Here is a 72089-nt window from a genome sequence, read left to right on the forward strand (position 1 = left end):
TTCTCTATTTTGATCATTTTTAATAATAACGTTTGTTCGCTACACATCATTCTCATTTCTTTTATTTCACGAATAAAATCTTCTACACTTATATCGTTTTCTCCGTTTAGTATCGGAGATACTAAACAGCTTTTAGATTTCCAGAGTTTCCAGCTGTTGGATTGGATGGTTGGACATATGTTGGTGGCTTTTGTGGCATAGGTGGAGGTGGATTAGTATCGTGTTTTAATACTGATATATTATCGTCATCGTCAGTCATCATAGAACCGAATTCAGTTGATTTTACGTTTATTTGTGGTAGTTTAACACGAGAGAGGTTTCTACTTAATATTTCCATTTCGTTAGCGCGTTTTCTATTTTCTTCGTTCGCTAATTTTAAAGCATTCTTTATTTCGTTAAATTGTTGTCGAAATTCTTCGTTCTGTCTCTGTATTAAGTCTAAAATTGCTCTGGTAGAGGAATCGAGTGATCCCGTTTTATTTTGAACTCCACTTGTAGAGGGTAAACTTGTCTCGGCTTTTGTGTCTTTCTTGTTCATATTGTCTCTTCGCTAGAGCTACTAGAGAAACTAACTTTTCGCGTTCTATATTGTTTAAAAGAATTCCGACTTTTCTCACCTTGATACGTAAGTTCGTAGAATGAGGTTCCCTTGCGGTGTTTTCCTCTGTGGCGCGTTCAAATGTGTTGTTTGAGTGTCAAACTCGTTCTGTTGATTTGTTCTATGCTGACAGTGGCCCCGTTGATTTGGCCCACCGTGGTAAATTATTGACAGCAAAGTTCATAACACAAGTAGTTCGAATCCTTCGATCTTCAATAATGTCCGTAGACCGAAATCGTAACTTCGTTTACACTGAAGCGAATGGATCCTGGCAGGATCGCCAAAATGTCACGTAAAAATAATGGGAAAATAATAATAAAAAAATGTTGGGTTCTTGAACCAGAGTTCGAGGTACCTTTATTTTATAATAGGATTACAAGTGTGCGATTTGACCGTTACCGAAAGACTGAAAGACTCGATCAAGACACAGCCCTTCTAGATGTTCGTTTATCTTATGCCTATGTGCCGAATTCATATTCCTTTGTTTTGGGAGTCGGTGTCGTGTGCAAGGCTGTTCAGGTTTCCTGAGTCTGTTGGAGATATTTGTTGACGTTACATGTACGTCAAGACTGTGTAAGTGTCACGAGGCAAAACAATAATATGAGTCGCTCTCGATTTGCATCGTTCTCTAACTCATGCGCCGCTACATACTTATATAGCTATTATTTCTTACAACCTAGCGTATGCAGTTGTGTATGGGGCCTTAAGTTCACTGTTTATAGATACTGCTAGGAATTAATCAAACGAATTCAACGCAGTCGCGTTTACAGAGTTCCGTATTATCGGAAATGCCGAATTCGCGTGGTTTCGCTTTGACGTTCATCCACGTTGACGATTGTTCAAAGAACAACCGAGAGGCCTCCGCGTCGCAGCTACGAAAGACATCGAAGCCGCGACACCCTTCAGTGACTTCCCTATCTTTTCCTAAAACCAAGGATGACGCAACTCAGGCAATCGTTACAAGCGTTCGAACTTCACATTTTCTTACCATACTATCAACAAAAAATGAAAGCTGGTTTTCAATGAGTCATTATATAATTATATGTCGGAGATGAAAGAACACCAGAGCCTTTGGAATTTTAGATAATCCCGCAACATTGTAACCTAGAGTCTACTATAGCTGTAATTGAACAATTGTAGTTATTCAATCCGATTGTAATTGTTCTAGATTAGTGACGGTGAGCTTTGGCTCGAGGTGACAGTCTGTCGCCCAACGTAGCCGCGGTCAAGGGATAAACGCTTTGCCTAACAAAGGTATGGAGTAATTCTATAGCTCTCCTTAAAAGAAATATTCGTGGCGACACGCGACAGTAAACATTCCAACGGTTTCTGTCCCGTGGCTCGCCACACGCAGACCCTATTCTTCGAGTAAGATGATTGCCAGATGTCGATGCGTCTCTGCAGTACATGTTCGGCTAGCCCGAGGGCCCGTTATAAATCTTAAGGTTTAGTTAACTAAAGTCCTTCAAACAGACAAACAGTCTTTGTCCCAACTACGGGAAGATAGGGGAGACATATTTTTCAACGAGCGGCGTCTCCCACTAGCAACTTTCCCTCGAGGGCGGCTAACATCTTTTTCTAACCACCGATATGGAGATTGACCAATTAGCAGCAACGTCAATTTCCCTTACTTCCTAAACGAAGGCTTTCCTCGACGAATCCGATGATCTCGTGTCCTTAGACACACCCCATTATAGTTTTCCTCTGTGACATCATCGGGACGGGACGGGCATTCTTTTACGCGCTCCCGTCGACCAAAGAGTAACGTCTTTACGCTCAGCAATTATTTTTACGAGTCAGACTTAGATTCAGCGAGAACGCCCATCTGTCATCCCGTTGGCCGCGGATTCGTTATTGAACCGGAGACCACTGTCACTAGTGTCGCGGACGTCTCACCGCCGTGGTAGATTGTCAAAACCTGTGTTATTCATACCTGTGTCAATAAATCGTATCTTCGTTACACCGCAACGATGGCTACCTTCAATGAAGACTCCTCAAACACCGACAACCCTATCCCCAATGTCATTCCGACATATATATCCACCGAAAATGCGCTCTTGTAGACAAACGCTCGATTCGCGTCATAGCTTTTAAAGCTTGTCGCATCTCAATCCGTTGGAAAAAATTTTTCCTGTAGCATATTTTATTTTTACGAACCAACAAGGTCTTTGTTTATTTCCTTCTTTTTTTTTGCTCCAATTTCCCCATTGTTTTTTCAAGGATAGTATTTCAGAGCCACTAGTCAAGTTTATTGTAACAATAAACTTACGTTTCGGAAACATTTTGTGCTGTGAAACAGAATACACTAAAGTTTGAAGGTCACATCGATTTTCGAAAGTTTATAAATGGAGGTGTATGACAGTATCACCAGCTGTTGCTGTCCAAGTAACTCCAACATCGAAATACTACAACGATTCCAATCGAAAACGCTAAGAGCCTTAATAGACGCACCTTGGTATGTTACCAACGAAACCATCCATCGCCACCTCAAGATACCTACAGTCAAAGAGGAAATAGCAAAATATAGCGACAGATATAGCAAAAGAGTCAACAAACACCGAAACCCCCTAATCACTGGACTACTCGATACGACGGACCAGATTCGCAGGCTGAAGAGGCACTACTCGCTAGACCTAAACGTTAGATTCATTTAATTATCCAAATTAAGCATATGCACTTACTTATAATACTTATAAATTATACCTATCTATAATAAGTATTAACTTATTGTAAATAAACAGCCATGTCACTGCGCCACGCCAGAAAAATTACTGAAAATTCTCAACACGAGAATTGATTGTAATTTCAACAAATAAATAAAAACAAAAAAAAAGCTGTTGCTGTCCCCAAGCGCCAAAATACGTTCTGACTACTATTTTATGTATCTCACAGAAGTATGTCTTCATTCATCATCTCCCATGCCATCCACCAACGTGTTCTTAACATGTTATCTCCTAGTAAAATATTGATGTTGAGTCAGATATCCAACTGAATAATCTTTTCGGTGTCTACTATAAGACATTTAAAACCAAGGCTCGTACACACGTGTGCTTATACGTCAGATGTAATACTTAACAGGAAACCTGCTTATATTAATATTAAATTTATGCATAGTAGGATCTTCGACCTTTGTAAAAATGAAATTATAATACATACAGTTTCACCGTGGAAAAGTGAATCTTTCTAGCATGTCCACGCAAATGCAGCGGAGGGGAGGACTGTGCATGCACCAAACAACTTTACGTTCGTAATTTTTCACACAAATGTACAACTGTAGGGAAAAAATTATCTCTGATTTTTCGGATGTTAGGAATCGACAATATCGCATAACGGAATGCTGTGTTCTACGTATTCTATTTTTGTTACGAAAGTGGTACAAACGAAGTCCACATAAGAATAGTACAACAAAATCGGTTGAGGTTAGGTTATCGTGCAGATATCGCGGCTTTTGCATTGGAAATCACGCAACTGCCAGTCTCGTCGTTCCTTGTAAACGAAAGAAAGGTATTGTAATCGGTCGGAATTAACATAAAACTCGTCGTTTCATGATAATACTGTGCATTCTGAATATGCTATGATTTGGTTTAAAATAATAAATAGTCCATTCTTGCATACTATTGCTCCAGCTTTACTTGTATTTTCGATATTGGTATAAATAGAAAGACAATTAATGTCGTTCGAGTCTATTTTCGGATCATTTATATTACGTTTAATCCATATAGTTATCATATGAGACATAGTATCGTAAAATTTGGAAGTATAAAACGTTCGTACAGGAAGTACATTTTATAAGAACTCCAACAAATCTACGTGTGCACCTAAAATACAAACTGATAGTGATAGTGATTGTTCATAAGTTTATATACATTATCTAATGTCAATCGAAGGTATCAATTCTTTTTCTCCATAAGAGTACTTTTTCATTTATATGTGTTCAAAAATACATGTGTTCAACCGTGAAGCATATGTCACCTACAACGAAAAAGAGTTTTCCTATACTTAATATTTCCTTTATATACCTATGAAAGTCTATTCTTCGCGTAGTATGAAATTATGAATAAATCTGGAATATTGTTCAATCTGAAAAGAAAAATAACTTATTGACATCATTCATTGATACGAGATTCAGAATGTTTGTTTTGTCTTGCAGAAAAAGAAGGCAGCCCTCCCTTTCTTTTAATGTGAAATAGAAAGCGAAAATTTGAAAACAGATTTTTTGGAAATTTACTTGCAAATATCGTTTTCAATATCGTGATTTTCTTCCCAATGGTACTGTACTTTCAAATTTTCCAGTATCCCTCTAAAAACAAAAAGTCGAACCTCGTTATTGTTAACGTAGGCATTACAAGGAAGAGAAGTATTAGAAAGCAGCTCCTTTTTATTATGGATTTCTTTATAATCATGTAAATAAGAAATTCCGGAAATTTTTTCCTCAAGAATTTAATTCTTGTGTTTTGATTGATAATTATTACACTGCATACTAACTTTTCGCATACTGTTCGCGTCTAACAATTTCCTAATAATAACTACTTCAAAATTACATATGTTCTTGCACGAATTCAAAAGTACGTATGATACAATTACAATTGATTCTAAAATAATAATTATTTAAAGATATTAAGATACTAATTAAACGTTTCACTGTATTTCAAAATCTGGAACAACAAATTTTTATTTATAAAAAATGAAACTGTCTTTATATATTCTTTGTCATGATGCTATTTCTTATTACCGTGTCGACATTTTTTAAAATTCATTTTGTTATCTCTACGCAATACGAAAATTCATATACTGCTTAATATTTTTTGCATATTATCCATCCACCGCATGATATCTCCTGAAAAATCAAAATATTAATGTTATATTATTACAATGCTTCTTAAATATCAATTTTTGACAAATTTGAAATCCAATATATTTTGCACAATTATTATTTATCAAAAAATTCCAAGTTAGTAACTTTCTTTTCAAATGGCAAATAACATATACTTTGACTTACCTGTAAGTTTTTGTTCCTAATCATCATTTCCTCTTATAGAACATCATTATTGTTCTTATAATTACTACCAGTGTCATAGATATTGTAGTGGCTACAACTGAATTAATAGAAAATGATAAATAACTGTGTATAACACTAACACATAATTGTGTATAACAATGACACATAACTTTTACTTACATATCTGTCGATAAGGGATTACTGTGATATCCTGTTGATGTTTCTTAAGGCACTTGATTAGGTGCGATACGGTATCATTCCTTATGGTATACTGTAGATAAGTATTTTAGAAAATAACAAGAATAAATCTAAATTATTCAGAGGTTCCAGTTTCGGCTTAGACATACATACAGGGCCATTTGCAAAGAAGAAAGGGTGCGTTTCTACAGCCTCGTTATAGTAACCATGAATACCAATCTCTGAATTACTGGTTACTAAACATAAATATCCTATAAAATTTAATATATTTCTTTAATTTTTAATACATACATGAGTTAGTAGTTCTAAATTATGAATCATCCTACCTGTGATATTACGCTTTTCCTTATAATATCATCACTCGAGTGAACAACATTAAGATCATGTAAACCATGTCATCCTATCTTACTGTGAAGATACTTAGTTATGTTATCTAACATTATAAAAATATCATCAAATTCAAGTCCTTTTATTCACATCACATGGCCACGACGATCTGGTTCTTCGTTATATAATGTTCTAAAATTTGTCGTATATATAGGATGTACAAACCGTGATATCAAGGTATCAGTTCTTCCTTCCCAAGGGACAGTTTCATTAAAATTCTGATAGAATTAAAAATTAATTATTAATATTCTAACAATCATATATGTTAAATACGTTATAGTCAACGATATATACCTGAGCAAATGTAGGGGTGATTCCTTGATAATTATAAATGTCATCAGCCCACATCATTGTGCCACTTCTTTGTACTCCAGCCTCTAGATTAACAGCCTAAACAAACATACGAAATTTTATAGAAGCTGTACAAAATATAGTATATATGCGCAATATTGAAGCGTTCAAGGGGATATAAAGGTAATGTACATCACATACACGTGTACTCTCATGCAACAAAATACAATTAGATTTAATAGTATAAGCTCTTTTATTCATCATAATAGATTGGAAATTTAAGTGTCTTACGAGGGTGAGTAAAAAGTTACCCGCTCTGTCGGTGTAGAATTTATTTTAAGCAATTGTCAAAAAAGACATACATCATTTTTTGACATAATCACTCGATTTCTGTATACACTTTGTCCATTTGCCGAAGGACCTTTGTATTTTCTCATTAAAAAATGTTTTGGGCTGAGCTGCGAACCACGAATGCATCGTCGTCTTCACCTTTTCATCAGCTTTTTCGGCATCCATCTCGCACAAACTTTTTAAAATCCAAATCTGTCGTGCACTATTGCATAAGCAGAGCCGTGGCTGATTTGCAAATGATTTGCCACATTATCCAGTGTCACTCGTCTATTCCATAGAGCATAAGTTCATGAGCACGTTCAATGTTGTCATCGTGGATGTGGACGGGCGTCCAGCTGTTTTTTCATAACACTTGTGCGATCTTCTTTGAACTTTTGTGCCCATTCAAACACACTTCGTGACAAAACACTTTCTCCATAATGTGCATTAAATCTTTGATAAATATAGGCATCAAACATAACCTCCGACCACAAGAAACGAATCACAGCATCCTGCACTGTTTTCCTGCAAATCACCATTGCAAAGCGCCATTACTCGCGCAACGGTCACAAACGAATTGACGTAACACAAAGAAACCTGCGCAGCAGCACTGAACAGATATTGACGTCATACGAAGAGTGCAGATGGATCAATACGGTCGACAGAAGTTTTAACTATCTGGAGTGCGGATAAATTTTTACTGAGAGTCGTATAGGAATCTATAATCTGTAAGTACACCTTTGGCTGAATGGAAATTTCTCTTACATATAGTCAAAAATGCAGAAACTGTGTATTAAATTGGAAAGTGATAAAAAATAAGTGAAGTTTCACAGGACGTTTTTAGCGAATAAAAAATAATTTTGAAAGACACGAGACTTATCTTGTATTTTATGCACTCTCTGTGTCCGAATTTCCAGAAGCTCTCTATCTTATGAAGTGTTTTAGATTAGCCGGAAAATTTTGTACGTACGTACAAGAAGTATACGATCTAAGTGGAATATTCCATTATTCTCTTGATACAACAGAAACGAAATTTACAGAACTTCTCAGAAAGTTGGTTTATTATTACCAAATTAATAGAATTAATACACGTTTATCATCTTTACATACCTAAGTCGTGGAGGTTTATCGTGCGTAAAAAATTAGTGTCGTTTCAAAGTTACATTTCGTACATTTTTAGCCTATAATTTGTAACGTACAAAACAATGTAAATTTGAGCTGTTTCTTATCTCCACAATAAGAAAATCCAACTTTACGTTTTTTACACAATGATATTTATGGAACAGTAATATCATATTATTGCATCGCTTGGAGAATGAAGTCAAGGTACGATGTGACCCTAGTGTAAACGCTGGGATACCCAGCTGTGCCGCACTTATAAGCATAAGACACAATACCTATTAAATACGAGGTTAATTCATGTTGTATCAGCAGTGGTCCGCCGCGGTCAGCCTGAAAGGATCGTTAAATTTTTAATCAAAGATACTGAAATATATCGATCGAATTGTATTGAAATTATACTTATATACAGTAATAATCTTCTATTGATTTGTGTATTGAAATACTCCAATTTATAACGTACATGTTATATGTATTTTGAGCAAAACTAAGATTAGAAGGAAATTAGATTAAATACCATAACGAGGTGTGAGAAGTGGGCAAAACTATTAAATTGTGTTTATCTATTATTTTTAATGTTTAAGACGTCGATTTGATGTTAATTCGAATCGACGTGTCTTCAGATACCGTATAGTTTGTAGTAACTCTGTAACTTAATTACCGTACAAGAATCCTCTCCACCCTGAGCATGTTCGGCGCATATTATACCATCAGTGATATCAGGTGCATTAGGAAATTTGGAATAAGCTATTTTGCATTCGGCGTTCTTAATCACTGGCATTTGTACTTCCATTAATGCATTACGTCGTGGTCGTCCTACGAAGAAAATAAGAAAGATATTTAAGACTGGAACTATTTAATTTTATTATAAAATTGATATCACTTACTATATCTTAATGCTCCCGATCCAGCAACAAGGGGGTTATAGCCGACGAAGTTGCTCTTTCGTAGGGGCTCTTTCGTACAAATGGGATATACGTACCCTGAAAAATAAAAAAATAAATGAAAATGCAGGAAACGAATGACCAAAAGTATGAGAAAGAATTATACACGCTTTATGACACAATATATGTGTACAGTAAGAAATTTCAGGATATGATACTTCAGTAATACTCAATAGCATATATATATATATATATATTTGAGGACTTACTCGAAAATGGCACCTCCTCCACCAATCTAAGAATGGCAATATTATGATTGTGTATGTTTTCTATTCCATCCATATGTGCACAATGTGCTGCGGTCAAAACATGCCTAGCCGATATCAGGGAACCTCCGCACTTCCATAGTGGTTTGTCTGGGTTTCGGGGATTACGAAAACCTAATGCAGCGATCCATGGCCAAGCGCCTAAAATGCAATAGTCATAGTTGTGAATATACATAATTTTTTCTCACATAACGGGTAACAACGATTATTACCTATTCGATATTCGATCATACAGCAGACGATAAGTACATACGTACAAATACTCTGAAATAGAGATTTGATAAAGACAGAAATTAAATTTTTATTCCAGTGGAATACAAATTATTAAATAATTCTATATAATTTCTATTTGAACTATACTGAACTATAAAGTTCAAACGTGTAATTTCTGCCCTAACAGTTTTTGATCTCTATCCATATTATTACTCCTATATCAATTTTTTATTTCAAGCAAAAAGATACTCTTCCTAACATGAAGTAAAAGAAAGAAATAATTCAAGTTAATAAGTAAAGTTACTACCGATAAAATCATAGCATTATTATTTAGTCTAATTGAAATGTACATTGATGTGCTGTTTAATGCCTTTAAAGTTCATTCTTTGCAGTAAATGGCTTATTATTAATCGGAAAGAAAGACATAAAACGTACCAAGTTCAGCTGGTTTACCATCGACCACCCTGGTATGAGAGACGTTGCTAAAACCACAGTATGGTGGTCGCAAAGCCTTATACTTATACACAGTTTTTATTAAAATTTCTCTCTTCTCTTTGTTTGGATCGTTCGGACAGCAAACGATCGTAACATTGCCCTGGTATCTGCACACTGATCGTCTATAAAAATCGGTGGCTGTACGGTACTGTATCTGCCATATTTCTTGCAGAGGTTTACATTTTCTGTAGTCAAGGCACCTGCCTTCTTGATTGTCCGGTGTGGTACATTCTGGATCAAACAATTTTAAAACATTTATACAGTTCAAAGATGCGTAAGAAAGCGACACCGATTACTCAACTTTCGAAGTAAAAGGCCGATCAAGTCCACCGGATTGCCCTACAGACACGTATTAATCCGTAAGAGTTAGTCATCATGTTGATAATAATTATCTAAAGAAACTTTTCACGTGAAAATATAAAATTTTAATTGATTAGATATTGTGTTAGCCATACTTAAGAAAGAAAATGAAAATGAATGAAATGAAAGAAAAGGACTACCTTCAACCTCATGTTTTAAATAAACACTTTGTCAGTTTTGCGGTAAATAAATTCTTAGGAATTCAGGACAGTTTTTAGTGAATCATTTTGTTTCGACCGTTCGCGGAGAGACGCGATCGCGAGATAGCACGTCAACGAGAGTTGTAAGTTCCCGTTACGATTAAATAATCGACGCCACGAACTGATCGATCCCCTTATTTCGATTATGATAATAAGGGTAGTTCAACGAAATTCCACAGAATTAACACAAATAAATTAATGTTTATTTCAACAACTTATTAACTAGAAAGATATAAATGGAACAAAAAAAATGTAACTGCGTTTTGGTTGATAAGTAATGCGCGACATACCACATGTGTTGACGGTTCGACTTCTCGAAAAGTTCTGAACGCCTTTCGATTTTTTTCGTTTTTTCTGGAAGGCGACCCCCACTACGTTCGGATCACGCCACATTCTTTTACTGCGAGGTAAAATACGGGCCACGAGTCGACGTTTCTGGAAGTCGCCCTGCTTAATGCACCATGCGCTTGCCACTACAATGTTTGTTTGCCGGGCAGACACGACGATCCGTCTGCGACATTATAGTGCCGCGATCGATAGTTAAGAATATGACCTATGGTAAGCCGCATGGCGTAACATTCTCCCCCCGTTGAGAGGGTACCGATCAAACTAGGGAGGTGTGGTTGAAGTTCCCATCTTATTTCGTCTCGGTGGCTAGTTGTTCGGGTTTCTCGAGATCGGGTTGAATTGGCAGTGGGACAAGCCTTTTGACGCCCCGATCCAAAATGCTTTTTGCCGTCTGAACTGTAGCTGTCCGGATGACACTGTTACGACCGGCATACTTCAAATCCGACGGACTGACGATAGAGATAAAGCACTCGGCGACAATGTATATCGCTGAAGTGCCTAATGAACCATCAACATCCCAACGGTCCTTCCACCGAAGGTTCTAGAAGAAAGAGCACGTGGCAACGGTCGCGGACGCCTAGCAAATGCATGGACGGTGGGGATGTTGAGGGATGACAAAAGAAAGTAATCGGATCCGATCGAAAGTAAAATCATAAGAGTCAGTCTTAAAAAGTCACGCCCAGAGTTCGGAAGTAGATTGTAAAGTGTATTGATGTTAGAAAAAAAATAAAGTTTCCTTTTTTTTATTTTTTACCTCAAATTCCTTCTTTATTTTGTTATTTTACGTGACAACACCATCGGCGCCTGGATGAACTCGGCCCAGAGGCCAATGCATGGAGGGAACGTTGTCCTCTCTGAGGATGACGATTGTGCCCTTTTGGATGCTGTGTCCACCCTTGCTCCATTTATTGCGGTTGGTTAGCTCGTTCAAATACTCCTTATACCAGCGGTTCCAAAAATGTTGTTTAAGTTGTTGGATATGCTGCCATTTGGAGAGTCGGTTCGATGGAATGTCTCTGAAATCTCGATCACGTAAGCACATTAATGAATCGCCAATGAGGAAATGTCCGGGAGTGAGGGCTAGGAGATCATTTGGATCGGTGGAGATAGGAGTTAGCGGGCGGGAATTGAGGACTGCTTCTATTTCTATGATAAGAGTATTACGGTGTTAAGCTCATATGTTTCTGTTTCTCCACTCGCGCTGCGCCATAATATCCTTTGATATTTCCGATCCTCTGGTCGTACGAGGAATTGCCGATACATTTTCTCGATCTCGCCAGTGAGTACGTACTGATGAGCGCGGAATCTAATTAATATACAAAATAAATTGTGAATTGATTCGAGAATATAGGATTTCCCCATTTTCATGATTATCGTGATTTTTGTATAAATATATTTTTGAAGATACTAATAATTAGGTACTTATAAATTAGTATTATCAATTATTTTGCATTTATAATTCCGCCTCTAGTATAAGTGTTAATTGAAAACTAACTTTATGTTTCAAAAAGTACTAGCAAAGTCGTTGAGTAACAAGCCACTGATGCTAACACAAATAGCATTGTCGTAATTAAATATTTCTAAATATTCATTTTTCATTTTGAACCTGTAGAAACAATTTATTATATATACTATTAGCTAAGTAATTGCATATTTAATTAAGTCGAAATATAAAACTTAGTTATTTTAATAATTTAAAAAATAAAAAACTGACAAACATTTCAATTTAATTTATGGTTGGAACAAAAGACATTTCATTAATTGAAATATTGCAATGCAGAGTACTTTCCAAAATACGCCGAGAGTATTCCTGATGGTGAAACGAGCGTTGCTACATCGAACGCAGCTAAAGAAAACAACATCTATGTAGTTGGTGGTACGATGCCTGAAATAGAGGGCGATAAATTGTACAATACCTGTACTATTTGGGGTCCCGATGGAACTTTGATAGCAAAACACCGAAAGGTAAGTAATATATTCCTTTATGGCTTTGAATTTGAAAATATTGGGGCGAAGAAAGTGACTCTATCTAGGAATAATTTAGGAATATACATATGTACATACGTATACTATAACCAATTCTATAATTTACGGTTTATAAAATACGTTATGATACGGGAAACGCCCATTTTTGTTGTAATGTGTTTGTGTTGTATAAATTTTTCAAATACTTAAAATATTATTATACTTATTTTTTCTCCTTTTTAAACATTATTAAATGATAAGATTTTTTAATAAAAGAAAGTGATAAAAACGCTGTCAGTTATTAAATAAAAAATAATTAAAGTTTAGGAGTTGGTAACTTTGATATTAAATTACAAAAGTTGCAGCAATAGAATTAGCGACCACATTTTTATGTTATTAGGTACATCTATTCGACATCGACATTCCTAATAAGATTACTTTTCGAGAGAGTGATTCACTCAGTCCTGGTAACTCCCTAACGACGTTCGATGTGAAGGGCTGCAAAATAGGTATTGGCATTTGCTATGATATTAGATTCGAGAAAATGGCACGCATTTATCGGAACAAAGGTACAGTAACTTAATCGATCAATACTTAACTAGCAAAAAATTAAATATCTTTCTTAAATATATTCTGTTATATATTATATTACAATAAGTAATTTCGACTTCTTTGCGCTCTCTTTTAACGCATTCGGGACCGAAAGAAATTAATATCAGTCAGTAGGCAAGGGTATAATATACATATTTTATATATAACTTATGTAGTAATGTATATATCATGATAATTTTATATTTTTTTCAATATAGAATTATTATATATATATAATATGTATATATATATATATATATATATATATATATATATATATATATATATATATATATATATATATATATATATATATATATATATATAATAATATTAATATATAATATTATATATATATATTAATAATATATATATAATAATATTAGTAATACATATTAGCTTATAATAATTAGTAAAACGACCTGAGAGGCAGACAGATACAAGAAAGAAGGAATATTATATTAGCGGCATTTTTGTAGCCATTATATAGGGTTTCGATCGCATAATTAATCAGTATCAACTTACCAGTCTTTAACGGAAGGACAAAAAGAAGAGCAGACGACACACAGACCGCAATCATGATCATTTTCAAGTAGAATCTCAAACTGCCGTACATCTTAGAAAACTTCGTTAGTCGTAAGGGATCAAAGGATGATGTCCGCGCTAGGGAAAATAGATGATAAGCGGCTATTTCAACAACCACCGTGTAGGTACTGCACTAGCCAGAAGTATCTGCGACAGAAATCAGAATACACTCGTTTTCGCATGTTTGGATCAATTTCGCGTGGGACTAACCTGATTGAACCTAACGCGGGATAATTGCTCAACTCACGACTTTAACCAGCCCGCTTGATTCTCTGTAAATGCTTGAAATTGACGCTTGGATTCTTTCCAGATTAACTAGCTTTGCCCCTCCCTCCCTTTATCTATTTTCTTAGATCGACTTAGACTGCCACAACATATTATCTTTCTTCTTTTCTTTTCTTTTCTTTCCTTTTGATCTTTTAAAGCCCTAAATCGCTGGCTATTTTGTATACTATATATTTTGTACACTCAATTACTCTGTAAGTCATAAGTACATATGTTTTACAACGTTATTTGTCATATTTCAGTTAAACCCCAGAAAAGCCAGAAATATATTTTCAGCATGTTTTAACGCGCCCCTGGCAAAGATCTCAAAAACGAGTTGCGGCACAATTTAAAGCGACAAATAGCATCGCGTGTCTCGTTGTGGTAACACACGGTTCGCCAGCTTTTTAAAAGCGCTCTCCGTCTGCTTTTTCCTCTCTTCCCTGTCTCTTCGTTTTTCCTTAACAAGCGAAACCATTTTCGCGAGGACGAGAGTACGGAAATGACGTACTGGCAATTTTGTTTTGTGATAATACAAGCAGCTCGGTTTCAGTGAATTAAACTTGACCCCAAGCTTCTACTTATCTATCTTCCTTTCCTTTATTTTCTCTTCTATATCGGTTTTGCGGTTTTCCACATTTCCATCACAATAAACCATGTTTTTTCTCGATTTTACATATTAGCCAATGATTCACGGCAAAAGCGTCGACTGTAAAAATATTTGTAGTTGCAATAGCAACAAGTATGTTTTCTCAAATAGAAAATATTGGGAGCGTACACGCTGGCAAAACAATTCATGAATAGCTCGTCCTCTGCTTGTTATTTGTTTCGATACTGTTAGCAAACAAATTCATGAAACATACTGGTATAGCGTAAAATGAACATAAAAGTTTTGCGTACACTTGAGAGCTGAACTTTGGTTGTTATACGTATATTATACATATACGCATACAGTTATGTATATATATATATATATATATATATATATATATATATATATATATATATATATATATATATATATATATATAGAAAATTCCTTAGAACTTTGAGCTTAATAACATATTAAAATCATTAACATTAAGGAGGTGAACTTTACTTACCAATTACCAAAGTTTCTTCCGCCAAATAATACATAAAAATTGAATAAGATAATGTAACTAGTTTTAACTTTTTTTTGTGTTATAATTTGAATCACTCGATTTATCCGACTGAGGATGGTCGATCGCAATCTCAATTTATACGTATTCTCATCGCATGAAATAGATCACATGAGGGATTTTCAAAAGTCGATGGAATATTAATCGCGATTAATTATTTGTAGGTGTATTCTGTGCGGCTAAAGCAATCACCTAATGAATTATTGAGTACCAGGAATGTTAGCGGTAAACAGGATTGCGGCTATGAATGATTCTCTAATGTCTATATTAGAGATGAATTTGATAATTTATCCTCATAATATGCAATCCGCTTTTAAGTGGAAATCATAATTAACAATTTCTGTTTGATTAAATATGAAGAGCAGATAAATCGATACGCTTAAATCAATATTAGAATTTCTTAACATTTTTATCAAATATTTTAGCACTGTAAAAGCGTCGTAGTAGAGAAATATTAGGTTGTTTTAAAAGTTTCTTTCGTTTTATAAGATAGTAATAGATGTACAACATTTTTCGTTTTATATTATTTTATTGAATTACGTGTGATCCACCTTTTTCCAATTTAATGTAAAATAATATAGAATAACATAAAACAAAATATGTTGTGCATCTGTCATTTCTTTATAAAACGAAAGAAACTTGGGACAACCTAATAGGAATTTACTTTTATTATCCATTATAAAAATGGATTGTTAATCCTCTAGGAGATACGAACAATATAATTGCAATTAATAAGGAATAAGCTAGCATAACTTAAACCAGCTTTTGCAGAAAGCTATTAGCTGAAGATGTTTATTAAACAATGACAACATGAATTTTCTTAAGTACCCCATTTGGTACTTAATCTACTTCGTAAGTACTGTGTGTCCTAGCCTTCAAAGGATGCAATTTTAACCAGAATGTTTCACATTACTTACCCGTATTATTTCCTTGTAATATAATTTATATTTACATTATCTACGTTACGTTACATTCTACGCGTTAATGTAATGTGATTTTTATTTCTAATCGAAGTTATTCAAAATTTGTACTATCTCAATAAAAAATTAACAGCCTGCAAAAACTTCACAGAAGCATTAGTATCTTCGAAACTATTTAATTCAAATGGCTAATATTCTTTAACAATATGCACTCGACGACGTTTATCGAGAGAAGTATGTGGCGTAATAGTTAAACTTTCAATTCATATACATATATCGTTTATGAAAAAGTAGTCATTCTGCTTTTGTGATCTGTGACACACTATAAATTCTCATAAGCTAACTAACGCGTAATCTTCTGTAACGTATTAATATAATATAGGTATGTATATCTCGACTTTGAGCAACCAATTGGTGCTAAATAAGCTTTAGTACATACTTCTTACACGTAACAAAAGACCAGTTAACATCTCTGCTCTTAAAAGAAAAACGAAAGAAGCTCTGAAAAGCTGCAGAGTTCAGGTCGAATAACACCAGCTCAGATAAATGACCCTCTAACTTACCTTTGTCCTCATCGACGTCAGTGATTTTAAAGCTAGTTATAAAGTGCACTTCTCAGCCAGCGTCCACGGCAGTCAATATTATTTAACGGGTCTTAACGCGATGTAAAAAGGGAAAAAGGAGGAAAGAGGGAACAGGGAAGCAAAGAGAAGAAACGAATTTTTCATTTTCTCGAAACTGGATCAAGTTTCAGGCTGCTCGCCAAAGAGTCTGTAGCTAACGAGACAAGATTAGACAAACCACGCTTTAAAATTGCCACAGAACTATAATAATCCTCGAAATCAATACGATTCGTCGATCCATCGCCTGATTAAAAAATGAGATAGGATGAAGCTCACTAGTCGGCCTTTGAACTTTCAATAGCGCTTACGGCTCGTATACTCTAGTTTGAATGCTACAATGTAAGCCAAGTCAGCTGTAACTAGCGTTCGCGTGATTGTCGCTATCTATTATTCACGCGTTACACGTTCACCAGACAAACGCGTCTACCGGTTGACATTGTTTTCTGTCCTGAGTTTCAAAGCAATTATGTTGCTTCGTGTAATCAAATCTCGCCAAACTAACGATAAGTTCTTGTTTGATCTTACACAGTTATTAAAACTATACAAGTTAAACCAATCTAGCCTAAACAAGTAATGTCGTTATATATTCTTTTTTAAATCTATATATTGTTTAATAAATCCTGGTTAGGATATAGTTAGCCATATAGCCAACTGGATATTATTCAAAAATTATTCAAAATTCGCTTGATTGATTCACGGCCCGAGACACTTGGGTCATGCCATTTTGGTAATGGACGAAAATGGCAGAAGGAAGAACGACCGTTTTTTTTCATATTTCTCTTTCCCCGGGAAACGAAAGAATGCCCGAGCACCTTGTTTCATTTCTTCTCGACATCAATTTCAATCTTTTTAAACGAAATATAATCTGAACGATGAAAAGTTCATTCAAATAATGCTCCGCGCCAGACACTCACGAAAATTAAGAAGAAACACGGAAAATTCGCGAATAAAACGGATTTCTTTGTCCCAGTGAGATAATAAATCTCGTACACGTATTGGTTTTTAAAATCAATATATCCACCAATGTGCACTCGTTTAACAAGGGTGATGGAACGTGCCAAAAATCTCTCAAGAGAGTCTTGGCAACGGAAGAGTCGAAAATGTCACAATTATGAATGAAAAATTCGAATAGTTGCTGATTTTACAGTCGAAACCGATAAAGAACTCCAGATATTCCCCCAATTATTTTACAATAAATTCGCGAAAATGATCGATTGCTGACGTCATTGTATTCTAGAAAGATTGTAAAACGATAAGAATTTATTGAAAAAACTTATATTCGATGATAACACTTCTAATAAGAGTACTAAGAGGAGCGATTCTGTACTCACCTTCCTGCCTCGAAGTACCGAACGCAATTAACCGTCCGCCCAGGATGGAACCGTTCGGAACTTTTGTAAGTCACTGCACGGCCGCTGCTTATGGTGGAAATGTAATAGATATAAGTACAGAGCTCGTGAGCGAACTAAAAACGCGATAGAGAAGTAGAGAGAGGATGTTCCGTCCTTGTCTAATGACGCGCACTTGTACAGGAAATATGTAACAGCGGTATACGAGCAGCGTCAGTGTCCACTAGTGTGCATGCCTGATTAAACAAGGACAGGAAGTATCTATACATGGTGTTCTCTTTCTATTTCCATGTTGCATCCATCTTACTATACAGTACACACACTCAGCTATTCTATCATTATATTTGTGCGTTGCTTATGTGTGAACCAAACATTTCCATGACAACAAATCGTTTGTCTCTTGTTTGATGCTCGGTTTTCAACAGAGTTGAAAGAATTTTTTAAGAGAAACGCAATGGACGGGTTGTTTTTAAAGCAATAAACGGAAATTCTCGTATGCATTGAGAAACGATAGGCGATTTGAAAGTGTCACTATGAACGGTGATTTATCGATGCAAGGTAGTATGAATAAGATATTTTATAATCTGCGAAAAAAGGTAAGGAATATTCTAGATTTTAGATTTTAGAATTTCCACGTGACAGACGAGTGTGTTTTGTTATTTGATTTGTAATATTGCTGCAGTTCTCTTAATAGCTGTTCGTTTCATGCGATACTCGCACATAGTATCTATGACTTTTGCTTCTAACAATTTTTATAATTAGGCTGTATCAAATATTTTTAACGTTCGTGTTTCATGAAAAATCATGTGTAACTCGTTGAATTCGCAAATGTAACAAAAAATTACATGAAAAACCTTATATTATTGTAATGAAAAAATAATTATATTAGGAGGAGAGTCGTATTTCGGAACGTCATCGGAACATATTACACCTTGTATGTGATTATTTGGAACACAATGGGTGAGTATATTATAATTAAAATATATTCCTAGTTCCAATTCTTTTGAATAGTGTCAGTGACCAATCGAAATAGAAATCAGTGGACATCATGGAGAGAGAAGGCGAAACCAAATTTGAAAATTCGACATCGGTAATTCAGTAGTTAAGAATAACTCAATCGATTATGTAGATTAACTAGTTATAAACAAATATATGAAGTATAAATTCAAATTATTCTTATCCATCTAAAAATTGGAAATTAAAAAGCAGAAGACAAGAAATTATCTTCGAGGATTTATATAGTAAATACATTCTTTTGCCTGTCTTACCTAGAGATAAAACAGTTGTTTGATGGTTATCTTATAGTGTTCAGTCATTGCGAAAAATATTTTTAATTAGTTAAAAACTATAATTAATTAAAAACTACATTTTTTTATGTATATAGACGTTAGCGATGTATTATTCCGGGAAGCTCGTCTATCTCCCGAACATCGGGTTTGCGACAACATCGATTTGGAAATTATCGTTGCAGAGTATGAAAATTATTACAAGATGAAATTTCAAAAATATCCCATATTGTGTAAGAAAATAACTGGAAGGGAAATGACGAGGGAAGTGACAAATGCAAGCAAAACGTAAGAATTTAAATTATTTAACGATATTAAACGGTATTCAACGTATTCAACGTATCGTATTCAACGTATCGTATTACAATATGATCCAGTGTTTGTAGAAGTATTGAGACAAAAGCCAAATCTGTTAGTAAACAAGCGAGAAGTGAGCCTGTGAAAGAGACGAATCTACAGCAGAAGATAACTGATGACAATACGAATCATATTAATCTCGCAATGACAGTGACGTCAATATTCCCCAATGAGAATGATGGACGTTCATCAGAAGAGCTATTTAACGTCCCAATGGAACAATCCATGCAATCGAAGATATTGAAATGCGTTGAAAAGCTTTATTCAGATAATCCGGAATTACGAAAGATTGCTGAGGACATCTCATGCGTAAGTTATTTTCGATTAATATACGTATCGTAAAGCTTTTAAACGATAAAATTCCCGTCGATAAACCGTCCAACGTATATCGACGATGACGTGATTTCAGTAACGCTTCAAATATCAAATTACGTAACACTTACTTAATATAGAGAAGACGCCATTTTATCTTTGTATCGTCACAGGAGATCATAGTAAACAAATTAAATGTACATTGGGATGACGTTATAGGCCTAGAGGAATGTAAAACCGCTGTTAAGGAGACCGTTGTGTATCCCCTTAAGTATCCTATCTTTTTTGATGGCCCGTTTTCCCCCTGGAAAGGTATTTTGCTGTACGGCCCACCTGGTACAGGTAAGATACTCGTATTCTTTTCATTTCTGTACGTGTTTACAAGAAATATACAAAACAGGGAAAACGAAGTTAGCGAAGGCAGTCGCGACAGAATGCCATTGCACCTTTTTTAACATAACTGCCAGCTCATTGGTCAGCAAATGGAGAGGCGATTCCGAGAAGTATATACGTGTAAGTTGCTTTGTCTATGTAAGTTTCTTTGTTCCTTTGTCTATGAAGGAGAGATTCTAGGTATAAAAAGATTTGATTTTATTTTTCGTCATTTATATATAAATAGAATAGTTGTTTGGAAAACGAAATGATATCATATTCGTGATGAGGCAATGAATTTAAGGAATTTCGAATATAATATTTAATGAATAATACATTTGTTAAACTGAACAGGTTTTATTTGAACTTGCCTATAGTCATTCGCCTACAATTATTTTTATCGACGAGATTGGCTGGATCGCCACAAATAAAGGAGACTGTATATTGTCTGAACCTGCAAAGAGATTCAGATCAGAACTTCTTTCTAGATTGGATGGATTAGTGTCTAATGAGAATTCTAATGTAGTTCTTCTGGCTACAACTAATTCCCCTTGGTACGTATATCACGTTATTTCAATGTTTTCTAAGTAGAAAATATCGTAATATTTCTCCAAATTCCAAATATGTTATTGTGTTGTTTGAAGTATTCCTTCATTATTATTAGTATAATAGAACGATAATATTTATTGTAAATATGTTATTAGGGGCATTGATGCAGCTTTACTCAGGCGTCTCGAAAAGCAAATATACGTATCATTACCCAATGAAGTTGCTCGACTTGGTATATTCAAATTATACCTTAGCAACCACTTATTAGAAAATACAGATACTGTAAACCACATAGTAAAATGTACTGAAAGATATTCTTGTGCAGATATAAAATTGCTTTGTAAGCAAGCGTGGCTACTAGAAATAAGCCCGATATGGAGGAGACTTGAAAAGAAAGAAACACCTGTTACCACTTTGAAATATGAATTAAAAAGTTATGAAATATTAGCAAAATTGTTAAAAAAAATGTCACCTACAGTTATGCAAATAGATAAATATGATACGTGGAACAAATAAATACGCAATCGTAAGGACAGATATTGAAAAATATAAATAAATGGATTATCGTTCGAGAAATCATTCGCATGTGTGTGCATGTGTGTGCGCGCACGCGCTATAGGCTAAGTTTAAAATGTTCGGTTGTATTATATCCTTGTATTATATATGTCGGAGATGAAAGGAAAACCGGAGCCTTCCCTTTGCAATTTTGAGGAAGCCTTCTAATGCTTTAGCCTAGATTTTATCATAACTGTAATTAAGCAATTGTCATTTGTAATTGTTTGATATTTGTGAAAGCGAAAGTGGGTTCGAGGTGACAACTGGTCGCTGAACGTAGCCACGGTCACGGGATAAACGTTTTGCCTGACGAAGGTGTGGATCGGTTGTATTGTTCTCCCTAGAAATCACATAGAATTGTACTTTAGAGATGTCGATATAATGGGACACACGTTGTATTAGGAATCAATCTCCAGACAGAAACTGCCTAGTAACGGCGTTTGAATCTTTCTCGATGTTTCCAAAGAGTATACAACAAACTTTTGACAGAAATTGCCTAGCAACAACGATTGGAACCTTCTCGATGTTTCCAGCGAGCATATAACAAACAAATGCAATCGTATAGCGAAAAAGATTTTCATCAGATATTCATTCGTGTGATCACCTTGGAAAGTGATACATCGAGCAATTTACCGAGTGTCTCAGCAATTGTAGTTTGTGTTTAAAATTATTCTACACATAGTAAAGAGTTATCCTGTTGACCGTGGATTCGTTTGAACCCCGGAACATTGTTAATAGCGTTAATTAAATTCATTATTCGTGAAACTTATCAATCGTTAATCTCATTATACGTTAAATTCATTATTCGTAAGACATATTATTCGTTCCTCTTATTGTTCGTTAAACTTATTAATCTTTAATCTAATTATTAGTTAAACTTATCGTTTGTTAATCTTATTATTTATTAAACTCATTATTCATAATATTTTGTAAAACCTTGTTTATTCGCGTAAATATATTCTCTGTTTCGTAAAACAATGGCTAATTCAAACGAAGGATCATTACGCGCCTTAAATCCTAATGATAACCCGACATATATATGTGAGTGTATTTTATCAAAAATATGTTTTTTATGTTTTCTTATCTTAGTAATTATTTTTAAAAAAGTCTTAAAGTCTTATATGAAAATAAAGCTGTTCTTTATTTCAAATAATTGAAGTAAATAAATACAATGAGTTTTATATTTTATTATATCTTATATTATTGTTATATTGTTATTGAAAAAATTGATATAATCAACAGTTCTTCCTGTTCTCTTGATTGTTTCTTGCTTGTTTCAAACCATGGTAATAACCTACAAAAGAAATAACATAGTCCATTGAAAATTTAATATACAATAAAATACTTATATGAAATAATTACCTGTGTAATATACCATGTAACCACTAATATACCATGACATCAACATACTTGAAAGTGCGTCTGTATCATTATCTGGTAATCTAGTACATTTTATTAAAATTTCGTATTTTTTTTCCAAATAAAATGTTAAACTTATTCCAAATTACTTATTAATATTAGAAGTATTCAGCATTCCATTAGAATTTTTAAATTGTACTTACTTGGCCATTAATTGTGGTGGTAAAGGAGGTGCAGGTGGCATTATATCAGTCATCGAATTGAAAGATGGTCCCGGTATGAAGTGATGTTTATACGCATTTGCTTCTTCAGAGTCACAATCCATTTTTTCTACATTATATTTTTTCGAATTTACATTTGTAGAAAAATTAGTCTCACAAGTCTCATCGTTCTCTTCATTGAATTTCTCTTCCAAAGCTTTCTTTTGTTGTGCTATTTGACTTTGCAAACCTTCTGATTCTAAAAGAGAACTCAATTCGACTTTCTGTGTATTACCATAGCCTAAACACAGAGTAAAAGAAATTTTTGTCATTTAATAGAATGACTGAGTGCCATTCGGTTACTGTCCTTACAGGCAATGTATTAGAATTTCCCGTGCATAAATGTATATGTATAAATGTTTGCCTTGATATATGTAGTAATAATCACTCGTCTAATGAGGAGAATTATATTCCAAGCAGCTAATAATGAACAATAAGTAACATGCATGTTTATGGTTCATGACCCTATATCCCACGGGTCTCCCCATAGACATTGACAGGTACTCCTGCCCAGTTAAGGACCTGCTGAATGACACTGTGATAGACTATGCGAAAGCCTTTACTTCATATATATATGTATTTTTAGTACATTTCTTAATTGACATAACCATCATGCTAAAGGTATTACCTACAAATTTTACAACACACGTGCTGTTGAGGTTATTCGGTGTGTAAACAGAGAAAACACGTGGATAAATTGTAAGGTAGAAAATATATTTAAATAGAAGTGTAATAAGTAAAAATACAATTTGAGCTGGTCCAGATCCGCACGCTAGCTGTGTTACCTAATAACTGAAAAACCCCGAAGCCAACGTCGCCTGTCTACTGTTTATGGCCTGACTTCGTCGCAGTCTTTTGTCTACACGCTGTCGATGGCTTCAGTGCTTGAGAAAACTAAAAAAGACCAGATGTAGAGTTTTCTTAGAAGTGAACTTCAACACCCTCCCTAAAACTCTACATCCCTACAAACAATTATCTCAAATTTACAAATTATCTCTTAATATTTTCTAACTCTTGTCGTAAATATCTGAAAATTAATTTGTCAATGCCTTCTCAAGTACATTTGCCAGCCGCCTTTCTCTTTTCCATACAAATTAATTTATTACACAAAAAAAAAAAAAAAAAACTAGAAGACTAAACAGATCATGTAGAGTTTTTCCTCTTTTTGTTTGAGAAGTAATAATCACTTCGACACCCTCCCTAAAAACTCTACATGTTTACAAACAATTACATCTTAATATCTTTTTTACTTTTCAAACCTAACTTTTTCCTTAAATATTCAAATCTCGGTTTTGGCAATGCCTTTGTACATATATCCGCCAATTGCTCTTCGCTTGTTACATACGTTATATCAATTTCGCCTCTATTGTATAAATCTCGCAAGAAATGATATCTTACGTCAATATGCTTACTTCTTTGATGGAATTCTGGATTCTTAATTAATTTCACGGCACTAGTATTGTCTACACATAGCATATACTTAAGGATCTCTAATTTACATTCAAGAAATATTTTCTTTAGCCACATAATTTCTTTCGCTCCTGAGGCTGCACTGACATATTCAGCTTCGGTCGTAGATAAAGCTATACATTGTTGTCGCTTACATTGCCATGTGATGGCCGCATTCGCATACTTACATACAACGCCTGATGTCGACTTTTTTGTTTCTTTGTCGCCTGCATAGTCAGCGTCGCTAAAGGTTTCGAGACTGCCTGCTTTTGTATATAAGAGTCCCATGTCTGCGGTCCCTTTTATGTAGCGCAAAATTCGTTTGACTAATTTCCATTGATACTGGTTTGGATTCTCTAAGTGTCTCGCCGCTATATTTATTGCAAAACTAATATCTGGCCTACTTACGGTTTGTAAAAACATTAAGTTCCCTACGGCTTCTCTGTATGGTGCGTTACAATCATTATCGCCTATGTTACTTTCGTTCCAATTAGTCTCGATAGGTGTAGAAACACTGTTTGCCTCATTCATATTAAATTTTTCCAATATGTTTTCGATATACCTACTCTGATGAATGAATATTGAACCATCTTCTAATCTATTAATTTCAAGTCCAAGAAAACTCTTTACTTCTTTCGAACTCGTAATTTTGAATTCTTTATTTAAATCATCGAAGAATTTATCAATTAAAGATTCGTCTGAAGCTGCTACCAGTCCATCGTCTACGTATATGGTCATCAACATTAATTTGTCGTCTTCTGTATAAATATAAAAACAAGGATCTGCGTTACTCTGATAAAATTTTAAGTTCGAGATAAATTTTGTGAAACGTTCCGTCCAACATCTTGGAGACTGCTTTAAGCCATATAGGCTTTTTAGCAATTTACAAACCCGATTTGTACCATCATCATAACCTTTAGGTTGTTTCATATAAATATCTTCTTTCAGACTTCCATATAAGAATGCGGTTTTAATGTCGAACTGTCCGAGGTGTAAATTATTTTTGGCTGCAATACTGAGCATTAATCTAATTGTGTCAAACCGAGCAACGGGACTATATGTTTCATTATAATCTATGCCTTCTTTCTGTGAACACCCTCTTATTACAAGTCGCGCTTTGTATCGTTCCGAGTTGTCCGGATTTAGCTTTATCGTTAAAACCCACCTATTGCTAAGTACCTTCTGATCTTTAGGTTTTTCTACAAGTATCCACGTCTTATTTTCATGGTGCGATTTCATTTCATCATTCATAGCTGTTTCCCATAACTCTTTCTTTTCGGATCTCATCGCTTCGTTAAAATCCACCGGTAATTTTTCCGCCACGTACGTTACTGGGTTACCATAAAAATCGGTTCGTTTGATCTTATCTCTATCTCTCAATTGTCTCATATTGTCGCTAGTTCCATGAGGTTGTTTTTCATGTTCACTCTCTGCACTTTCATACGTACATGCTCTATCGCTCTGCGCACTCACATCTTCGCGCTCGACAATTTTCGGTAAACTTAATTTTACGAATTTCGCATTTTCTAGTTCAGGCTTAAATATTACGTCACGGCTTAATATTACATTTTTTACTGTTGGCACGTACACTCGATACCCTCGTCCGTCATCTAAATAGCCTACCAAATATCCTTTGTTAGCCTTTTTGTCAAGTTTTGTCCTTTTCTCCGCAGGTATGTGAGCAAAGCACTCAGTACCGAAAACCCTAAACTTTTCTAAATTCGGCGGTTTCCCGTACCACAGTTCATATGGTGTTTTCTTATCTTGTCTTGTCGGCCCCGTCTTATTTATGACATGTACTGCTGTGTTCATGGCTTCGGCCCATAAGAACAGCGGTAGATTTGGTTTCGAATATAGCATCGACCGACCTGCCTCTACTATTGTTCTATTTTCCCTTTCTGCGACACCATTCTGTTCAGGAGTGTATGGGACGTTAATCGTGTGCCTAATTCCCTGACTTCTTAAAAATTCTTTGACTTCTTTATTTTGGAATTCTTTCCCTCCATCACTATGAATTTCTTTAATTTTATCCTTAAATTGATTTTCAACTTCTAGGCAAAAGGTTTTTAGTTTTTCAATTACTTCTGACTTACGTCGTAAGAAGTAAATCTTTGTGAATTTCGAAAAATCATCTTTAAATGTCAGAAAATGCAGTTTCTTGCCTAATGACTCGACTTCCATAGGTCCACATACATCCATATAAATAATTTCGCGAGGTTTAGTCGCCCGATTGATTTTCTCGTGAAAACTCGATCTGTGCTGTTTCCCGTACTCGCAACCTTCACAGAAAAAGTTATTATCCTCTACAACTTTCATATTTGAATTCTTTAAGAATTCTTTAACATGTCTGATGTTCTGATGACATAGCCGTTCGTGCCATAACTGCAATGTGTCCGCGTTTGACTCCGCTCTATTGCTAAAATTACAAACTGACGGTATGATAACTCGCATATCTACTTTATACAAATTTCCGATAACAGAACCTCTTGCTATTATTTTCTGATTTTGTAAAAATATGCAATTGGTCCCTTCCTTTGAAATACAAAAATCTATGCCCCTTCTTGCGACAGATCTAATCGAAAACAGATTTCTTTTCATACCTGGTACGTATAGAACATCGTTCATTGTACATGTTACCCATTTGCCGTCCACAAAAGTCTCTACTCTGATTTTTCCTTTGCCGCACGCATCCATGAACGGACCATCGCCGATCTCTATCTTCACCGTGTTATCGAATTCTTCGAAAACGCTGAACCATTCCCGTCGTCCTGTCATGTGATCCGTAGCTCCTGAGTCGATTATCCAAACATCAGCGTTTGCCGTTTGTATCGCTGAGGTACTTCCTAATAGACCAATTCCGCTGTGATCCCGATTTTGGTTTCTAGGTTCCTGGTTGTCTCTATTGTTGCTTCTTTTGTTATTTTTAAAACAGTTTTTGCTGGTGTGGCCTTTCCTTTTGCATATAAAGCATCTAAAGCAATCCTTCTTTAGATGGCCAACTTTTTCACAGTTAAAGCAACTTGGTCCTTGTTTCTCGTATTCACGTTTACTTGACTGCTTCTGCTGTTCCCTTTTATAATTATTACCTTTTGTTACCAGTGCCACCGATGTTTCCTGGTCGTCTTTCTTCCATCTAATTTCTTCCGTCATCAGCCTGGTACTAAGCCTGTCTAAGGTCTTCTTTTCTTCTTCCACGGAATCCCACGCACTGTGAAAATGATCGAATTTGTTTGGTAACACCGATAAAATGCGTGTTATCAGCATTTTCTCGCCAATTTCACTCCCAAGGACTTTCATCTTCGCCGCTATGAGTTCCAACTTTGATAGGTTGTAAGAGACATTTTCAGATTCTTCCCATTTAAAATCGAAGAACTGCTTCTGGACCATATTTAAATTCTCATCCGACTTCATGTCATATACTGTATTCAGCTTTTTCCACATTTCATGTGCCGTCGTGCAACATAAAAGAAGATCCAACGGTTTCTTTCCTACTGAGGTCACGATTAATTTTCTCGCTAATCGATCTGCTTTCAAAAATCTTCCACGAGCGATTTCTTTCTCCGCGCTGTTACCTGGATGACAGAAATTCCCTTCACACACGTTGATCAGGTCGTCATCTTCCTCCAAAAGTGTACGCATAACAAAACGCCACTGGAGCCAATTTCCTTCGCCGCCTAATATCTCGACCTTCGCACTTGCTGATTCCATTTTAGCACTATCCCTTATTTTACTAAGCACAACACTTTAACAATTTATTCATTTCACGTTGCTACCTTGCAATTTACAGCCCTGGGCCCATAACCTGTTGAGGTTATTCGGTGTGTAAACAGAGAAAACACGTGGATAAATTGTAAGGTAGAAAATATATTTAAATAGAAGTGTAATAAGTAAAAATACAATTTGAGCTGGTCCAGATCCGCACGCTAGCTGTGTTACCTAATAACTGAAAAACCCCGAAGCCAACGTCGCCTGTCTACTGTTTATGGCCTGACTTCGTCGCAGTCTTTTGTCTACACGCTGTCGATGGCTTCAGTGCTTGAGAAAACTAAAAAAGACCAGATGTAGAGTTTTCTTAGAAGTGGTAACCACTTCAACACGTGCCATTGTTTTCGTAAATTTTTGATATTATAGCTTCATAAGTTTCTCCATCCTCTGAGTATATTGCACGAGAAGGTGCTCCTATGATCCATTTCTATAGAGAGAAGATGTGTATACAAATAAATATAAGTAAATAGCAAAATAAAATAATTTGCTTCTTAATCAATATATTTAATAATATTCTGTATCAAATTTGTAATATTCTATCAAAATCACAACCTTGTGTAATTTACTTGCGTGTTTAGGCTGCTTAAGATTTTGTAGGTTTTCTTTCGGTTGAGAATTTCCAACATCCATTCCCATTCGCTTGATAACTTCTTCTTTTGCTAAATATATTGCTTTATCATATGCTTCTATTAATGCACTATCATCCCAAACATTATCATTGGCTGAGTCTGTATCTTTTTGAGATAGCAAATTATACGTTATTAATATTGATACAAGTATTTTATTATCAAACTATTGCAAATTATCATATATGTCATTTTTCAAAAATTGACTAAAAGGTAGTGGATACTGTTAATTACTATTATGCTAAGATCTTGTACTAAAATAATGTTAAAACCATTACGTTTCCATTACCATACATACGTTTCCATTTCCTCGTATAAAAAGAACATTCATATCATCTGCCATTTTAAAATAACATCATTTAAATATTGAATTTGCTTCTGAAATATTAATTTGTCTCATTTCTTTAACTCTAACACATTGTAAACAATGATGACATTATACCAACTATAATACTAAAAATCTATTCCCCATTCATTCGAAAGATTATTTTTTGAAGCAAGGTTAACATTGAATGTTCCCAAACTTCAATAACTGTACTTTACTTTCTTTACAATATCTAACAATATATTAGAATACTATAAAAAAATATTGTATGCACAAGAAACTGTTTATAGCGAAATAGCAAAAGAATTAATCACATATTATAACTAAAACGAGATTGTTAAGTAGATTATATTATACTGCATATGCGTTAGTGTTTCAGCTGGTAAATATAGTTTTTATATCTGAAGATAAATAAGATTTAATTCTATAAAATTGCATAATGAATTATACATCTATCTATTACTATTCGTATTTCCCCTTAGTTGTATGTTGTCAATAGCATCAATCACGAACATATAAATAAATATAGAAGAAACCGTTCGGAAATGGAAAGGGAAAAATGAACATGGAAGACAAGAAAGTTTTCTTCAGGTTTAGCGTATGCGTGATACGCTTTGAATGTCTCAGATAAAGATAAAGATACTCTGCTCATTTCTATTTGTTCCGCAGAACGAGAAATTTGTTGTCTTTCATATTGGTTTTTACGATTCAATTTTTGGGCAGTTTTCCCTAGCGAGTGTCGGTTCCTGTTTGATATAACCAGACCGTAATTTATACAGATATGTATTATAGATATATATTTGTAAAACTGAAATCAGATGAAATAAATGTTGCCTGAGGTTTTAAACGTTTAATAAAAACAATATTTCATTTGAAAAAAATGTAAGATATGTAAAATTACACATTGATCATTTTGCTGGTCTTGTATCATAAAACGTGTGGCCCGAAGAGCACGTGTCCGGTAGAGATACGTCACTTGTGTTAGGAATCGTTTTATAACCTATCACAGTAAAGGAACGTCCCAGTATAGCAGCCGAAGAATGCAGTGGAAGTTTTTGTACAAAGTACAATTGATCTACAATTGATATTTTCCGCAATACTTATCTGGTGTTCAGTCAGGGTGTCCCATACTCATGATATTTATGACAGTGGAATGGCGTTAGTAAATCAATTACAAAAATTTTCGAGATCAATTCTCGGTATTGCATCAAATTATTCAAAATATACAAGCAACACAACGTTGCCCTTTTTGCAGGCAACAAGAGGAATATCGACCACGCAACCACTTTCAGAAAAACAAGAGTAAGTGATACAAATTTTCTTGTGCTTTCCTTCTTTTTTTAATAGAATTTCAGTACTTGCCTTCCAATATAAAATTGGTGTCAAAATAATAATGCTAATAATAATGTCTAAGAAATTTTTCTCTTTGTAGGAGTATAACATCTAGAAAAATAACATAGTATTAATAGAATAGTATTAATAAGAACAACATTGACAGTGAACAACTAAAAATATAACACTGTTATAAATATATGATATACGAATTTTATTTATGTATTATTAAGACAAGTATATCTTATTTTTAAATTATTTCTATTATCATAAGTGATACATATAATTAAGGTATAATTAAGAGAAGATTAATTGAAGAAACACAAAAAGTAAAGAAAATAATTATATTGAAATAATTTTTATCTTTCATAAATATTATTTTCAGAGTAAATATAACGTTTGTTAAAGCAAGTGGAGAGAGAATCAAAGCAAAAGGGAAAGTAGGAGATACTATATTAGACATAGTAGTAAATAATGAAATTGATTTAGGTGGATATGGTATGTTTTAAAGAAGCATAATTTACTTAATTTAAAATAAATAATTTTGAGGTAGAAAATATTTGAAAATTTTCATTTTTATCAAGTTTAATATTCTTATTATTTTTAACTTTTGATACTTTATTATATAAGTATGTTGTAATCTTAAAATATAATTGATATAGGTGCTTGTGAAGGAACATTAACTTGTTTAATATTTTCGAAAGAAGTTTATGATGCACTTCCTGACAAACCAACAGATGAAGAATTAGACATGTTGGATTTAGCATATGAATTAACAGATACGTTATAATCAGTAATATTAATAATCAGTATCAAATCATTCACATTATTAATTCTATTACCTTTTAATATTTTATAAAGTGAATTTTTCTATTCAAATTTATGTAAAAACAGGTTAGTATTGGGTATTTCGAAATCTGCATCTCAATGTAGAATTTCAAATCGCTATCTCTGAATACTACGAAACTGAAATTATAATAAATTTTCATAGTTTTTTATTTATGACCCTATAATCATTACAAATCTATGTTGGAATTAGCATATTTACAATGTTGATTTTCAAATGGATAAATAGAAATCTTATTGTGTATTAGTATTAATTTGTATAGCAATAAATATATTTATTGACATATTCAGTTATATAATATTTAATTTCAGGTCACGGCTAGGCTGTCAAATAGTAATGTCTAAGGAACTAGATGGAATTGAGGTAAGAGTTCCATCAACAATTAATGATGCAAGAGCATAACTGAAATTATCTATAGGTTTTTGAAAATTTGTATACAATGTTATACATCTCTTGTTAAAAAACCCTTGTTATAATTATTAAAATATTGGTATTAAAAAAATATAATAAAGAATCTTGTGTTTAAATGTGAAGCTTATATATATACATATGTTATAGTATAATTGCAATTTTGATATTTGTACATTGCCATTGTAAAAAGCCTATCCAATTATGAAGAAAATATATCTTTTATTTTTAATATACAGGGTGTCAATTTTAAAACGTTCATCTAAATTATTTTCGTTACTATTAAAGATAAGAAGAAATTACTAAGGAAGACTTAAATGGTTTTAAGATGTGTACTTGGTTATGATAAAAAAGACTCTTGTGGAATAAATTTTGCAACTTCTGAAAGATTAGATAAAAGCTTAGAACCTAAAAAATAATTTGAAATTAATTTCGTTTAGATATACTGTTTGATTTCTTAGCTATGGGCAAGTTTAAAAGATCATCAAACTCATGGTCAACAAAACAACAGAAATGTACATGCAATGCTTTTTCGTTTCACAACAAGTTATCTGACACTATCATCATTTTCGTGGCACATGCAACATTATCGATTCAGTATAGTAATGTTTTGGATTAAAACAAATGTCTCGACATTGGAGCAAAATATTTCAACCTTTAAGGACTAAAATTAAAACTTATGAGTTTGTTTATAATTTTAATGGATTTTATTAATATTGTGTTTACTGGTTTATTAATTACAAGAAAGTTTGTAAAAGACTGAAGTTTTACGTAAAAAGTACAAATATTCTTTTAACAAAATTAGTCAAATCACATCATTATTTATACATATTGTATATAAATAAAATATGCGGATATATTACTTTACCCTAGAACTAAAATTCAATAATATTGAAGAATCTTATTTATTCAGATTTTGTACATTATCGCTTCTAACCTCGGATAATAGAACAACAAATTAAATATTTTTAAACAAAAAAACTTTGTTCCTTTGTTTGATTTCCCTTGCTCGCGTTTCTTAACTACTTAGATATAAAATACTTGCGTTTTCGAAAATTCATACTTCACAAGCTACTAAACGCTTTATCTGTTCAGAATAATTTATTGTTTTCTTAACTAGGTACATACCAAATACATCTATTAAGTTGGTATTTCTCATAATTACCAGTACATAAAGCTAAAACACTTTTGTACTATGCATGTTATACATGGATCTAACAAATAATTTAACTTGTGTATTGTCGTTTGTATATTTTGTTACGTGTAAAATATTCTATTTCTACACTACTTACAAGTTCGATAAAGTGTACATTACACATCGTGAAATTTACATATTTTCACTTGGTTACCCTGCCCAATTCGAATATAATTCAGAACGTATGTGCTATATTTATATATTCTGCATTTGTTTTGTATATTATGTACACTGATCTGATCTTTGTAAACGCGAGTTTTACGATATTAATGAGAAATTTGCCAATTTAATGGAAGTTGTTAATTTTTTCTGGCACGTTTCACGTTAGCAGACATGTTTCTTAAGTTACAGTCGAAAAGTGTTTTTATGTAAAAGAATAGGAATGATCAAGTTATTTTAAGATGACAAGATATTTCACGTCTTCTATTTAAATATAGCGTTAAATTTTAATTCCGTCAATTCGTATATACTCATACATCGAATTTCCTTTTCTCATGTCATTTCTTTTCTTTCATTTCACATTTAATTACAAAGATAAAGTGTAAGTACGTTCCTCATAAAATTAATATCAAATGTCGCAAAATATACAAAAGTAAACTAAGAAGAGGGGTACATATTATTACACAAACTGTCGTTCATATTGCATATGTACATATGCAGTATAAAAACAATACTTTTTAGTTTTTAATCTCTTGTTTAAATAATCCTAATATCTAAATTTGTATCGGTCATTGATTCGATATAACTGCGTTTATTGGAAGTAATTAAGCTATAGCCTGCGCACAAGAGAAGAAGGAACAAACACGTATAGTATACACGCTTAAATAACAAAATTAAGTCAGTTTACGTTCAATGTGAACTTGATCAAAGTTCCAGTCTCGAATTATAGAGTTTCTTACTATCAGTTTACAAAATTCGATATTACGATTATGTACCGTATTTGAAAAACATAAAATGCTTTGTTCAATTTTAAATAAAACTAATATTTACCAAAGCGAATACGAAAAAAATGTTATCATCAAACTCAATTTTCAATTATCAAACTTAATCCAGCACAAATACAAATGTTATTCGTGCTTTTTTACTTTTACTACTTTTCAACTCTCTATAGTTCGAGATTTGAGTTCCGCTAACTTTCTTTCTACTGCGCATGCGCAACAGGAAAACTTGAATTACACGTAATAGTAAAAAATTCGAAAATCTTATCCTTTCGTGGCAGCGAAAGTAACCTAGGACTAGAGGTTCCATAACATTAATAATAATAAGGCAATAATATTAATATTAATAATAATGTAATCGAGTACTACTAACAATATTAATAATAATAATAATAGTATGGTAATGGCAAGATACACGCGGGTATAAATTAATCATTCCTTTCGTAATATCTACGACGTCTTCGGGATATTCTTTAGAAATTACTTTATTTCTGGTCAATATTCATTAACGAGCAACTTTTCTCTCTGTTTCTTATCACGATTTTTTTCACTTCATCACAATTGTACCGTTAGAAATTATTCAAAACATTGTTAAAATGTCCATGAAATATATGCAATTGCCGTATTGAATAAGCGAGTAATGAAGTTGCTGTTTCACTGAATAAAAGTGAAATCTCCAATGCGTGTGCTCAAGTAAAGATTGGTACATCAATGCCTATTATTCTTAATCAATATTCATCATTTAACAATTAGGACCGAATTTTTACAAACCAACTCTAAACCACGACCCAATTTACAAATAAAAAGATCGATGTGTAAATTAACTATCAACTATTAATCTCCAATCCTATGTGAAGATATAATGTTCGGACCAAATTTCTAAACTAACGTGGACAATTCATGCGGACTATTGGTGGTTGCTGCGCTACTTAGATCCAATGTGGCAGCCGGAAGACCAGGACCAGGCCGGTTGCTTCCCGTGGCAAATGCTGCGATCTATTTAGCTTATTTCCAGGACTCGGTGGCGATCTATCTGCTGGTGTATCCGGTGGCGTAACCACGTTTCTGTGTCCGCTCACGTTCAGATGATTGTGCGTCGCCGCGATCGGAGCTGGCGATGAGAGCAACAAGAGCGGTGGAGACATTGACACGTGTCGATGATGATGATGGTGATGATAGTGTTGGTACTGTGCAGCTCGGCCGTGCGTTGCGTGGCTGGTATTTAGTTGGTTCGTCACGGGCCCGACTTTCGTTGGGCAGCCAGCATGGTGGATGGTTAACGGGCCACGTAGTTGTTGTTGCTGTTGTAGCTGGTGCTGGTTCTGGTGCTGTTGCAGCTGCTGCTGACGCTGCAGCTGTACCGCCGCTTCGCACTGTTCGCGCGCTAACGCCTTCACGGCATTCGTCTTCTCCTACGAAATAAGAATGATAGGTTAGGTTGTAGTCAGGGGCCATAACAAATTAAAAAAGTTATAATATAAGAATTTACATTTTAGTTGAAATGATTCTAGTTACGAATAAGTATTAAAGATGATTCAAATCTTTTTCGTTACCGATAACCATGGTGAAAACTCTTTTGGATTACTTTCAGCCATTGTCAATCTTATTGTCAATACTACATGCTTGAAGTAGAAGGAGGGGTACAGAGAAAAAGACTTTTTCTCAGCAAATATAATCGTTACTCAATTATTTTGTTCAACAGTTTTACAAATCTCCCAAAAATAAACGAGAATACGAAAATACACTGAATATCGTGTGTATGGTTATTTATAAAATCCCCTTGAAATAGTTGCGATCGCGGATCACATAAACAAACGAACCTGTCATTCTACAGAGTATCTTTTTCGGTGAAATTATGCAAACGTAAATGTAACTTCGGTAGAACTCCTCGAGAACTTGTAAGCTTATATCACTCTGACCCAACCAGTCCACTCTAAAGTGTATAATTTATAAAAGGGGATTATATTAATACGCGGAGGATGTGGTAGGTGGTAAGTTTTGCATATGAATGTTCGTTGATACAACGAATGGTTAAATGGAGGTTTTCATGAATGTGATAAGGACTAGATCGAATGTTTTAACACTTATAACTAGAATGCGTATTTTTATACAAGTTTGTAGTTTTACGAACATAATCAAGGAAATAAAATTTTAATCGAGATTTGTTTTCTTATATACGTATATTTTAGCGCATTTTATGCATTTTGCGCCATTTGCGTACTTTTCAATTTCGCACGAATAAAATAAAGATCAGCAATATAATTATAACGCTTCTTAAAAATGTGAAAAATCCTGGTTTCCTAAAAGCTTGCAATTGATTTCAGAAAAATTTTTACCAGATAAATTATGGTAACTCTGAAAAACAAAATTTCACGATAAAATGATTTCCGGGTAAAATACACATAAAAGATGATTTAGACGTGTTTGAACGTGTTCGTTTTCTTTTTTAATAGCGATATGTTCTTACCCTCTGCCACACGAAGACGTTATGGACCATTGCGCATTCACAAAACACGATGCCAAGGCCTATGAAAACCGACGTAACGACTGCCGGTGTGACACCAATTACCTCTCAGAGAAAAGACATCGACTCCCGACTGTCGGACGCCAACGCCGCAACGCATCTTAGTCCCCATCAGAGATAAGGCCCCAACCCCGACTTTCGGACTCCTTGGAATCCACACCAAACCCCCCAACATCCCCAAGCCAGGGTGTATATAAGCCGAGACTTCATCCAGCCCGGGGAGTTCTCGTTCTAGTTACTGTTCTTGTACAACACCCCTTTCTCTGTTCAACATTATTCTACTGTAAGTGCCAAAGTCATAATAAAGTTCGATAAAAGAGAATTAATAGTTGGGCTGCGACTCAGCTTTCTTTTCTCTCGCAACCCAAGTATCCATTTTACGTGACACCGGCGTCGAATGAAACTGGATGAATGTATACAATATCATACCTGAAAGCATTGTTAAAGGATTATTATAACACGTATGCCATAACAAGCGGGACAAAGAATCAGCGCAAATACATATTCTCAATACATATAATTCTCGAAGCGTAAACTATATACATATGCTTTTCATTGAAATTTTCAATACTAGTCGCAAATTATTTTTCAATTAATTTATTATTTAAGTCTTTATATATCAATTCTCGACGAATAAATTACTTAAATTATAGAGAATCTATCTTCAGACAATAGAGAATTCAATATTTTTGGTCGTTAAGTAATTTACAAATTTCTAAAACGATTACGTTCGAAGTTTTGGACAGTATTTGAAGTTTCTAACATGACATTAAAAAAAAAATAAATAAATTTTATGATATAATTAAAAAAACGTTGTAGTCTATCATAATTTCTATTCCGTCAAATTTATTAAAACGCAGTTTTCTTCTGAACAGAGTCAAAATGTCCGTCTTGAATCGAGTTCAACAGCTTAACGATCGATCGAGCGAATGATAGCTGTGTAAACTAGCATGACACAACGTAAACTTTAGATTAGATCTCGATCCATCCACCAGCCGTATTCATGCATGACATGAATATTCTGTTTCAGCTCTTTATAAATTAATCTGTTAAAACTTCCCTAAAAGACGATCATTTTTATTTTTCTAAGAAAAATAATGACTATTCGGCGTTAAAATTAACTTTATTTCCATTGGATTTCTAAACTGATTTCATACACTCAGAGATAGTTCACAGTATCTTTTAGATTCATGCCTGAATTCAAGAAAAATTAAACGTATAACTTATGTACTAGTATCTTTCAAAAGGTTAAAGTTGACAGAATTGAAGGAATTGGTTCTTACCAGTTAGAAAGACGGGAATGCTAATGAAAAACCCTCCGACAGCACATATCCGGCTGATGGATGATTTTTGCAGGTACTTGTTACTCCTGAAACAGACAAAATTTGAAGTGAAAGTCAGTTTCACGATTCTATGATAATTGAGCGAAATATAAATGTTAAGGAAATTCGAGGATTTGGGAATACAAATTATTGACTATATTTCCCACACAACAGTTATACATCTATATTACTCTCTGAAGAACGTCTTGCACGCACGCTGGTCGCCAACCGACTATCCTAGATTCTTCTAACATCTGGCAACAGTCTTTTGTCCCCACTAAGTCCTTGACGCCCTCTAACCCTTACACACACACTCTCATGTACAGTGTAAATGTATCACTTCCCTAACAATAAAGGAACCAGTTTTTTGTTTAACAGCCAAGAATCTTTCAAAAATTCTACTGTAATTGATACTTCAAATATATTTAGTCAGACAAAGGATAATCATAATCGCAACGTTAATCTTAACTTTAATTCAAGGATCAAACAGTATCATTATACATATAAAAGTAAACATAAAGTCTATCCACATTATTATTATTATTATTATTATTATTATTATTATATGTTATTCTATAATTGATTTTTATTTCTTTATTATAAATATTATTCTATTTTCTATAATGATTCAATTATATATCTTATTTTTTGTCAATCATATTTCACTGAAAAGATCACTTTGAAAATAATCTAATGGTAAAAAATGAAAAATAATCTTTTTCTACCTTGTCTTCATTTTTTACAAACTCTGTCCACCGCCGTAAACCTATTAAATGCATGAAACGACAAAGCAAAGCTGCTTCACATAATTCCCCGCTCACGCAGTGTCAATCAGCTCACGACCGCAAACGATACTGCCAATTTCCAGCGACCACGAACGATTTCACCGTAATTGCCGGTGTGAAATTTACCAATACGTGCTCGAATTGGTCAATAATGGATAGAGCGCTCTTGCACACACTAATCTACCAACAAATAATATTGACTCAATTGAACAACAGCGCCTAGATTAACGGACAAACCGCATGTTCCAAACAGATTTACAATCACGGCAGAAAATACATGCCGTTATAGATGTTTCCTGGTCAAGACTAATTTCCACGCGTTAAGAACATTGTAACCGGAATCTAGGAAGAACTAGCACTTCCTGGAATAATACTATTGTGTCCTCGATTAATCTTTTCCCACTCATTTTCATCTCTAATTTCTCATGAGGCTAAGATTCCTGCATCTTTTATCATAATAATTTATTAATACTATTAATAAATTGAGACAATTTTACACGTCGTATTTTGCGTTATAAGATGACTTGTAATTTGTAAAATTTACCTGTAAAATTCCTTTGTTTGTTTTACCAAAGCAATAGTTGGCATTTCTATACGACAATAAGAATTTGTTAATACTAATAATTTGTAAGGTTATCAGGTTATCATTCTTCTAATGGATAGTATATTATTGAAACTTTTTTAATATTGAAACGCGATATTTTTTTGGAGAAGAAGTGCATAGTAGTAAAGAGTTGAATTCTACGGATGTAAAAAGTGGACATAACATTTTCTGTACATGGAGTCGCCTGGCCTAAACATTTTATGATTTCCGGGCAAAATACAGACGAATCCAGCGCTGATTTTAAAGCAGCTTCATCCAAATAAGCCACAATAAGAAATTCCCACGAAACAGTTGCGTTCATCCCCTTTCGAGGTCGCCGACCTCTTTGAATGCGTTTCAAGAGCGTCGTACCAATGAAACTTCGAGTTCTAAACTAATTTCTCAGCCTTTTGCGTTAAATTTAACCTTCCGCGTTAGTGTATTTCGGACGAGTTCCTATTTTACGCTTTCGTCGACTTCACCAACGTAACATGCAGCATCCGCAAGTAAAACTGTCTCTTAAATTTGATGTGACACCAATACACGACGAGAAGAATCACAATGCCATTTTTATTCCACTTCGTTAATTTTTCGTCGTAAGGTTTAGCTGTAAATAGGATTAAAAAAATTTAGATTAACGAGAAATTTAAAATTGATCTGTTAAATCAACAATTTCCATTAGTTGTCAATAGATTTTATAAGCTTCAGATTACTGAGAAATTATACTCATTGCAAAATATTTACCATTGGTTACCCACGCTACACGTAAATTTGATCAATCTACCAATGCACTAACACTGCAATAAATTTCTATTGCAACATTCCACGCTCCTTTGCCGCACCTTAAACTCCTCGCTAGATTTATTCCACCTTATAGTGTCACATAACTCCTACGACACCGATATCAAATCTTAAACCCCATCAAATTCCAGAGAAACTTGATTTCGTCGAAAGTAAGAGATTAAACTTAAAAAGCAATTTATTTCATCTTTAAACTATCCCAAACTTCTTAAATATAATTTATATATGTCGGAGATAAGAGGACACCGGTGCCTTCCCTCTGAAACCTCGGGAAAATCCATAAAAACATTGTAATTAAAATCTACAGTTGTAACTAAACGATTTGCCGTCATTCTAACCAATTGTATTTGTTTGAGACTTGTGACAATGAGCTTGGGCTCAAGGCGACAATTAGTCGCCGAACGTAGCCGCGGTCAACGGGACGAACTCTCCATCTAACAAAGGCATTGAGTAATCCTATAGCTCTCATTAAAAGAAAGATTTGTAGCGGCACGTGGCAGTAAACATTCCAACGGTTTCTGTCCCGTAGCTTGCCACACGCAGATCCTATTCTCCGGGCAGGATGTTTACCAGATTTCGACGCGTCTCCACAGTACGTGATCGGCTAGCCCGAGGACCGTCATAAACACTAATATCTAGTTACCTAAAATCCTTCAACAGATACACAGTCTTTGTCCCAGTTACGGGAAGACAGGAGAGACCTATTTTTCCACGAACGACGTCTCCCACTAGCAACCCTCCCTCAAGGGCAGCTAGCATCCTTTTCTAACTACCGATATGGAGATTGGCCAATTAGCAGCAACGTCAATTTCTCTTACTTTCCGAACGTAGGATGTCCCCGACGAATCCGATGATCTCGTGTCCTTAGACACACCCCGTCATAGTTTTCCTCTGGGGTATCACCGGGTCGGAAAGTCATTCTCTCTTGCGGTCTCATCGACAAAAAAAGAGATTAACGCCAGCGACTATTAACACAGAATCCGACTTAGATCTTTGCGAGTGCGTACGGCTACCGTCCCGTTGTCCGCGGGTTCGTTATTGAACCTAGGATCATTGTCATTAGTTTCTCGAGTATCTAATTACCACGGTTACTTGTCCGGTTCTATGGTAATCGTATTTGCACTAGCCAATGTCTTCTCTATTGCATAACGACGATGTGTAATCCAAACGAAGATTCGCTTTACGCCCCTAACCCTAATTCTAATGTAAACCCGACATATATATATGTCGAAGATGAAAGAACACCAGAGCCTTTGGAATTTTGGATAATCCCGCAACATTGTAACCTAGAATCTACTATAGCTGTAATTGAACAATTGTAGTTATTCAACCCGATTGTAATTGTTCGAGAGTCGTGATAATGAGCTTGGGCTCGAGGCGACAGTCAGTCGCCGAACGTAGCCGCGGTCACGGGATGAACGCTTTGTCTAACAAAGGTATGGAGTAATTCTATAGCTCTCCTTAAAAGAAATATTCGTGGCGACACGCGACAGTAAACATTCCAACGGTTTCTGTTCCGTGGCTCGCCACACGCAGACCCTATTCTTCGAGTAAGATGATTGCCAGATGTCGACGCGTCTCCGCAGTACATGTTCGGCTAGCCCGAGGGCCCGTTATAAATCTTAAGGTTTAGTTAACTAAAGTCCTTCAAACAGACAAACAGTCTCTGTCCCAACTACGGGAAGATAGGGGAGACATATTTTTCAACGAGCGGCGTCTCCCACTAGCAACTTTCCCTCGAGGGCGGCTAGCAACTTTCCCTCGAGGGCGGCTAGCATCTTTTTCTAACCACCAATATCGAGATTGACCAATTAGCAGCAACGCCAATTTCCCTTACTTTCTGAACGAAGGCTTTTCTCGACGAATCCGATGATCTCGTATCCTTAGACACACCCCATTATAGTTTTCCTCTGTGGCATCATCGGGACGGGAAAGGCATTCTCGCTCGCGATCTCATCGATAAAAGAGTAACGTCTTCGCGATCAGTGGTTATTTCACGTTTTAACCAGACTTAGACTTTGTGAGTACGTTCTGTTGTCATCCCATTGGCCGCGGATTCGTTATTGAGCCCGAGAGCATCGTCACTCGTGTCGCGAGTGCCGAACCGCCGTGATCAATTGTCGAGACTGTACTAATTCTATCATTGCAATAAACTACACCTGTGTGTACCGTATCAATGGCTAATCCTCGAGAAGATTCCTTTGACGCTCACAACCCCACTCCCAGTGCCAATCCGACATCAGAAGTGGGATCAGAACGGCTTCGAGCGCTGGAAGGGCAGGTCGCTGTCATGAACAACCTAATTCATACGCTAATGCAAAGGCCAAATGCGGGAACCACCAAATTACCACATTTTAACCCAGAAGTCGCAGGCGCCGACCCAGCCGCGTGGTGCGCGGCTGTTAGTAGGGCCATGAAGAACAACCCCCTACGAGATGACGCGCTATACTCTGCCTTAAGTGACTCTCTACAGGGTTCTGCAGCACATTGGCTGGCACGAATGACGGGAGACGGAGAGGTTACTTGGTCTACCGTTAAGGAACGATTCCTTATACATTTCGGTGGCCGAGAGACGACGTCCTCATCGTTAATCAAGGTATCCAGGGAACCGCGGGGAGTGGGCGAATCCACGGGGGCGTTTGCCGGCCGTGTCCGTTCCCTCCTGCAGACGCGGTGGCAACATTCTACGCTAGACGAAATACTTAACGCTGTCATTCTCTACATATTAATTCCACACGACCAACGTCTTAAACGATTGGCCCTCACGAGCGATATCAGAACGGAGGACCAATTTCTGAGCGAAATGCGACCCTTTTGTTACGAAGAAGAGTCGACATTTTCGCCGAGAGATGCACCGGCGGAACCCGAAGCTAAGCGACGCAAGTTATCGGGCCACCAGACGAGGTGTCATTACTGTGGTACTCTCGGACACAGAATAAAGGACTGCCGCAAGAGGATGCAGAACGAACAGCAGAGGGATGCACGACGCCAGGAAGGAAGCCGACCGGCCGCACCGTCCAAGGCGGTTTGCTACAGGTGGCATGCGGAAGGCCATATCACACCTAACTGCCCGGCACGACGGGACGGTAGACCAAGCCCCAAGGATGAGCGTAAAGTCAACTCCTGCGTGGTGGAGTCCCCAGCCGGTAGTTTAAGTCATCTGGGTGAGTCGTTCCCATTTTACTTCGATTCCGGAGCCGAGTGCTCATTAATTAGAGAATCTGTCGCTCCGAAATTCTCCGGTAGGAGAACGACAGATATAGTAGTTATGCGAGGAATAGGAAACACCTGCGTTAAGAGTACATCCCAGATCTTATCTACGGTACGCATTAACTGTTTTACATTGGAGATAACCTTTCACGTTCTGGCCGATAGTCACTTGCATTATGATATCATGATTGGCCGCGAGATCTTAAGCCAGGGTTTTGATGTAACTATTACACGAAATAGTGTCGATATTTGTAAAACGAAGACTATTAATGCCTGTAGTAAAACCTCCAAAAACGAGATCAATATCAATGCGGTTGACACTGACGTGGTTGGTAACGATAAAAGTCGGTTAATTTCTGTCCTCGAGAAATTCAAAAATTCATTCATTACGGGCTTCCCACGTACTCGCGTAAGCACGGGCCAGTTAGAAATACGGTTAATCGATCCTAATGTCACCGTGCAAAGAAGTCCTTACCGACTTAGCGAAGAAGAGCGTAGGATAGTACGTGAGAGAATAGACGAGTTAATTAGAGCAAAAATCGTGAGGCCGAGCAACTCACCGTTCGCGAGCCCTATCTTACTTGTAAAGAAGAAAGACGGCTCAGACAGACTGTGCGTAGATTTTCGGGCATTAAATAAAAATACGGTCGCGAACCGGTATTCCCTACCCCTCATCGCGGATCAAATCGCGAGATTGCAGAAGGCGAGATACTTCATTAGCCTGGACATGGCCAGCGGATTCCACCAAATTCCCATTCATCCTAATTCGACGGAATATACGGCGTTCGTTACACCCGACGGGCAATACGAGTACGTGACTATGCCGTTCGGATTGAAAAATGCACCATCCGTTTTCCAGAGGGCCATTCTCAACGCCTTAGGCGACCTCGCGTATTCGTTCGTTGTTGTTTACTTGGACAACGTCCTAATTATTGCCGACTCAGTAGATCAAGCCCTAGAAAGGTTGAGCACCGTATTAGATACCCTCGTGAAAGCCGGATTCTCCTTTAACTTTTCAAAATGCTCCTCTTTAAAGACATCGGTACTCTACTTGGGATATGTAATTCGTAACGGAGAAGTCCGTCCAAACCCGGGTAAAATACAAGCCTTGAGTTCTTTACCTGCACCGTCGACCGTCACACAACTTAGGCAATTCATAGGTTTGGCCTCTTATTTCCGAAACTTCATTCCCAAATTTTCACAAGTAATGAAACCCCTGTATGCACTTACCTCGAATAACAAGAATATACCTTGGACGGATAGGCACGAACAGATAAGACAAAAGGTAATTTCCGTCCTGACTGACGCGCCGGTGCTAATGATATTTGACCCCAATTACCCCATAGAACTACATACGGACGCTAGCTCGGAAGGATATGGAGCCATTTTAATGCACAGGGTCGAAGGTAAAAATCGAGTAGTGGAATATTACAGCAAAAGAACTGGCCCTGCGGAGTCTAGGTATCATTCCTACGAATTGGAAACGTTAGCAGTTGTAAACGTCGTCAAGCACTTCCGTCATTACTTACACGGACGAGAATTTCTCGTTGTCACCGATTGCAACTCCCTGAAAGCGTCCAGTAATAAGGGACACTTGAACGACAGGGTTTACAGATGGTGGGCTTACCTGCAAACTTTTACCTTTGACATTATGTACCGGGAAGGTAAACGAATGGCCCACGTAGATTTCTTTTCGCGAAATCCCGTAGACTTGGATCGCAGTACGTTCAGCAAAATTGTAGAGAAAGAAATTAACCTAACCGAAATCTTCGACGATTGGCTACTAGCGGAACAACGTCGCGACCCACAAATTTCTGAGATCGTCGATAAATTACAGAACGAAGAGCTCGCGGAAGACGTCGCGAATACGTATGAGTTACGGTCCGGCACCCTTCATCGTAAAATACAGAGAAAAGGTAGAACTCTCTGCCTGCCCATCGTTTCGAGAGGGTTTAGGTGGTCTGTTATTAACCATGTGCACCAGTCCATTATGCACTTAGGTTGGGATAAAACGCTTGCGAAACTGTACGAGTATTACTGGTTCGAAGGAATGGCGAAGTATGTTCGCAAATTCGTAGAGAACTGTCATGCTTGTCGAGTTTCAAAGGCAAGTTCGGGTAGAGTACAAGCCGAATTACACCCCATACATAAGACCAGTATACATTGGCATACGGTTCATATGGACATAACGGGCAAATTAAGCGGTAAAAACGATTCGAAGGAATACGTCATTGTGTTGGTCGACGCCTTTACTAAGTTCGTATACTTGCACTATACCCGTAAGATAGAATCCGTTAACACCATTAAAGCGCTTAAGTCCGCTATATTTTTGTTCGGCACTCCCTGCCGGATAATAGCGGATCAGGGAAGATGTTTTACGGGCAAAGAATTTCGAGACTTTTGGCAAAATAAATACATTAAACTCCATTTAATTGCGACCGGAGCTAGTAGGGCCAACGGACAGGTGGAGCGTATTATGAGTACGCTAAAAAACACAACAATAGAAACCACTGGCAAGACGCGATCGGGGAAATACAACTGGCCCTAAATTGTACCACCAACCGCGTGACTAAGTCAAGCCCGTTGGAACTACTAATCGGTAAAACAGCGAGACCCTACGGCTTATCCCTACGCGACAATATCGAAGAAAGAGAAGTAAATATCTCCCATGTAAGACAGCAGGCGATAAAGAATATAGAAGCAAGCGCCAAATACGATAAGGACAGGTTCGACGAAAACAAAGCTAAAATAGTTAGGTTCAACCTTGGCGATTTCGTATTACGTTCTAACGTCATACCATATAACGTAATACGTTATAACGCCATACCATATAACGTAATACGTTATACCGTCATCCCATATAACGTAATACGTTCTAACGTCATACCATATAACGTAATACGTTATAACGTTATACCATATAACGTAATACGTTATAACGTCATACCATTTAACATAATACGTTATAACGGCATACCATATGAGGTATTACGATATAACGTCATCCCATATAACGTAATACGTTATAAAGTCGTCCCATATAACGTAATACGTTCTAACGTCATACCATATAACGTGATACGTTATAACGTTATACCATATAACGTATTACGTTATAAAGTTATAGCATATAACGTATTACGTTATAACGTCATACCATATAACGTATTACGTTATAAAGTTATAGCATATAACGTTATACGTTATAACGTCATAGCATACAACGTATTACGTTATAACGTTATAAAATATAACGTAATACGTTATAACGTCATACCATATAACGTAATACGTTCTAATGTCATACCATATAACGTAATACGTTATAACGTCATACCATATAACGTATTACGTTATGAAGTTATAGCATATAACGTATGACGTTATAACGTTATAAAATATAACGTGATACGTTATAACGTTATACCATATAACGTAGTACGTCATAACATCGTCCCATATAACGTAACACGTTATAACGTCATACCATATAACGTAATACGTTATAACGTTATACCATATAACGTAATACGTTATAACGTCATACCATTTAACATAATACGTTATAACGGCATACCATATGAGGTATTACGATATAACGTCATCCCATATAACGTAATACTTTATAACGTCATACCATATAACGTATTACGTTATAACGTTATAACATATAACGTAATACGTTATAACGTTATGCCATATAACGTAATACGTTATAAAGTCGTCCCATATAACGTAATACGTTCTAACGTCATACCATATAACGTGATACGTTATAACGTTATACCATATAACGTATTACGTTATAAAGTTATAGCATATAACGTATTACGTTATAACGTCATACCATATAACGTATTACGTTATAAAGTTATAGCATATAACGTTATACGTTATAACGTCATAGCATACAACGTATTACGTTATAACGTTATAAAATATAACGTAATACGTTATAACGTCATACCATATAACATAATACGTTATATCGTCATACCATATAACGTAATACGTTATAACGTCATACCACATAACGTATTACGTTATAAAGTTATAGCATATAACGATATACGTTATAAAGTTATAGCATATAACGTTATACGTTATAACGTCATAGCATACAACGTATGACGTTGTAACGTTATTGAATATAACGTAATACGTTATAACGTCATCCCATATAACGTAATACGTTCTAACGTCATACCATATAACGTGATACGTTATAACGTTATACCATATAACGTATTACGTTATAAAGTTATAGCATATAACGTATTACGTTATAACGTTATAAGATATAACGTGATACGTTATAACGTTATATCATAAAACGTAATATCATAAAACGTAATACGTCATAACGTCGTCCCATATAACGTAATACGTTATAACGTCATACCATAAAACGTAATACGTTATAAAGTTATATCATGTAAAGTAATACGTTATAACGTTATACCATATATCGTTACATACATCGACACTCTGTGTTACCACAGATTTTATACGAAATAGTGAAATTGGAAATTGAATACTGTATTCAGAGTTAAAATATAATGCTATATGGAAATGAAATAGCACTTCAAAGACTTGATAGATTTCGTTAATAAAATAAAGCAAAATAAATCTTTAATTCACTCACTACGAATTTATGGTATTGATTAAAATCAATGAATGTAGAGTTACTTCCGATTAAGGGTACAACTGTTATAAATTAAGAGCATAATTACATTGAATTAATGGGAAAATGTTGTTATAAATTATTGGTATAACTGTTAAGAATTAATGATGTAATTGTTTTAGATTAATGGCTTAAATGTTATAAATTAATGGCTTAGAAGGTATAAATGAATAGCTTAAATGTTATAAATTAATAGTTTAAATGTATAAAATAACAGTTTAAATGTTGTACATTATTGGCTTAGATGTTGAAAATTAATAGCTTAAATGTTATAAATTAATGGCTTAAATGTTATAAATTAATAGTTTAAATGTTATAAATTAATGGCTTAAATGTATAAAATAATAGTTCAAATATTGTAAATTAATGGCTAAGATGTTGTAAATTAATAGCCTAAATGTTATAAATTAATAACTTACATGTATAAAATGACAGTTCAAATGTTGTAAATTAATGGCTTAGATGTTGTAAATTAATAGCTTAAATGTTATAAATTAATAGCACAAATGTTTTTGACAATTGTGGATCTTTGAAGCCGAAATAATGTTATAAGAACACTAAATTTATACTGAGGATTAATATTAAAATAGTAATCTATTTATTTCATGGACGATTTCTTATATATTCATCGATACACACTTGCGCGCGTCTCAGCACTTTCTTCTATACCCGACTGTTAAACGACTGAACAGTTTACATTCATCTGTTTTCGAGACGCCGCGCACACACATACATCCACACGCTGATATTCACATACAAGTATCTCTACTACACACTTAACCCAGTCCAACACAGAAAATTATACATATCTCAACAAATGTTATAAATTAATAGTTTAGACGTTATAAATTAATTGCTTATATGTTATATATTAATGGCTTAAATGTTATAAATTAATAGCTTAAATATTATAAATTAATTTCTCAAGTATTGTAAATTAATGACTTAGACGTTATAAATTACTAGTTACAATGTTGTTATTTGATATTTTTTTTTATTTACCTTATATTTAAATTCTTCTTGGATGTTCACTGTCCGGAATTTCAGGCACGAAAGAGCTCGCGCGCGACTTCTCGCGTTCCTTATATATCTTGACAAGGTGTCGAGATGTCAATCAAACGTTAACGATCTCTTGACATAGCAAAGGACGGGTTTTCCATTATAACAAAATCAAATTGAACAATTTCTTAATTTTTATCGTAAATTGGCGCCTTCGACGATTTAATACGGTATCCATTTTTATCATTTTAATAGTTTCTACAAACTAAGACTAAATTCACACCTCCTTGATACTAGTTTTCGACTATCAATTAGTTTGAACAAAAAGGGAAAAGAGCCTAACGGCAGTCGATGACGTTACTGTGAAATATGTTATGGTATTTAAATAATCAGCCAGATAAAATTCATATTAATCATTATATTATATTATCGATATTCGTTCATTTACTCGTGCTAATTACAAAATAAAATGTTCTCTTTTCTTGAATAACACCTACATCACCGTCTGCGATATTTAAATTTCTTATTTAATGCTTATTTAAAAGTCAGGTACCTTTTTAATTCCTCTCAAGTTAAACGAGTAAATTTACTCGTTATAGTTGTAACGTAAAATGGCTATTTTCTTCAATACCACTTGCATCGCTGTACGTGATACAAATATTAATTATGTATCGAATAATATGTACCAATTGGCTGTAATCGCGGTTAGGTATTTCTTCGTTTGATCTATCAAGAGATCTATTAGGCTATTAGCGAAACACTTATTGATTCCTCAAAGATGTATCTTAACTTAAATCTTAAAGATTAACTAAATGATTATATTTGATTAGTATTCGACAGTGTCTATCACATTCAGCCATCTTCTTTTATAATTGATACTGCTCGGATCAATTATTTTATAATAAATTGCAGATTATGCCACGGTATATTATAAGATATTTGTCTATAGCTCTTTTTTTCTAATTCATTGATTTTATTATTAGTCTCGTTGGTTTTTCCTGTGAGTATCTGCTGTACGTACATTTCCATTATGCTCAGATTTTTAACATCGTTGTACGAATATGTGCGTGTTCTAGTAGTAAACATTGGTTTCGTTAAAATGAATGTAAGTAAACTTGGAATTATAATTGTAATTGACAACGATAACGATTAAGAGCGTGGTTACACTTAATCGTGTGCATGATATTATCAGAAATTGTGATTGTAATTAACAATAATTCAAACAAAATTCAAAGAATTGAAATTGTTAGGGAAGAGATACATTTACACTGTACATGAGAGTGTGTGTGTAAGGGTTAGAGGGCGTCAAGGTCTTAGTGGAGACAAAAGACTGTTGCCAGATGTTAGAAGAATCTAGGATAGTCGGTTGGCGACCAGCGTGCGTGCAAGACGTTTTTCAGAGTGGAATATAGATGTATAACTGTTGTGTGGGAAATATAGTCAATTATTTGTATTCCCAAATCCTCGAATTTCCTTAACATGGTAGCAGAGCGTGGTTACTAGTTTTGCAAGATATTTAGTGCGTGGTTACGATCTTGCGAGTGAGTTTTCAGTAAAGAAAAAAAAACTTTCAGAGGAAAAAATATACTTCGAGCACGTAGGAACGCTTGAGTAAGAAAAGAAAAAAAAGAAGAATCAATTAAAATGGAGAGATCGGAAATCATGATACTTATATTCGATGGTGAGGATTATGGAATGTGGAAGCAAAGAATCACGATGTTTCTCGAATATAAGGAATGCGAGGTTGTTACAACTAGAATGAAGAACGAAAGAGACGATGAAGACTGGGACAAAAAGGACTTGAAGGCAATTAATATAATTTATAGTGCAATATCGAACAGACAATTGGAGTATGTTAGGGAAGGAAAAACGGCGTATGATATAATAAAAAGGTTCGATGAAATGTACTTGAAAGAGTCGACGGCACTGCAGATCGTATGCAGAAGGAGATTGGAAAACATAAGACTGGAGAACTACAGTGATTCAGCATCATTCTTTAACGATTTCGAAAAATTAATAAATGAATTAAAAAGTGCGGACGCACAAGTAAGTGAGAGGGAAAAGCTGAATTACATGCTGAATACGTTACCCGAAGAATACAGCTACATAGCGGACATAATAGACGCATTGAAAGAAGAGAATCAAACGGTAGCGTATGTGAAAAATAAAATAGAAATAGCAGAGAAGAAAAATAAATCCAATCGAGGAGAAAGGCAAACCAACGCCTTTTCTGCAAAAAAGGAAGGATGCTTCAGATGTGGAAGATTAGGACACTTTGCGAGAGAGTGTCAAAATGGCGTCCAAGCGGGAAGCAGTAACGGCTATTGGCATGGGCCAACACGTGGTCGAAACAGAGGAAGAGAGAACAAAGGCAATACGAGCAGAGGACGTGGAAACTTTCATCGTCAATCAAGAACCGGCACGGGCGAGCATGGAAACTCAAGAGCAGGCATATGGACAGCAACGACGCACGCAGCAAACAGCAGTGAGACGAATGAAATAAGTAAGAACGAAATAGTGTGGCTATTAGATAGCGGTTGTAGCGATCACATAATTAATAATATAAATTATTTCGATAAATCTATCGACCTAAAAGAACCGGTAAATATATATTTAGGCGATAATAGACCGATAAAAGCGACAAAAGTTGGGAATGTTATAAGTTATTTTGAAGCATTCGGAAAACAAAATAAAATAAATATGAGGAAAGTATTTTACGCGAAAGAAATGTCCGCAAATTTGATTAGTTTAGGTAAACTAACAGACAATAAGAATACGGTTATTTCCAAACGAACTATTGCGAAAGTAATAGATGAGGATAATATACTTACAGCTGTAGCGTTCAAAGAGAATGGGACATATAGAATAAAAAGTATATTGAAAGGGAAGAAGCACTTAGTAAACAGCGCCGAACGTAGTGGTATGAGTAAAAAGGAAAGATGGCATAGGATGCTAGGACACGTAAATTTTAAATATTTAGAGATTTTGGGTAAAGAGCAGCTAGTGACTGGCATACCGAATGAATTTGAAAAGGAACTTTTGAAATGTAGGGTGTGTATAGAAAGCAAAATGCATAACTTACCTTTCAAAAATAATCGAACTAAGGCTAGGGAAATAATGGAAATTATTCATACGGACGTATGTGGTCCCTTTAAGACTACCGGATTCAATGGAGAAAAATATTTCATTTCATTTATCGATAATTATAGTAAAATAGCTAGGATCTATTGTATAAAATCAAAAGATGAGGTCTTTGATTCTTTCGTACAGTTCGTAAATGAAGCCGAAAATTTAACGGGCAAGAGGTTAAAAATATTAAGATGCGATAATGGTAAAGAATATTTAAATAATCGAATTTATAAATTTGCTAGGGATAAAGGTATAAGAATAAATAATTGCCCAACATACGTACATGAATTAAACGGGACAGCGGAAAGGTATAATAGAACAGTGATGGACATGGCGCGTTGCTTGTTAGCGGAAGCGAAAGTACATAAAAGGTACTGGCCGGAAATAGTTTGTACAGCGGCATACTTGAAAAATCGAATATTAGCGAATACTATAGAAAGAAAGACACCTTTTGAAATATTCTTCGGGAGAAAACCAAGTGTTAAAAATCTACATCTATATGGAAGTAAAGTTTTTGTAAGAAGGCCAGAACAAAAAAGAGTTTCCAAATGGGATAAGAAGGCAGATATGGGAATTCTGTTAGGATATAGTGAAGTAGGTTAGAGAGTCCTATTAGGTGTAAAAATAACAGTAGCGACATGTAGAGGTCGTAGAAACAGACAAAAAATGTATCGGTTTTGAGGAGAATTCATTCGATGCAGTTAGCGATGATAGTAAAGATAATTATTTATTGGACAGCATGAATAAGGAAGAGTTAGAAAGTAGAGAAGATGAAAATGATAATAGTTCTGAAAGCGTAAAGATTCCTAGGAGATCTACACGTAATAAGAAAACTCCAGTAAGGTATCCAGAAAAGGAAAACAGTAGTGAGATTCACGCAAATTATTGTAGAGTAGATATCTTTTGCACATTTGAGGAGGCGATTTGTTGTGAAAATAGTGAAGTTTGGAAACAGGCTATGGATAAGGAAATAGAATGTCTCTATAAGAATAAAACTTGGAAATTGGTAGAAAGGGTAAAAGGCAAAGAAGTATTAGATGTAAAATGGGTTTACACGAAAAAATCAGAGGACAGGTATAAGGCTAGATTAGTGGTAAGGGGATTTCAACAAAGAAACGTAGCCGATGACATATATTCTCCAGTGGCGAGTAATCAGACCTTTAAGATATTGCTATCATATTGTTGTCAAAATGGAGTAATAATTGAGCAAATGGATGTAGAAACTGCCTTTTTAAATGGTGAAGTAACCTCGGAGGTATATGTAAATCAACCAAAGGGATATGCGGACGGAACGAATAGAGTTTGTAAATTATCGAAAGCGCTTTATGGGTTAAAAGAAAGTCCGAGGGATTGGTATGAGTGTTTTGATAGGTATGTGACGACATTGGATTTTAAGAAGAATAACATAGAGTTGTGCCTATATACTCATGGAGAGGGGGAAAATGTTGTTTATTTGCTAATATATGTAGACGATTTGTTAATCTGTAGTAAAAACAAAAAAAGGATACAAAGTGTAAAAAAATTATTAACTGATAAATTTGAAATGAAAGATTTAGGTGAAGTAAAAGAATATCTTGGAATAAATATAGAGTATGATTATTTAAAAAATGAAATGAGATTAAGCCAAAAGAAATACATAGAATCATTAGCAAACAAATATAAATTACATAACAGCAAATTGTACTGTACACCTATGGAGACCAACTTAAAAATTGAAAAAGCTGAGATAAATAGAGAGGACATTGGATACAAGAATTTAATTGGCGCATTGCTGTATATTAGTGTAAATACCAGACCCGATATAAGTTATAGTGTGAATTATCTGAGTAGATTTCAAGATTGTTGTAACGAGACACATTTTAAATATGCCTTGCGAATATTGAAATATTTGTACCGGACTAGAGATTTAGGGCTACATTATAAAAGAAATGAAAAGTGCGAAACGATAGATTGTTATGTGGACGCTGATTGGGCAGGAGATCATATAGATAGGAAATCGACTTCTGGGTATGTAATTAGATTGTATGGAAATGTAATTAGATGGAAGTCTAAAAAACAAAGGTGTGTGACAAAAGCCTCGACGTATGCAGAGTATGTTGCTCTATCGGAAGCGGTGAGCGAAGTAATGACTATCAGAGAACTAATGAAAATCTTCGATGTAAATGTAGACGATAACCCTGTAAAAATCTATGAGGATAACTCTGGAGTAATGAGTATAGCAAAATACGGAACTTTTACAAAAAATTCTAAACACATCGAAGTTCATTACCACTACATTCACGAGTACGTAAAGGAAAATAAGATAAACATAATAAAAGTAAGTACAGAAGAAAACACTGCGGATATTTTTACGAAGGCACTGTGTAGAGAGAAATTTGAAAGGTTTAGGTCATGGATGAATGTAAAATAAGAGAAATGTAAATAAAGCGATAAATGTTAAATATTTTGTTAATTCGACAAGTATGTAAATAAAATTAAGTGTACAGTATAAATGTAAGGAGGCGTGTTAGGGAAGTGATACATTTACACTGTACATGAGAGTGTGTGTGTAAGGGTTAGAGGGCGTCAAGGTCTTAGTGGAGACAAAAGACTGTTGCCAGATGTTAGAAGAATCTAGGATAGTCGGTTGGCGACCAGCGTGCGTGCAAGACGTTCTTCAGAGAGTAATATAGATGTATAACTGTTGTGTGGGAAATATAGTAAATAATTTGTATTCCCAAATCCTCGAATTTCCTAAACAGTTGTTCAACCTGAACTATTCACACCAAACGTACAGAAAACAGCACAACTAAATAATTAGATAACGACTCGACTTTCACAAAATGCAATCAACACTCTCTCGGCAACGCCACTCGCAAACTCTGTTTGTTGATTCCTTTTCTCCCGTCCCTTGGCAACCGCTCGTGGCCAAGATCACGTAGGTCTCCTCTTTCCAAAACTACGCGATCAAAAACAAACGCCTCGGCTCTCGCGACATTCCACGCGGTTCACCCGCCAACTCCCAGGCCTCTCACTCACGATACTACATATATACATTAACTATTTTTATATGTGTGTACAGAACTGATGGCGAACTCATCAACCATTTTCTGAACGGATGGAAGAACATGAATAGCAAACCACACAGTGGAACTGTAAAGTATTTGTACGCCACTCACGAAACCAAATACTGATGCTATCCACCTGTAAACAAACAATATTTATAACTATGCATATAATTTTCACTTATGTTCACCACTATATATATATATATATATATATATATATATATATATATATATACTCGAAGACAAGGTACATTTGTGATATTTATTCCTATTGATGATATATACTTATACATTTATAACAATAAAACAAATCTCATTTATACTACTTACCAATACGTACGCATATATGTATGTCGGATCACGATTCGAATTTTGGGCGCGCGACGACTCTTCATGTGGACTAGCCATCGTTTCACAAAGCCGAGATTTTATTTACACGTATATACAGGTCTATCACTAAGCTTAACAAATAATAAGTACAACTAATAATAAGTCTAACAAACACTAAGACTAATGAATAATACGATCTACGAATAATTAAATTAAATAATACTATTAGCAATGTTTGAGATCAAACGAATCCACGGTCACCGGGATAACTCCTTACTAAGCGAAACTAACTTAGACGCAAATGCGATCGTCGAAAATGCTCGATGTATCACTCTCCAAGGCAATCGCAAGAATGCCAGCCTCGTGGTGATTTTTCTCCCTGTACGATTGCATTTTGTTTTCTATACCCGTTTGGAAGCATCGAGAAGGTTCCAAACGCCGTTGCTAGGCACACTCGTTGGAAGCATCGAGAAAGTTCCAAACGCCGTTGCTAGGCAGTTTCTGCCTGGAGTTTTGATTACTAATACAATGTATGTCCCATTGCATCGGCACCTCCGAGGCAACATCACACGTGGCTAGGCCCGCTCTCGAGGCCGCATGCCGCCACAACCACATTTCTCGGAAAACACATACAACCACTCCAGACCTCCGTTAGATAAAACATCCATCCCGTGACCGTGGCTACGTTCAGCGACCGATTGTCACCTCGAACCCAATCTCGCTTATTACAAATCTTAAGCAATTACAACTATAATAAAATCTAGGCTAAGGTACTAGAGGATGTTCCCAAAATTTCCAAGGAAAGGCTTCGGCTTTCCTTTCATCTCCGACATGTATATAATTACAAGCCAAGTAGTATTCATAATATTTATTTTCACTGATAACAAGTACGTAAAACCTAAAATAAATCAAAGGTTTTAACAGTAAAAAAAACAAAAAAAAGAAAGAAAAAGGGGAAGAAGAAAAATAAAGAAGAAAAAAAAGGAAAGAAAAAAAATATAATATTGTTAGGGAAGTGATACATTTACACTGTACATGAGAGTGTGTGTGTAAGGGCCAGAGGGCGTCAAGGCTTAGTGGAGACAAAAGACTGTTGCCAGATGTTAGCAGAATCTAGGATAGTCGGTTGGCGACCAGCGTGCGTGCAAGACGTTCTTCAGAGAGTAATATAGATGTATAACTGTTGTGTGGGAAATATAGGCAATAATTTGTATTCCCAAATCCTCGAATTTCCTTAACAAATATATATAAATATAAAATTTTCTTTTTCTATAAAAGGTTATTACTATTTCTGATAAACTCGAGAAATGAAAACATTATACCATGATACACTGACACAAAGATACACCACACAGAAGAAACTAACAGAGAACGCTTTAAGCTTGGCAAACTTACCGCCCGACGAATTTGCATACACCATAACCAAAACCCAGGACACATGGCTCTGATCGCAGGAGAAGCGATCCATATAGTCAAATGCATTCCGGTACAAGTAAAGGTACGACATACAACAAAATGCTACTCGGAACTACCCGTTTGGCAAAGGAATCGCACCACAGGAACTCCACCCGGACGTGCGCCAAACGTGGCGATATTCAGCACCATCGTCGTTGGCCACGAGCGGAATATATACCCAAAAGACCTCGCTGCACTACGGGACCACATCATGTTCCCGGCAGAAAATCTGCAGTCTCGAACGCATTGGCCAGAGGAGCAACAGGAAAAACAATCGTCCCTGGAACAGTAAACATCCTGGGAATGATGGACAAAACACATTAACGACAATAGCGAAAAATACCGTATCAAGCTTATGGACTGGTTTTATGGAATTTGGAACTGTCAGTGCAGCAATATTTGGAATACTCGCAATATTTAAACTAATCAAAACAATAATAGATATAGCCGCACACGGATACCAGTTACGTGAAACTTACGAATGTGGAATCGCCCTATTAGGAGCAATATGCGGCTCAGTCACCCACCCGCTACGATACCTCAAAAGAAGTCGAAATATCGATGATCAAACAGCACAACCTCAAGGGATATCGATAACACCGGTAGTCACTCAACTACCAACGACATCTACGTCCGCCTTGAGCGAACTCAGAGATACCATCAGTCAAATTTCCTTTGGAAATTTGAACTTCAAGGGCGGGGGTGTCACGTCCCGCGCTCCGCACACGCCGTAACAAGAACAAGAAAACCATTCTATACAAAACACGCGAATAAGGATTTGAATGCACAAACGAACACACGGCACTACGAAACGAAAGGAAGGATTAACAAAACGAGGGCGATTAACGGATCCAACCAATAAACAAAATACATATACACACAATTCAAAATAAACCAGGAAATAAGAATAACTACAAAAGGGGAAAATAATTGAAACGCCAGGAATATATATATATATATATATATATTAAACTATTAGTTAAACTATTAGTTTTTGACTTCATGTATACTTTTATTTCATAAATTGATAATATTGTATTTATTGCATAGTATTGGAAGCACTGTCTCTAATATTTACTAGGTTATTACATGTTCGGCATATATGTTTATACTTATATGTAACTGTCCAAATTGATTGATTGAAATATATTTATATATATATATATATGCGTCTAAAAAATTTATTGTAGCTGTGTATGTGGACGACATCCTCGTGTTTGGGACGAATGAGTGGATTGAGATATTCAAAACTAGGATTAAGGACAAATTAGATGTTAGAATGTTAGGCGTAGACACTCAATTTCTGTCCATCCACCTGAGTAAGCCAAACAGCACCACTGTAGTATTCGATCAATCTGTACAGATAGGTCAAATGCTGGATCTGTTTGACATTACTCGTGAGGTTGGGGTGGTGGGAGTGTCGACACCGCTAGCTAGAGAATGCGAGGCTGGTTTTGATATTGAACGTGATGAGCCTCTCGACAGTAAATTATATGAACAAGCTGTGGGGCACATAATGTATGTAGCTACTGTAAGTCGTCCTGATGTTGCGTGTGCAATAGGGAAACTAAGCCAAAGATGCGCGAATCCGACTGTATCCGATTGGAAAGCAGCGAAGCGGGTATTCAGATATTTACTAAAGACCAAAGACTTGAAGTTAGTATACCAAAGGACCGGGCAACCTCTGAAGGTGTTTTGCGACTCGGATTTTGCGGGTTGTACGGTAGACAGGAAATCCAGGAGCGGGTATGTGTTCATACTCGCTGGTGGTGCGATATCCTGGCTATCCAAAAAACAACCGATTATAGCTCAATCGACGTGCGAAGCGGAATTTGTGGCAATGCAGGAAGCAGCAAGGGAAACAGTGTGGATTTCTTTACTGTTAAAGGAATTGGGTCAACTGTCATATTGCCATCGCCCCTGCAAGATATTCTGCGATAATATCGGAGCTATTTCATGGTCAAAGGACGAAATAGTTGCTGAGAGTTCTAAGCACGTCCAAGTGCGCTACTTTTACGTTAAGAACTGCGTATCGAGGGGGATACTAGATTATACTTATGTACCTAGTCCTGAGAATGTGGCTGACATTCTCACCAAAGGCCTAAATAGGATTAAGACCCAGCAATTTACCAAAGCTATGGGGCTTGTAGAAACTAGCGATCAAAGGGGAGTGTTGAGAAATGTTAAGTTGGTATGATCGCTGCTTACTACAAGCTAAGTTGGTACGACTTCTAACGACGCTCTTTTGTCTTAGAAGTCGACCACGTTGTTCTATTGACTTGGAGATTCCTGTGTGGTAAGACGTGTTATAAGACTGAAATATATTGGAGAAAACGAATCTAAGTGAATCGTTATTTTATAAACCCAAAACTTTATTAAATAACAATCAAAGCCATGTGTCCTGGGTTTTGGTTATGGTGTATGCAAATTCGTCGGGCGGTAAGTTTGCCAAGCTTAAAGCGTTCTCTATTAGTTTCTTCTGTGTGGTGTATCTTTGTGTCAGTGTATCATGGTATAATGTTTTCGTTTCTCGAGTTTATCAGAAATAGGAATAACCTTTTATAGAAAAAGAAAATTTTATATTTATATATATTATATTTTTTTTCTTTCCTTTTTTTTCTTCTTTTTTTTTCTTCTTCCCCCTTTTTTTTGTTTTTTTTTATTGTTAAAACCTTTGTTTTATTTTAGGTTTTACGTACTTGTTATCAGTGAAAATAAATATTATGAATACTACTTGGATTGTAACTATATACATATATGCGTACAAAATCCACTTCTACATGTTAGATATAATAATATAACAATACTACGTAGATTAATACACAATAAAATATCCTTTTACTCCGGTTATATTTATTACTAACTCTCAATTAATCTATCTTAATTATTTTCTAACCACTTTCTATATTTATCAGCTATTTTATTTCTTTTTGTTAATCTGCGAAATCCATGCATGTACACTTCCTTGTATGGTGATTGATTGTTCACGAGGTAAGTTGCACTTTCACTGTTTTCGTTATTCGTTGAACTAACACGTTTTACATTCAAACAGTAATTGGAACACTCGTAATAAACTTCTTTTCTTTTTCCAAGTTTCCGCTATCTGTGTCATTCGACGAACACTGCCACGCCTCCACAGCACCGTTATAACATTTAGCGATGCTGCTCTTTGCATTAAGGCAATTGAAGTTAATTCGTTCGTTTATTTTCAGCTGGTACATGGTGTCCCGCAAGCAGGGAGCCATATCATATTTTGCATGTAGACCTTCTTGTTTGATGATTACTTGTTTACAAGGTAACTTTCACTTCCCCTCTTTTAATTATTTATTGAATCGACACGTTGTATATTCAAACAATAATTGGAGTACACATAATAATTTTCCCTTTTTCTTTTTAGGTTTTCGCTATCTGTATTATTCGACGGACAGTGTTACACCTCCTTTTGATTTATCCATAATATAGTTATAACATTTAGTAACCTTGTATTTTGCACTGAGACAATTGAAACTAATTTATTCACTTATTTTAGGTAGCTGTCATACATTGTGTTCCACGAACAACGATCCATAACCTATACTTGCACGTACACTTTCTTGTATGTTGATCACTTGTTCACAAGGTAACTTTCACTTTCACTAGTTAATTGTTCATTAAGTTAACACGTTTTATATTTAAGCAATAATTGAAACACGTATAATAATTTTCCTTTTTCCTTTTAGGTGTTCGATATCTGTATTATTCGACGAACAGCACTATAACATATACTACCGCACTACGTTGCCCACTGAAATCGCTTTATTCATTGCTTATTTCGATTATGCGCTAGTTTTAACTTGTTTAAATGCACCGTTCGCGGAATCCCTTTTACTTCGATCTTGACGTTTTGGTTCTGCAAGATTTCTAGCACTTTGTATGGTCCAGTATATTGATCGGAGAATTTTCCTTTACTGGGTTCTTTTAGTAAATATATCGAATCTCCTATTTTAAAATCTTGGGGGTTGATTCGTCGGTCGTAATATTCTTTTGATCTTAGTTTGGATTTTATCAAATTTTCTCTCGCCATTCGTTGTACGGTGTTAATTTTATCGAACAGATCTTCGAGATATTCTGCGTAAGTTGGTTCCATGTTCTCTTCGATTATTACTTCACCAGTAGGTTCTCTGGCTAGATGTCCAAAAACTAATTCGTGCGGGGAGAATTTCGTTCCTTCGTGTACAGAGGTATTATAGGAAAACATAGCTAATTCTACCCATTCGTCCCAATTTTTGGAATTTTCAATGTATAATTTGAGATATTCTATCAGCACGTGGTGAGATCTTTCGATTGAACCGTTACTTTGTGGATGATATGCCGTCGTGGTATATTGTTTGATGCGGAATCTCTTTGCTACTTTCTTCATTAGTGAGGATGTAAAGTTCGTTCCTTGATCAGTGAGAATAGCTCTCGGTGACCCGAAACGACAAATAAATCGCTTTACAAAAACGTCCGCTAAGATAGGCCGAGAGGCTGAAGAGATTCCTCCTAGTGGAATCCCAATTGAGTATTTTGTTAATAAGTCTTGGATAGTTAATATATATTCGTTTCCCTTTTGGGTTTTTGGTAATGGACCTATAATATCCATACTAACCTTATCGAACGCTTTACCTGGTGTGTCTGTAAGTACCATTGGTTGCTTTGCTTTTATTCTTGTGAGTTTCTTCAATTGACATTCCTTACATGTTCTTACGTAATCTTGAATTTCCTTTTTCATATTTTCCCAATAGTAATGTTGTCGTATTCTTTGATAAGTTTTTGTTATTCCTTTGTGTCCTGCTACGCTTGATTCATGTTTTTCTCGTATTATGTTGTTCCGCGCTTCCACAGATGGGGTAATTACTTCCCCAGTGCAAATGGTGATGGTTAAGGTTTTTTCCATAAATATTTCCTTTAATTTTCTGATTGTATATCGCCAGGGTATTGTTTCTCATTTACTGCGTCTAATAGAGATCTTAGCGAGTTTAATAAATTTTCTGGTGTTATTGGAATATTTCTATTTTCCTTTATCGGTAGGAATACAATGTATTTTCCAGAATCGTAATTCAATCTTGCTTTTTCTAACATTAAATCTTCATAACGAGGTAACTTTCCCGTTTCCTTCATTTCTAAGGCTCCTTTATCTATCGGATTGCCATGTATATCTATAAATACTACTTTATGGTCATTTACTCTCGCAATTGAGTCTCGGGTTTCTGAAATTCTTAGTTCCGCAATTATCGTAGGTCTCGTGTCCTTTTCTCGTTGTTGAATTAGTTCTGGAATTACAGTGGAGGTCTCTTTTTCGCTTGTTGTATCCGTGCCTTCTTTTTCTCGATTGGTTATTGCTCTATCTGTACTTACATCGATTTCTGCTAATGCTTGGTCTAAATATTTTATGGGGGTTTCTTCTATTGTAAAATGTTTTCGGGTAAAACCCTTTCCTTGATTTTTAGAATCACTGGATTGAGGCAAGACGTGTGGTTTAGCTTCGAATATGGGAGAGTCTTCGGTTGACGTATCTATTTCGAATCTTTTTGACACAGGATAGCGAATCGGTGAGACTTCCTCTCTCTTTCTGATTGGTAAACAAACTTCCGGAGGGTTCCTAGATAATGCGTCTGCGTTTGCGTTCGCCCTGCCTTCTTTGTATACAATATCAAATTCGAAGTCCGATAACTTTAATTTCCATTTCCAAATTCTTGAAGTAGGATCTTTGATAGAATGCATCCACGCTAAAGGTTTATGATCGGTTACGATGGTAAACTTTCTTCCGTAAAGATACGGTCGGAAGTGCATTGCGCTGTAAACAATTGCCAGACACTCCTTTTCTATGGTAGAGTAGTTTCGTTCGGCGGGATTTAATAGCCTTGAGGCATACGCAATCGGCAAATCCTTTCCGATTGGCCCTTGACTCAGTACACCGCTTATTGCATATCCTGATGCGTCTGTAGTAAGGTTAAAGGGTTTAGAAAAGTCTGGATATTGCAGGATGGGTTTCGTCACTAACGCTGTCTTTAAATTATTGAATGCGTTTTCTTGATTTTCTGTCCATTTAAAGGGAGTATCTTTCTTTAATAGTTGTGTCAATGGTTTCGCGACCTTGGGGAAATCGGGTATAAATCTTCTGTAATATCCTGCTAGTCCCAGAAATCGTTTGATATTTTTCGCCCTCTTTGGTCGTGGAAATTTTGATACGGCTTCGACTTTCTTTGGGTCGGGTTTCACGCCATCCTCACTAATTATATGTCCTAAATAATTCACCTCGTGTCGTAAAAATTCGCACTTATCAGGTTGTAATCGTAATTTAGCTTTCCTCAGTCTTTCCATTAATTTATTAAATTTAATTTCGCGTTCTTGGAGAGACGTGGAATAAATCACTATGTCATCCAGATAGACGAATAGTTCTATTCCTTGCAGACCAGATAATATTGAATTCATCAAACGTTGAAATGTTGCTGGGGCATCTTTTAATCCAAAGGGCATTCTTTTGAATTGAAAATGCCCGTATGGTGTCGAAAATGCAGTTTTGTGGGCATCTTCCTGTGACATACGGATCTGGTGAAAGCCCGATGCCAAGTCAAACGTGGAAAAATATTTTGCACTTCCTAATTGATCCAATATTTCTGTAATGTTGGGTAGTGGGAAGGCATCGCCAATCGTTTTATCGTTCAATTTTCTATAATCGATGACTAATCTCCAGCGCTTATTTCCTTGCGAATCGGGTTTTTGAGCACAATCCATAACGGGGAGTTATATGGAGATATTGATGGTTCCACTACGTCCGTATCTAGTAGTTCTTGGACCTGTCGATTTATTTCTTCTCGATGTATTGGTGGATATCGATACTGTTTAGTATTGATGGGTATATTATCCGTTGTAATTATCCTATGTTCCAGAACTTCGGTTGCTTCCAATGTATCTCCTGGAATATGAAACCTATCTTGATTATTACGAATCAATTTTTTAGCATTTTCCTTTTCTTCTTCGTTCAAATGTTCGAGTCGTAGTAACTCATTTATTTTATCGTATCTACTTTCCTCCGATCTTAGAACTGTATTGCACGCTGTCCTAGGAAGCGGGGTGGGGGGCGGGGGGGATTTTCAAATTCTTTAATTACCATCGTTGGTGTTGTAAATACGTAATCTCTCGAAGTAGTATTTATTACTCTTATGTAACCTTTTCCTTTATGATTCCTCACAACTGCATTACCAAAATAGATTCCCTTGTTCGGCTCGATTCTTGGAATAAATCCCTCTTTTATCTCTGGATTAGCGATATTAACTGAACACGTTATTGAACTTCGCTTCGGTATAATTATTTTTTCTTTACTATCGAAGGGAATATAAATATTTCCCCATCTGATATGTTTTCCCTCATAATCTAAACGAGCCTTACAACCTGCAAAAAATTCGGATCCTAGGATTCCGTCTTGATCGATTAGCAATGAATCATCGACTATGATGAAAACCAACCGGATGGCCCGCAACCTGTATTACCGTCTGCCCTAGGGAGACCAGGCTCGTTGCCGTAATTCCTCGCACTTCGATTGATTCCTTTTCGTCGATGATGGCTGAATCGAGTAAAGCAGGTTTCTTGATAATGTTGATTTCCGATCCAGAGTCTAATAATAAACTCGTCTTAGTCTTTAGATCTGGGGAAACTATTCGTGCAGTTGGGTTCGTTGGGGAATCGTTAAATTTTATTGAAATAATTCGGAGAGGTCGCCTTCCGAATCTGAATTCAACTCCTGATGATTTTCCTTCGCCGGTTGCTTGTGCTTCACTCTTTTCCTTTTGCCTTGAGATTCTGGATTCTCTGTCTGTGACCTCGTTTGGTTGTGGGATGACTCCCCCACAATATTTAGTGGTTGTTCGTTCGATCTTATGGTCGGCATTGCGTTCGCTCTGTCTCTCGTTATGGGTGGTGGAGTCGATCTCGCGGGGGTGGCTGTCCTTGTTCTGTTTGTTGCCGTCGGCGCCGGTCGCCTGGTTGCCGCCTGTACTCTTGGGCGATTCGGCGTATCGTTCCTTCGTGGCTCGCCCCATTCTCCCGAAGGACGTGTTTGGTTTCCCGATGGTCTCGAAGCATAGGGTACGATTAATCCGGCATCTACTCGGGCTTTAAATTTGTAACAGTCTTTCACTAGATGCCCGGGTTTTTTGCAATAGTTACACGTGATATTTTGTCTTGTAGAATTCAAAAAATTCTGCGATGGAGGTAGCGATCTTCGATCTTGGCGGTTGTTCCTGATATTGTTGTTAGTGTTCGAAGGATGTGCGTTGTCGCGTCTGTAATAGTTCGAGGGTGTCGGTCGTTGGGGTCGCGTTCTATCGGTTATTTGTTTCAATTCGTGTGTTGCTTTGACGGCTTGACGATACGCATCTTCTAAAGTATGGTACCCTGCTATTTTTACTCGCACATATACCTCGTTCGGAAGTCCTTTAACGAAAGCTTCTTTCGTTTCCCAATCTATAGTATCTTGGATATCGGGGGATATGATGCCGTAGTCGCCTCTTTCTCCGTCCATTATTGCCAATCTAAGATTTCTAACGCGATCCATATAATCTAATATGTCTTCCCCGGGTCGTTGAAATATCGTTCCTAATTCCCCTTTATATTCGTTAAGAGATTTCTTTGGGCCGAATAGATCCTTTAATTTGTTTCCGAAATCGTTTAGACTCGTTAATTCTGTGTCTTCGATGGCGAGGAGCGCGTGTCCACGGAGCTTATTTACTAACAATTTTACCAATTAAGGTTCTTGATATCTGGAAATCATATTTCGCGCGCGCTCACAAGCTCTTAAAAAGTGGAATACCGATGGTCGATATCCGTCAAACACTGGCACCGATTCGATCGCATCTTTTAGCTTAATTGGCTGGGTATGTCCACTCGGCTGGACCGTCTCTTGTTGCGTTGTCGGCGGCGATACGGGTGTTTTAGGTTCTTGTTTTGTTTTAAGTTCGAATAAGCCGCTTTGTAATTCGGCGAGTTTTGCACTCATATCGCGAAAGTTCGCATCCCATGCTTTAAGCTTTTCCGACAATGTCAAAACCATTTCTTCGTCCAACGATTCCACTACACTCGCCATTGTTTCTTAAATATTTGTTAAATATATATATTAATCAAGATAGACTAACTAAATATTAACGACAAGACATAACTGACCTCGGTGCGAAGGAATAAAGTTATGCTACACGAAATAACTGGTAACACAATACACAAAACATTAACTAAATTAAACGAGACTTACATAAATGCAAGTCACGTATAATCAAAACAATGACTATTGAAATTCGGTAACAATACAATCCATGCTATCACATTAAAGTAGCACACGGTATTGACACACACAATATCATGAAACACAAAACAATATTACAAAACACTACTAAATAAAATTATAGTGATTAACAATTAATTAGTTATTTCAACAACACGTTACTGTTGACATTAAACCAACGCCATACCAAAGAGACACGCGAGCGACCATGTTGAAAAATTCGTCGCGCGCACATACAAATAACAGCCAATGCAATACAATACAGCATCATAATAGCAATGTTAGGTACTAATAAAAAAAAAAAAAAAAAAAAAAAAAAACAAGGAAAAGGGGGAGAGAGTTAAGGAAAATATATATAATAAATAACAACTAACATAATTATAACATATTATATATATTATATTATATACAGGGATACAGTATTCGTACAAAGGAACAGATCCAAACGAAAATTATATATATAAAAAAAAATAAATAATATATATATGTAATATCGTGATATAATATATTTACAAGGAATGGATGATACAGATGTTAATCGGACAGAAAAAGACGATTGTTGTTCAACCTGAACTATTCACACCAAACGTACAGAAAACAGCACAACTAAATAATTAGATAACGACTCGACTTTCACAAAATGCAATCAACACTCTCTCGGCAACGCCACTCGCAAACTCTGTTTGTTGATTCCTTTTCTCCCGTCCCTTGGCAACCGCTCGTGGCCAAGATCACGTAGGTCTCCTCTTTCCAAAACTACGCGATCAAAAACAAACGCCTCGGCTCTCGCGACATTCCACGCGGATCACCCGCCAACTCCCAGGCCTCTCACTCACGATACTACATATATACATTAACTATTTTTATATGTGTGTACAGAACTGATGGCGAACTCATCAACCATTTTCTGAACGACGGATGGAACAACATGAATAGCAATTCACACAGTGGAACTGTAAAGTATTTGTACGAAACCAAATACTGATGCTATCCACCTGTTTATTATTATATTTATAACTAAATTATAATATAATTTATTATAATTTATTATAATATAATAACTAAATATTATAAATTATATTTATAACTATGCATATAATTTTCACTTATGTTCACCACTATATATATATATACTCGAAGACAAGGTACATTTGTGATATTTATTCCTATTGATGATATATACTTATATATTTATAACAATAAAACAAATCTCATTTATACTACTTACCAATACGTACGCATATATGTATGTCGGATCACGATTCGAATTTTGGGCGCGCGACGACTCTTCATGTGGACTAGCCATCGTTTCACAAAGCCGAGATTTTATTTACACGTATATACAGGTCTATCACTAAGCTTAACAAATAATAAGTACAACTAATAATAAGTCTAACAAACACTAAGACTAATGAATAATACGATCTACGAATAATTAAATTAAATAATACTATTAGCAATGTTTGAGTTCAAACGAATCCACGGTCACCGGGATAACTCCTTACAAAGCGAAACTGACTTAGACGCAAATGCGATCGTCGAAAATGCTCGATGTATCACTCTCCAAGGCAATCGCAAGAATGCCAGCCTCGTGGTGATTTTTCTCCCTGTACGATTGCATTTTGTTTTCTATACCCGTTTGGAAGCATCGAGAAGGTTCCAAACGCCGTTGCTAGGCACACTCGTTGGAAGCATCGAGAAAGTTCCAAACGCCGTTGCTAGGCAGTTTCTGCCTGGAGTTTTGATTACTAATACAATGTATGTCCCATTGCATCGGCACCTCCGAGGCAACATCACACGTGGCTAGGCCCGCTCTCGAGGCCGCATGCCGCCACAACCACATTTCTCGGAAAACACATACAACCACTCCAGACCTCCGTTAGATAAAACATCCATCCCGTGACCGTGGCTACGTTCAGCGACCGATTGTCACCTCGAACCCAATCTCGCTTATTACAAATCTTAAGCAATTACAACTATAATAAAATCTAGGCTAAGGTACTAGAGGATGTTCCCAAAATTTCCAAGGAAAGGCTTCGGCTTTCCTTTCATCTCCGACATGTATATAATTACAAGCCAAGTAGTATTCATAATATTTATTTTCACTGATAACAAGTACGTAAAACCTAAAATAAATCAAAGGTTTTAACAGTAAAAAAAACAAAAAAAAGAAAGAAAAAGGGGAAGAAGAAAAATAAAGAAGAAAAAAAAGGAAAGAAAAAAATATAATATTGTTAGGGAAGTGATACATTTACACTGTACATGAGAGTGTGTGTGTAAGGGCCAGAGGGCGTCAAGGCTTAGTGGAGACAAAAGACTGTTGCCAGATGTTAGCAGAATCTAGGATAGTCGGTTGGCGACCAGCGTGCGTGCAAGACGTTCTTCAGAGAGTAATATAGATGTATAACTGTTGTGTGGGAAATATAGGCAATAATTTGTATTCCCAAATCCTCGAATTTCCTTAACAAATATATATAAATATAAAATTTTCTTTTTCTATAAAAGGTTATTACTATTTCTGATAAACTCGAGAAATGAAAACATTATACCATGATACACTGACACAAAGATACACCACACAGAAGAAACTAACAGAGAACGCTTTAAGCTTGGCAAACTTACCGCCCGACGAATTTGCATACACCATAACCAAAACCCAGGACACATGGCTCTGATCGCAGGAGAAGCGATCCATATAGTCAAATGCATTCCGGTACAAGTAAAGGTACGACATACAACAAAATGCTACTCGGAACTACCCGTTTGGCAAAGGAATCGCACCACAGGAACTCCACCCGGACGTGCGCCAAACGTGGCGATATTCAGCACCATCGTCGTTGGCCACGAGCGGAATATATACCCAAAAGACCTCGCTGCACTACGGGACCACATCATGTTCCCGGCAGAAAATCTGCAGTCTCGAACGCATTGGCCAGAGGAGCAACAGGAAAAACAATCGTCCCTGGAACAGTAAACATCCTGGGAATGATGGACAAAACACATTAACGACAATAGCGAAAAATACCGTATCAAGCTTATGGACTGGTTTTATGGAATTTGGAACTGTCAGTGCAGCAATATTTGGAATACTCGCAATATTTAAACTAATCAAAACAATAATAGATATAGCCGCACACGGATACCAGTTACGTGAAACTTACGAATGTGGAATCGCCCTATTAGGAGCAATATGCGGCTCAGTCACCCACCCGCTACGATACCTCAAAAGAAGACGAAATATCGATGATCAAACAGCACAACCTCAAGGGATATCGATAACACCGGTAGTCACTCAACTACCAACGACATCTACGTCCGCCTTGAGCGAACTCAGAGATACCATCAGTCAAATTTCCTTTGGAAATTTGAACTTCAAGGGCGGGGGTGTCACGTCCCGCGCTCCGCACACGCCGTAACAAGAACAAGAAAACCATTCTATACAAAACACGCGAATAAGGATTTGAATGCACAAACGAACACACGGCACTACGAAACGAAAGGAAGGATTAACAAAACGAGGGCGATTAACGGATCCAACCAATAAACAAAATACATATACACACAATTCAAAATAAACCAGGAAATAAGAATAACTACAAAAGGGGAAAATAATTGAAACGCCAGGAATATATATATATATATATATATATTAAACTATTAGTTAAACTATTAGTTTTTGACTTCATGTATACTTTTATTTCATAAATTGATAATATTGTATTTATTGCATAGTATTGGAAGCACTGTCTCTAATATTTACTAGGTTATTACATGTTCGGCATATATGTTTATACTTATATGTAACTGTCCAAATTGATTGATTGAAATATATTTATATATATATATATATGCGTCTAAAAAATTTATTGTAGCTGTGTATGTGGACGACATCCTCGTGTTTGGGACGAATGAGTGGATTGAGATATTCAAAACTAGGATTAAGGACAAATTAGATGTTAGAATGTTAGGCGTAGACACTCAATTTCTGTCCATCCACCTGAGTAAGCCAAACAGCACCACTGTAGTATTCGATCAATCTGTACAGATAGGTCAAATGCTGGATCTGTTTGACATTACTCGTGAGGTTGGGGTGGTGGGAGTGTCGACACCGCTAGCTAGAGAATGCGAGGCTGGTTTTGATATTGAACGTGATGAGCCTCTCGACAGTAAATTATATGAACAAGCTGTGGGGCACATAATGTATGTAGCTACTGTAAGTCGTCCTGATGTTGCGTGTGCAATAGGGAAACTAAGCCAAAGATGCGCGAATCCGACTGTATCCGATTGGAAAGCAGCGAAGCGGGTATTCAGATATTTACTAAAGACCAAAGACTTGAAGTTAGTATACCAAAGGACCGGGCAACCTCTGAAGGTGTTTTGCGACTCGGATTTTGCGGGTTGTACGGTAGACAGGAAATCCAGGAGCGGGTATGTGTTCATACTCGCTGGTGGTGCGATATCCTGGCTATCCAAAAAACAACCGATTATAGCTCAATCGACGTGCGAAGCGGAATTTGTGGCAATGCAGGAAGCAGCAAGGGAAACAGTGTGGATTTCTTTACTGTTAAAGGAATTGGGTCAACTGTCATATTGCCATCGCCCCTGCAAGATATTCTGCGATAATATCGGAGCTATTTCATGGTCAAAGGACGAAATAGTTGCTGAGAGTTCTAAGCACGTCCAAGTGCGCTACTTTTACGTTAAGAACTGCGTATCGAGGGGGATACTAGATTATACTTATGTACCTAGTCCTGAGAATGTGGCTGACATTCTCACCAAAGGCCTAAATAGGATTAAGACCCAGCAATTTACCAAAGCTATGGGGCTTGTAGAAACTAGCGATCAAAGGGGAGTGTTGAGAAATGTTAAGTTGGTATGATCGCTGCTTACTACAAGCTAAGTTGGTACGACTTCTAACGACGCTCTTTTGTCTTAGAAGTCGACCACGTTGTTCTATTGACTTGGAGATTCCTGTGTGGTAAGACGTGTTATAAGACTGAAATATATTGGAGAAAACGAATCTAAGTGAATCGTTATTTTATAAACCCAAAACTTTATTAAATAACAATCAAAGCCATGTGTCCTGGGTTTTGGTTATGGTGTATGCAAATTCGTCGGGCGGTAAGTTTGCCAAGCTTAAAGCGTTCTCTATTAGTTTCTTCTGTGTGGTGTATCTTTGTGTCAGTGTATCATGGTATAATGTTTTCGTTTCTCGAGTTTATCAGAAATAGGAATAACCTTTTATAGAAAAAGAAAATTTTATATTTATATATATTATATTTTTTTTCTTTCCTTTTTTTTCTTCTTTTTTTTTCTTCTTCCCCCTTTTTTTTGTTTTTTTTTTATTGTTAAAACCTTTGTTTTATTTTAGGTTTTACGTACTTGTTATCAGTGAAAATAAATATTATGAATACTACTTGGATTGTAACTATATACATATATGCGTACAAAATCCACTTCTACATGTTAGATATAATAATATAACAATACTACGTAGATTAATACACAATAAAATATCCTTTTACTCCGGTTATATTTATTACTAACTCTCAATTAATCTATCTTAATTATTTTCTAACCACTTTCTATATTTATCAGCTATTTTATTTCTTTTTGTTAATCTGCGAAATCCATGCATGTACACTTCCTTGTATGGTGATTGATTGTTCACGAGGTAAGTTGCACTTTCACTGTTTTCGTTATTCGTTGAACTAACACGTTTTACATTCAAACAGTAATTGGAACACTCGTAATAAACTTCTTTTCTTTTTCCAAGTTTCCGCTA

General features: G+C 35.8%; 4 protein-coding genes and 2 long non-coding RNA genes across 14 annotated transcripts; 2 read left to right on the forward strand and 4 right to left on the reverse strand.

Moving 5' to 3' along the window:
• Nucleotides 1-4663: 4663 nt before the first annotated feature.
• LOC126876640 (uncharacterized) lies at nt 4664-7928 on the reverse strand. Its single transcript, XR_007694397.1, has 8 exons — nt 7914-7928; nt 6785-7529; nt 6477-6572; nt 6122-6400; nt 5778-6046; nt 5598-5694; nt 4827-5435; nt 4664-4678 (listed from the first exon to the last, which is right to left on the reverse strand). It is a non-coding gene; the product is annotated as an uncharacterized LOC126876640 (long non-coding RNA).
• A 9616-nt stretch (nt 7929-17544) lies between these two features.
• LOC126876636 (katanin p60 ATPase-containing subunit A-like 2) lies at nt 17545-22824 on the forward strand. Of its 7 annotated transcripts, none has more exons than XM_050639535.1 (7): nt 17545-19165; nt 19590-19779; nt 19869-20157; nt 20301-20502; nt 20561-20691; nt 20887-21086; nt 21237-22824. In XM_050639535.1, exons 1-7 carry the CDS (start codon nt 19162-19164, stop codon nt 21595-21597), a joined length of 1377 nt encoding a protein of 458 aa, XP_050495492.1. In that variant the 5' UTR covers nt 17545-19161; the 3' UTR covers nt 21598-22824. The 7 variants fall into 7 exon arrangements, with proteins under 7 accessions (XP_050495492.1, XP_050495493.1, XP_050495494.1 ...); XM_050639540.1 differs by having other exon boundaries at nt 17546-19446; XM_050639534.1 differs by having other exon boundaries at nt 17546-19165; nt 19239-19779.
• On the reverse strand, nt 22754-24040 carry LOC126876639 (survival motor neuron protein-like; the record flags this gene model as incomplete). Its single annotated transcript, XM_050639542.1, has 4 exons — nt 22754-22930; nt 22999-23078; nt 23199-23496; nt 23884-24040. Coding segments are annotated over 4 exons (594 nt in total), but the record flags the coding sequence as incomplete, so codon positions are not given.
• A 5171-nt stretch (nt 24041-29211) lies between these two features.
• Nucleotides 29212-32243, forward strand: LOC126876638 (adrenodoxin-like protein 2, mitochondrial). Of its 3 annotated transcripts, none has more exons than XR_007694394.1 (4): nt 29212-30722; nt 30853-31043; nt 31138-31250; nt 31911-32243. XR_007694394.1 is itself a non-coding variant. In XM_050639541.1 (3 exons), the coding sequence occupies exons 1-3, from the start codon at nt 30574-30576 to the stop codon at nt 31919-31921; spliced, it is 273 nt and encodes a 90-aa protein (XP_050495498.1). In that variant the 5' UTR covers nt 30208-30573; the 3' UTR covers nt 31922-32243. The 3 variants fall into 3 exon arrangements, 1 of the variants encoding a protein (XP_050495498.1); XR_007694395.1 differs by having other exon boundaries at nt 30179-30722; nt 30853-30989; XM_050639541.1 differs by lacking the exon at nt 30853-31043 and having other exon boundaries at nt 30208-30722.
• A 2826-nt stretch (nt 32244-35069) lies between these two features.
• On the reverse strand, nt 35070-36281 carry LOC126876634 (protein odd-skipped-like). The gene is made up of 2 exons (XM_050639533.1): nt 35694-36281; nt 35070-35552 (listed from the first exon to the last, which is right to left on the reverse strand). Exons 1-2 carry the CDS (start codon nt 35733-35735, stop codon nt 35070-35072), a joined length of 525 nt encoding a protein of 174 aa, XP_050495490.1. The 5' UTR covers nt 35736-36281.
• A 705-nt stretch (nt 36282-36986) lies between these two features.
• LOC126876641 (uncharacterized) lies at nt 36987-39404 on the reverse strand. Its single transcript, XR_007694398.1, has 3 exons — nt 38712-39404; nt 37948-38033; nt 36987-37093 (listed from the first exon to the last, which is right to left on the reverse strand). It is a non-coding gene; the product is annotated as an uncharacterized LOC126876641 (long non-coding RNA).
• Between the last annotated feature and the right edge of the window lie 32685 nt (nt 39405-72089).

This window comes from Bombus huntii, unplaced genomic scaffold, assembly GCF_024542735.1.
Source record: "Bombus huntii isolate Logan2020A unplaced genomic scaffold, iyBomHunt1.1 ctg00000088.1, whole genome shotgun sequence".
NCBI classification, from domain to species: domain Eukaryota; kingdom Metazoa; phylum Arthropoda; class Insecta; order Hymenoptera; family Apidae; genus Bombus; species Bombus huntii.

Excerpts from the sequence above, each read along its gene's own strand:
- LOC126876636 (XM_050639534.1), top strand. The coding sequence starts at position 19,580 with ATGTATATAGACGTTAGCGATGTATTATTCCGGGAAGCTCGTCTATCT. Across the intron at positions 20,158-20,300 it reads TTGCTGAGGACATCTCATGC|AGAAGACGCCATTTTATCTT; the intron begins GTAAGTTATTTT and ends TACTTAATATAG. Across the intron at positions 20,503-20,560 it reads GTACGGCCCACCTGGTACAG|GGAAAACGAAGTTAGCGAAG; the intron begins GTAAGATACTCG and ends TATACAAAACAG.
- LOC126876638 (XM_050639541.1), top strand. The coding sequence starts at position 30,574 with ATGGCGTTAGTAAATCAATTACAAAAATTTTCGAGATCAATTCTCGGT. Across the intron at positions 30,723-31,137 it reads CCACTTTCAGAAAAACAAGA|AGTAAATATAACGTTTGTTA; the intron begins GTAAGTGATACA and ends TATTATTTTCAG.
- LOC126876634 (XM_050639533.1), bottom strand. The coding sequence starts at position 35,735 with ATGGCTGAAAGTAATCCAAAAGAGTTTTCACCATGGTTATCG. Across the intron at positions 35,553-35,693 it reads AGTTTTCACCATGGTTATCG|GAGAAGACGAATGCCGTGAA; the intron begins GTAACGAAAAAG and ends CTTATTTCGTAG.